The 72,089-nt window shown below is 29.4% G+C and overlaps 8 protein-coding genes across 15 annotated transcripts; 4 read left to right on the top strand and 4 right to left on the bottom strand.

The window, feature by feature from the left end:
• Positions 1-1,983: 1,983 nt before the first annotated feature.
• On the top strand, positions 1,984-4,343 carry LOC112692806. The gene is made up of 2 exons (XM_025567598.1): positions 1,984-2,064; positions 3,724-4,343. The coding sequence occupies exons 1-2, from the start codon at positions 2,011-2,013 to the stop codon at positions 4,243-4,245; spliced, it is 576 nt and encodes a 191-aa protein (XP_025423383.1). The 5' UTR covers positions 1,984-2,010; the 3' UTR covers positions 4,246-4,343.
• A 9,985-nt stretch (positions 4,344-14,328) lies between these two features.
• Positions 14,329-24,220, top strand: LOC112692804. 2 transcript variants are annotated; one of them, XM_025567596.1, is made up of 3 exons: positions 14,329-14,421; positions 17,035-17,212; positions 23,863-24,220. In XM_025567596.1, exons 2-3 carry the CDS (start codon positions 17,080-17,082, stop codon positions 24,177-24,179), a joined length of 450 nt encoding a protein of 149 aa, XP_025423381.1. In that variant the 5' UTR covers positions 14,329-14,421; positions 17,035-17,079; the 3' UTR covers positions 24,180-24,220. The 2 variants fall into 2 exon arrangements, with proteins under 2 accessions (XP_025423381.1, XP_025423380.1); XM_025567595.1 differs by lacking the exon at positions 14,329-14,421 and adding an exon at positions 16,783-16,888.
• An 887-nt stretch (positions 24,221-25,107) lies between these two features.
• Positions 25,108-28,232, bottom strand: LOC112692803 (probable 28S ribosomal protein S16, mitochondrial). The gene is made up of 4 exons (XM_025567594.1): positions 28,123-28,232; positions 27,391-27,539; positions 27,148-27,307; positions 25,108-25,326 (listed from the first exon to the last, which is right to left on the bottom strand). The coding sequence occupies exons 2-4, from the start codon at positions 27,526-27,528 to the stop codon at positions 25,220-25,222; spliced, it is 405 nt and encodes a 134-aa protein (XP_025423379.1). The 5' UTR covers positions 27,529-27,539; positions 28,123-28,232; the 3' UTR covers positions 25,108-25,219.
• Positions 28,233-28,326: 94 nt separating this feature from the next.
• Positions 28,327-29,521, top strand: LOC112692802 (mediator of RNA polymerase II transcription subunit 18). The gene is made up of 5 exons (XM_025567592.1): positions 28,327-28,503; positions 28,588-28,783; positions 28,890-28,988; positions 29,046-29,215; positions 29,285-29,521. Exons 1-5 carry the CDS (start codon positions 28,489-28,491, stop codon positions 29,477-29,479), a joined length of 675 nt encoding a protein of 224 aa, XP_025423377.1. The 5' UTR covers positions 28,327-28,488; the 3' UTR covers positions 29,480-29,521.
• Positions 29,522-29,818: 297 nt separating this feature from the next.
• Positions 29,819-33,672, bottom strand: LOC112692700 (protein PF14_0175-like). 3 transcript variants are annotated; one of them, XM_025567443.1, is made up of 11 exons: positions 33,397-33,671; positions 32,084-32,819; positions 31,841-31,987; positions 31,704-31,782; positions 31,325-31,500; positions 31,041-31,126; positions 30,578-30,668; positions 30,430-30,495; positions 30,287-30,364; positions 30,185-30,226; positions 29,819-30,048 (listed from the first exon to the last, which is right to left on the bottom strand). In XM_025567443.1, the coding sequence occupies exons 2-11, from the start codon at positions 32,813-32,815 to the stop codon at positions 29,986-29,988; spliced, it is 1,560 nt and encodes a 519-aa protein (XP_025423228.1). In that variant the 5' UTR covers positions 32,816-32,819; positions 33,397-33,671; the 3' UTR covers positions 29,819-29,985. The 3 variants fall into 3 exon arrangements, with proteins under 3 accessions (XP_025423228.1, XP_025423227.1, XP_025423229.1); XM_025567442.1 differs by having other exon boundaries at positions 33,454-33,671; XM_025567444.1 differs by lacking the exons at positions 29,819-30,048; positions 30,185-30,226 and having other exon boundaries at positions 30,287-30,376; positions 33,454-33,672.
• Positions 33,673-37,652: 3,980 nt separating this feature from the next.
• On the top strand, positions 37,653-39,832 carry LOC112692750 (sulfiredoxin-1). Its single transcript, XM_025567531.1, has 3 exons — positions 37,653-38,108; positions 39,071-39,207; positions 39,524-39,832. Exons 1-3 carry the CDS (start codon positions 38,066-38,068, stop codon positions 39,731-39,733), a joined length of 390 nt encoding a protein of 129 aa, XP_025423316.1. The 5' UTR covers positions 37,653-38,065; the 3' UTR covers positions 39,734-39,832.
• LOC112692749 (eukaryotic translation initiation factor 3 subunit E) lies at positions 38,357-42,761 on the bottom strand. Of its 4 annotated transcripts, none has more exons than XM_025567528.1 (10): positions 42,473-42,562; positions 42,050-42,166; positions 41,823-41,984; positions 41,101-41,223; positions 40,808-41,040; positions 40,622-40,739; positions 40,304-40,515; positions 40,010-40,244; positions 39,902-39,943; positions 38,357-38,389 (listed from the first exon to the last, which is right to left on the bottom strand). In XM_025567528.1, the coding sequence occupies exons 1-9, from the start codon at positions 42,560-42,562 to the stop codon at positions 39,917-39,919; spliced, it is 1,317 nt and encodes a 438-aa protein (XP_025423313.1). In that variant the 3' UTR covers positions 38,357-38,389; positions 39,902-39,916. The 4 variants fall into 4 exon arrangements, with proteins under 4 accessions (XP_025423313.1, XP_025423314.1, XP_025423312.1 ...); XM_025567529.1 differs by lacking the exon at positions 38,357-38,389 and adding an exon at positions 39,187-39,205; XM_025567527.1 differs by lacking the exon at positions 38,357-38,389 and adding an exon at positions 39,650-39,724.
• Positions 42,762-43,733: 972 nt separating this feature from the next.
• Positions 43,734-50,510, bottom strand: LOC112692742 (probable E3 ubiquitin-protein ligase HERC4). Of its 2 annotated transcripts, XM_025567516.1 has the most exons (22): positions 50,306-50,510; positions 50,176-50,206; positions 49,882-50,050; positions 49,707-49,817; positions 49,491-49,613; positions 49,299-49,412; positions 49,042-49,203; positions 48,829-48,980; positions 48,605-48,735; positions 48,310-48,541; positions 48,098-48,225; positions 47,862-48,030; positions 47,618-47,804; positions 46,937-47,037; positions 45,793-46,011; positions 45,637-45,723; positions 45,394-45,573; positions 45,147-45,324; positions 44,945-45,077; positions 44,731-44,880; positions 44,323-44,662; positions 43,734-44,260 (listed from the first exon to the last, which is right to left on the bottom strand). In XM_025567516.1, exons 2-22 carry the CDS (start codon positions 50,176-50,178, stop codon positions 44,108-44,110), a joined length of 3,222 nt encoding a protein of 1,073 aa, XP_025423301.1. In that variant the 5' UTR covers positions 50,179-50,206; positions 50,306-50,510; the 3' UTR covers positions 43,734-44,107. The 2 variants fall into 2 exon arrangements, with proteins under 2 accessions (XP_025423301.1, XP_025423302.1); XM_025567517.1 differs by lacking the exon at positions 50,176-50,206 and having other exon boundaries at positions 44,108-44,260.
• Between the last annotated feature and the right edge of the window lie 21,579 nt (positions 50,511-72,089).

Here is a 72,089-nt window from a genome sequence, read left to right as displayed (position 1 = left end):
AAACCACATTTTCTATACATTTTTTTTAAATACCAATTAATAAAAATAAATATGTTAAACACTTAATTATAAAAACATTTAAAAAATTCTAAAACCTTAAAATCTCTAAAATATTGATGTAAAATTGGTAAAGCTACTCGAGTGAATTACATTTAAAACCACATTTTCTATACATTTTTTAAAATACCGATTAATAAAAATAAATATGTTAAACACTTAATTATAAAAACATTTAAAAAATTCTAAAATCTTAAGTTCTCTAAAATATTAATTGATATAAAATTAATAAAGCTACTCGAATGAATTACATGAAACAATTACATGATGTTTTAAATTTTCAAAAATGAACGATCTTCTGTTTGACCTTAGTACTTTTTTATATTTGCTAAAATTCCGTTCGACATCACACGACGTTATTTTTGCATATCTAAATTTTGTAACTTCCCCAAGAGATAGATTTGGAAAATCTTCATCTACATTGTTGCCATTTAAAATATTACGTATCGTAGACAAAGCTTTTAGCCCGATATTTTTTTCTAACACTTTTTTATATTTTTTGTCGATTTTTTCAGCGATCGGTCCTTTGTTTTGGCCAAGTTTAGATTTGGTGTTTTCAACGATTTCCAAATTCTCATCGAGTAAAAGTGATGCATTTTCTAATTTCAAAATAGATTGAGTGATAAAGCCAAAGTTACTTTTTATATAAGCTAAATCATTTTGTATAGTTCTATTTTCAAATAAAGCTATAGCATTCTTTATGGATTTTGCAGTATTTTCGTCTAAAGACAAAAGCACCGATTTTATGGAATTAAAATTATTAGCATAATATGATGTGGCTTCTAGCCAAGTTCCCCATCGGGTATGTATTGGCTGTGGAGGTAAAGGTAATTCTGGAAATAATTCTCGAAATTTTAAGATAAAATTACATTTGGGTATTTTTGTACTGCCATAAAATGAATTGTAATGAAATATACTATAAAACATACAATTTTTGTGTTTTTACAGTCGAAATGTATAAAAATATTCATTTTGTTCAAAATATGCAAAAATATGTATTTTGTCCAAAATATGCAAAAATATGACAAATAAAAATACCACCATTTACCCCATTTAGAGCTAATTCGCGGACATTACTTACAAAATAAGTAATCAGAAGTTGCAAAAAAAATATACAAATGCATATAAATCCTAGCCCTACTTATTACGGTGCATTACAATGAAGTTTAAATGGCGTATAATACAAACGTAAAATACTTACTCTCTCTAAATTGGACTGAAACAATAATAAATCCCAATAAAAATTCTATAAACATACATTTCTGTTTCTGAAATGATAAAAAAATTATTCAAGTTTCTTAAGGTTGAAAAATTAACAATAGGCACTCAAGTGCAATGCAGATTTAACATATAATAATTTTTTAAGATAACAGCTTAAAGATATTTACTTAATTAATTTTTTACTCTAACGATGAATGTATATTATTTTTATCCATTTAGAACTCGTTTGATGCCTAAATCCTTGAAACCTACTAAGTTAATTCATAGTTTCCATTATTCCTTTTCCGATTATTATCCTACTTTAAGTAAAAGAATAAATGGATTTCAATGTACATATATTATACAGTATTACATTTAGTAGTGAAAACTAATATAATATTGTAACTTGTAAATAAATTTGAATTATTTTGTAATAAAATCTGTTTACAATATATAAAAAATGTGTTTACTTGTGTACAACCATAAGTAAACTGTATACCACATCGTTTTAATTAGTGTTTGCTTATGTAACAAAATTAAAGTATCCAAAACAAGGAAATTTCAACAAAGGTTAATGACATACTTGCGCTTTCGATAACAGAACGCGGTCGTATCTATGAGTATTTTATAAACAAATTTTTATTTTCGAAGTTTAAAAGATGTTAATGTCAGGTGGGCCATGGACTTATTATGCTTATGAATAGTTGACGCTTGAGTACCCTATTGGATCATAGTTGTGACATGTGAATAACTATGAGAATATTCATAGTTTTTCCACTCTACGCCCTGATGATTTCACGTTTGCCTGTGAGTACATTTAAGGATAATACATCGTTTTTATAACATTTATTAAGTTTCGACCAATTCTATCTAATTAACCGTCTGTATAATGTATTGAGTTTTGATGCGTTCGTAACAGTATTATGCCCTACAGATTTTTATTTAACAACCAAGTAAAACATAATTTTTCGAATTAACCTCGGTGTAACTAAATATTTAAACATGCTAACTTATAACATACGAGATGGGCTAAGGGATATCAAATAACAATCATTTTTCACGTTTGGAATAGTGGTAAGTGGCTACAATATACGAATAACTAGGCAAAATGGTTTACCGGTTTCTATCGAGTAATATGATACGAAAAATTGTTCACATACCGACACATTTTTATTGTTTGTTCGTTTAAAATACAATAGTTGTAATAAAAAAATAAAAAACAAAGATCTAGTTACTGTACAATACATAAACTGCCGTATTGTTTAAATTTTAACACGTATTTGCATACTGTGGAGCGTGCAATATGTTTGAAACCCCGGTCTACATCTACAATAGGGAAATGCGATGAATCGGTTTTGAACGTGTATATTTTTAACTCCGTTTCATATGAAAAATTGACGCATTCACATCCAATAATGTACAAAGTTTAATAAAATATTTAAGAGTGACAATCGTAGGTACAAAAATAGGTACATTTTAACCAGAACCATTGCATTTCATTAATTTCATTGGTTTACAAGTTATAGTTTCAATCGTACCATAAGTCATTACATAGCGATCACTTACGAGTATACCAGTAGCCGAGTCGTGATAATTCGATTGTGTCTCGAATAGAATATTGGGTCAACTAAAATACTTAAAAACATTTATTGTACAACGATATCGATGATTTAAAATGTTAGAACGTTTTTTTTTTTTTTTACGTTCCTCCTTGATTTGTACTCTTGTAATCGTTCTGTATCTGCTCTGTTTGTACCAGAATACAACAGTGTTCCGAGCACACATATACTATTATGTCGCATGAGGTGTGTACTAATATTTTTCACGGTATACTTCCTCTCGTGCATTCGACATGACAATAATATTCACGATTCGCTTTCACCCCATCCCGGAGGAAATGCTACAAAGTATAAATTTTTATTTGCTTTTTCCTTTTTTCAACCAATATACTTTCTTAGTTACGCTACCGTTCTCGCGGAATTTCGTTATTTTTTTCACTCGAGAGCAAATAATTATTCAACTTCAGGTATTGATATACTTTTCTTCCTCTCCGAACGCTTTATATTGTGATTTATTTTCCATATTGATTCGGAACTGTGTTGTTCGTTTAACTTTTATCCGTAACTATTCACATAAACGTTCAGTGCGAATAAAAAGCCATACAGTATAAATATGTATATATGTAGTTTGATACACGACAAAAAATAAAAATAAAATTATTTTATGGTTAACACAAACTCTAAAATTAATAACGATCTTATAAACGAATGTATTTTTGATACCCGATGATGATTTTTTGTAATCGAAACTGATTGTAAATATTTGTACTTAATATTACACAATAATGTTCCCAATATGAGCTTTTACTTGTAATCATATTTCATATTTTTCTATATTTTAAATACATAATGCCTGAAACCGGTGTGCGTGTGTGTGTGTGTGTGTGTTTTCTATTCTCGGACACAGCACCGGTGCAACGGTTGCTTGGACATGCTGATGAAGCCGTTTCTGCAAGTGTTCAACCCAAACGTGGAAATCCACCCCGACCGGTTGATCAACCGACACCGGTACGCCGACGGATTCATGCCCGACTATCGTCCGCGTAAGGACCCCGCCGGAAGTGATGATCCGACCCCGACAAAATCTTTCAAGAACGACGACAACGAAGTTCCGACGGCCGACTACGTGGACTATGGGGTCGCGGGTACTGACGGCCGTCGTACTGGAAATAAACTTACCACCCGGCTGGGTGGTCCGCAAGACAGTGGCGGGCCGGTGGTGGTGAGTTCGGATAGTTTAGCGGATCAACCGCTGACGGACTTCATCGTCAGCTTACTCCAAACCGTTCAGCTGTCATCCCGTGCGGCCCTCAAGAAGTCTAAGCACAAACAGACCACCGGGGCCCCAGTGGTCAGCGCGTCTCCACCGCCCCTGCGGTACGATCGGACCGGACGACCAATAGTCGGGCACGATTTTACTACCTACTGATAGTATATAATGTTATGAATTGCCAAGTGTCATCAACTTTGGTTTTCTGGGCACTCACATATTGAGAATCGAGAAAATCCTTGCGGACCATCAACATTATAAGCACATACTAATTAATATTTTATATCGTTGTTATTATAATTATGTCGATGTTATTATTGTTAAGAAATTAATAGAAAATGCTTTATAATAAATAAAGGGATAAATGAAAATATAATTTAATAGACATGTGAAACGATAAAAAGAAAAATCAATTATTGAACGCTTTTATAACGATAAGAGTTATCGGTTTTTCCTTTTTTAGTTGCGTGGCAGTTATAATTCATCCTCCATCCGATTACTCTTCATATGTATTTTATTATTATTCATAATCAGTAATCACACATGTGTATATGCTTCACAGGAAATTCGAGCACAAATTTTGCAGCTATTGGCAAATGATTTTCAAACGTATATTCCAAATACAACTTTCCTAATAGAAATATATCGTTAAAAGTAAATAATATATTTATGCGTCGTGACCATACGCTCATCATTATAGCCGGCAGTGTAATATGCACGATTGCGTTACGGTTGAGCGTCAAAACATTTTTTTTAAATACACAACTAATATTTATGAAATCCAATCGATTAGAGCGAATTGATTATTGTTTACACGTAGTCTAGTTTAGCAGACTATCGACCGTCACAATAGGGTTGTACGTTGAATGTTTGTATGCGTTAAAAGCATAAGCCGGAGAGGAGAATGTGTAGAGAAAAAAAGCTTTCATTCCGATTTAAATATTAGCATAACATCTTTCATGAAATGTACTCAAATGATTTTGAGAAATGTATTCGATCTATGATATCATCCTGCTTTGCGGCCGATGGCGTCTGAGTCAACGACTGTATTATACATGTGACATTTGCCGGAGATCGTTCCCATAGAGTAGACCTGTTTTTAGTCAAAACTGTAGAGTCCTATGTTATAACTCATTACTAATATACTATAAATTATATAGTTAAACTACAGAATAGATTGAATATTAAACATATTAAATATATTTAATCAATTGTGTGGATTAACTACGAATCGAACTAATTATAATAATTGTAATGTTATTATTAATACTGGGTAAATTATAAATTAATTATATTCAAATGATTTATAGGTTATTAAATATTTAAACAAATATTCATCATCATCATCAATCATCAATCACGTTGTTGAAAAGTAAAATAAAATAACCGTTTAATATTAAACATCGCGTCGTTCTAAATACACACTACTATGAACTACTTATAAATGGGTAAAATTAATACAAGGTATAATCATCGAAACTAATTACTGTCATTTGTTGTATTAAGTCAGAACATTCCAAGAAGAAAAAATTCAATTCAAGTAATTTACCGCATACTCCTTTACCGAACATTTACGATCATCCCTAGGATAGAAGTTCTGAAACAAACATTGGTATGAAAGTTATGTTAGAGTTTTAGGCTAGCCGATTTTTTAAAAAACTGCAAACTGTATCAAAAAAAAAGATCATTGAAACGTCAATAATACGTTGTATTTCGTGTTTTCATATAAATGTAGAACGAACACGTTCCTTGTCCATACATGCACTTTTTATTTTTCTAGATTTGATGATAAGGATTTGTTTGGACACTGCTAGCTTTGTTTGTATTTTGTTTGTGTGAAGGTCACGACGAAGTGAACTGTTGTAACCCAACGAATTTCGTGAATTCGCACGAATCTGTCACCAGTTATTATTTTATTTCATGTTTCAATTTAGAAACAGATAACAATCAATATCCCGCGTGATGTGTTCTTTCGAATTCACGCTGACGTATATTTATTTTTCCCGTTATATCATAATTATTACAATATTATGTTAAACGGTGATTTTTTGAAGTAATCTAAACTATATAAAAGTAGGTATATTATTATTAAACACACTCATCATAATACGACTGTTTAAAAATAAAATTTAAAGTCATAAATACGTCATCGTATTACTGACTCAGTATTACCGAGACTTTCGTATTACTACATCAACGAGTTTTTTTTAAACACGAATCGTACAAAGGAGTGAATCATATTCAATTATGAATACTTGCAGATTTGCGAGAAATTATTTTTAAATCAGATACTGGACCATGCGAAGGTACTAATTAAACGTATTGACTTTCCTGAACTAAATAGATTGCGATTACGATTATTTTTTTGCCGAAAAGTGGACTTTGGATCATGGCTGAAGCCATGATCAGTTGTTTGATATCACTACGAGTATAATTTATGCTTGGTTAAGAATCAATTCTAAAATTCCATATTATCGGTTTAACACTTATAGTACTGATAGAAAATGCGTAATTCCAATTTTTTATCCAAAAGTGAGTTTAAAACCAAAAAAAATTCACATGATTGTCTCCGTGTACCTTTCGATTTGCTGTAAGTTAATACTTACATATTTAAATCATAGTTCTTTATGTTTTCTAGACTAGCATAAAATTATTATACTCGTATAGTCTCACTATTACATATTAAATTTGAATTTAAATTTATCTTTGTGATTAAGCCTTTGAAATTAAGCCTTTACGGCGTAAAAATGTTTTTTACATATACAGTGCTTGGAAGGAACAATTTCAATGTAACTCGTTCTTCTGATTTTGATACATTTTCAAGAACTTATTGTTTTTTTTTTACTATTTATTAGAATCTCATTCATTATGAGAAACGGTTTACTTCGCTTTTTTCTTCGTTGTTTTTTTTATTCTTAAATATAGACCATTTAATAGTTTTTAGGAATAATTCTAATTGATTATTAATAAAAAATTTTTTTTTACCTTTTCTTTAGAACTTTAGCTGTTTAATTGATTCAGTATGCTGTGTTGACCGGCAATCAAACTATAGGTGTCTCACTTATTATTACTTTTTAAATAAAATTGTTAGTATATAAAAAAAACTATACAATATCATTGTTTATTTATTTTTTATTTTTATTTTTTTTTTTTAACTACCAATATTAAAATGATTATAGTTGACATTATTTATGAAATGTCAAGTCAGCTGCGATGACTTTTTCGGTGTGACATCGTTAGGAGCTGGAAAATTCATTCAACTATAAAGTATATTAATTAAATTTTAAAATTATTGAGGAATGGGCAATGTTCTTTATTTTAGAACGAGAAAAGTTACTTTCTTCAATCTAGGAATAGAAAATGATTTAGATTTGATTGAATTTATTTTTTTTAACTTTTCAAACTCTGTGCACATGTATCTTATGCAAGTTGCATGAAGTTAGATTAAATCAAACCTCATACCGTGTTAGGAATATGTTTTATAGGAGAATCTGTCGATAATTTGATAATTCGAGTATAGATATACTGAACGATTAATGAAACTAATCAACTGTTAGGTATCAAAAATAATACAATGCATGATATTTTAATAAAAATATGTAATTTTAAAAATTATCAACGTGATACTAATGTGAACATCATCGAGAATACAATTGATTTTTGAATAAACATTTTTTTTTTTATATTGTTTTTGCAGTCTCATTTTATCATATCAGTCAGACGTTTTAGAAAAATCAAGGCCTCGAGAACAGTAATCCTGACTCCTGAGCACCAGTGAATATTATGCAATCGTACTAATTTAAGTGAAATATTTAAAACTTCTTACTATAATCAATTAATTTTTTATTATTAATTACTTAGCAATTACTATTATTGTGCCAGTAAGGTACAGATTGTGTATGCATCAATAAAAAAAATAAAAAAAAATATTTTTTTTTTTTTTTATTATTGTGTTGAAGCAATTCAAACTTTTCGTAAACTTAGCCTTGATATACATATTTTATTTTATAATGAATATTATGTATAATGTACCACACGGAACTGTATAATTAATCGATAGTTTCAGACTTTGTCTTCTAAACATAATTGCATTTAATAATAAGTAATCCGATGTTTAAAAAAAACAATTTGTGCAATTTGAAACAAGCACTAGATTATTTATGTTAACTACGTTCTCGAAATGAACTTTGCTTGTTTGAAAAATAATCAATAAAATAACAAATAGCTTTGAAATGTTTACTTAAAAATAAAAAAGACTATTAGAATTTATTAACATTGAACAATAGGCCGTATCACACACAAGTGGTATATTATAATGATTTCAGTCGTAACATTTATTTACATAATACACAATTATGGTTTCTTGCGATGTTTATTGAGAAATCTTGCATTCCTATTAAAACATTTAATTTATTTTCCTGGTAAAACGAAAAAAACCTTATAAATTGATCCTATTCAGGAGGTTATTCGACATGTGTTCATGTGATATGTATATTAAAGGTCTTCCGTTATTTTTAGATGTATTTCTTAACTAGCTAATTAATACAAACTGCTTATGTACGGACTTTTGTGAAAATATTCACACATATGTATATCATTTTGTGTACTCGCTCAAAGCACACCCATTATACGTAAACAATTAATAAGGCAATAAAGCTTTGAGTTTTTTTCGTTTTGCATACATCTATATTAAATCATCGTAACCTAAGATTTTTAATGAATAGCGATATTTTTATACAATATCGATATGCTTCGATTACCTCGGGTTAACTTACTCGCTGCTTGTCAGCGAATTCACATGCGAGTGAGTGTGTACCGACCTGTCCGATTACACTCCGGTTAGTTGAACACTCAGCAAATAAGCGAGTAAGTCTTTTACATTAAGTGGATATAGTAGTAGGTAACGAGTAAATTCGTCAGCGACTAGGGAGTAAATTTGCGTAATGTAATCGAGGCTTTAGTCAATACATTTTATTTTTTGTATATTTTTTCATGTAGTTTTTATATCATTATAGAAATAAGATCAACATTTTGCTAATACAAATTTAAATGTTTTGCAAATAGACATAACTATAAATTGTCGGCAAACCACATCAAGGGATATCTAATTAATTAATAATTGTTCTTTTGAAAATGTATTATGTATTATAATATTTACCTACTAAAATATTTATTTAATAATTTTAACCGACACTATTATTTTTCTAACTTTTTACCGTGTTAATTCATTTCTTCTACCAAAATGAAACAAATTCTAGTTCAAAAATAAAATGTATTTCATTAATTTCAAACGCATTTTTGAAATTTTTTTTACCATAATTAAAGTCAACGACAAATCGCTTTGATATAATAAGCGTCATATTTTAGTATACAGGTCCATGCACAATAAGAGGAGGGTTGGGGGGTTCCAAACCCATCCTCGTTTACATACATTTTTACTTGGAATATAGTCCTCAATCTATAAAAGTTAAACTGACTTAAAAATTCCTACACAGTTGTCTAATTTTGTTTTAACAGTATCAATTTTTTCGATTTGGCACGCTTTTCTTTTTAATTTTCGCGCTTTTTCAACCTACCATCAATTATCGTTGTAAATGTAGCCATTGATAGAATGCATTTTCACTGAATAGTTAGCTGCTTAAGTTGTTCAGATATTTGTTGAAATTTATTGATTTTCGAATCTGATATTTTTGATCATGGCTATTCCAACTTGTATTTTTTTTTTTTTTTTTTTTACTTCATAATCTAACATAACATATATACATTTGAACCCCCTCCCTTGAGACGATTCTTGGGAACGAGCCTAATAATATAACAATATTTCTAATATTTCCTAGCTTATAATTTAATAACTATTAAAATGTTTAAGTATAACAATCTCATAGGTGACAGGACATATTTTGAATGTTATTAAATTGAAATAAAACACCGTATACACATGTATAATATACAGATTATATTAGAAATTTAAATAAAAGAAAATAATTTCTATTTAATTAATGAAAATATATGCATTTATTGTACGTACAGATTGACCTTAAAACGTTCGTTTTACTTTTTTCACGTTTTATGTTATCAATATTTCGAGCAAATATTTAATTATCAAACGATAAACTTTTCATACTGAACAAAGAGCGTTAGATTGTATTTATAATAAAACATCAAGTATAGCATAATATAGATTGAAGTGAAAAAAGAATAACATCACGACGGCTCGTTATATTATATCTAAAAGTGTAAACTAAATTATCATATTATTTCAGTGAGAAAAATTATAATTTATACATAATTTAATCTATGTTGTACATTAATATGGTACTATTTTAAAGTCAATAACCTTTCAATTCTACGAAATCCGTTCGAAATAACAATTGGAATTATTTTAGCGTTAACGGTTTTTAGTATAGTAATTAATACTACGATAGCATAGGTATACTTATAAAACGAACTCTGATTTTGTTTTACTGCGTGCATCGTAAATACCCGCAATAGAAATTTAAATGGAAATATAATTACGTCATAGCGGTAATAACGAAGTGAAAATAAGTATTTGTGGATTTGTTATGTGGAATAAGTTCAGGAGCACGTGTCAGATATTCAGCGTAATTATAATGATCACGGGTAAAAAAAAATGTAAAAAAGCATGATTATAACGTGTTTTCCTTGTAACTTATTTATGGTATAATATAAAAAAAGTTCAATACACCCACTATTAAAGATTTCTGAATCCACGATTGATCCGCATGTGCGATCAAACAATGAACGGTTGGGACCTATGCACGGTCAGAGTGCCGTCGACCAATGTGTATAGTGACAAGCAACATTACCACAACAATTTCACATAATAATAACTTATTATCGTTTCGTATTGCGGTTATACACTATGCAAGCAATAAAAACATAGCATACAAGCTTTGATTTAGGTCTTATCACGAATACAATTTATGTTCTTAGACATAACAGTGTGTAGTATGTATGTATATATATAGATATCTTTAGTTAAGATAAATAAAATATTAACTACACACAACGCTGTAGATGAAAAAAGCGATATTCTGCCATGGTTAAAAACAAAAGTATAAGGCAAGCGTTTAAAATATAATTATGAACATTCCTTCAATATTTCTAGCCCATACATTTGAAAATATGATGTTAACGAACTATGCAATTCAAATTTCTATTAGGGAAAATGTGCGAGGATAAGAAGGATTTGTTTTAATTAATTATAATCGAGAAGATGGAGTGGAAGAGAGGCCTTAAAAATATCACCGGTATTCAAACCCGTACACCGGCGAACTCAATCGCCCTTCGTCGTTACGCGTGTCAATCGTTAGCGCCCTCAACGTTTATATTACTGATAATTAGGGAACGGATTTATATGTAATAAAAATACATAAATATGTACATATTTATGTAAGTAAAATGTATAAAATATGTGCTAAAACCATCCAAATATGTAGGAAAAAAATTTAATAAAAAAAAAAAATTATAATTATTAAATTATCAAAATTATTTGTTGCATTGAATTATTACAATTTTAAATTATTAAATATTAAATATCGCCTATTAGATCTGAAAATATTTTTAAAACGGCTAAATGATCATTCCACATCAACCTACATCGGTTGATTTAAGCATATTTGAAGGGCATAATATTAGAAGGCGATAATTCCAAAATTTTAGAAGGGTGTCTGCAACTCTATGTCATTGATTGATTTATAATCAATATGGCCTGAAATTTTTTCCTTTAACAACATGAATTTTCTTTTTTACAACTTCGCCTATTGGTCCGTTTACGAGTTTTCATTTTGCAATCGTTGATTCGACAATTTGCATACTTTCATTCAAGGACATATTTTTGTTTCTTATTTTGTAAATGTATGTGCAATAAAACTAAAATTCACTGAGATGAAAATTAAATGAGTTTTCAATGTTTCATTTTGCATAATATTTTGAGCTTTTCTAATAGCGATAGAAGTTCTGGATCTAAATTTGAAATAATTTCTTGTATTTTTGTACGAAGAAGACGTATGAATGATGAAATAATAAAATATGTTTAAAAATATTTACAAATTAGTGAAATAGGTATGTAAAAATATGTAATTATACCAAAATATGTAAAAATATGTAAAATAAAAGTAGCATCATATTAATAGGAATGATTTAAATCATGAACATTTCTTATCAAATTTTAAATATCTCGTTTTAATAAAAATATGTATTTACATATAAATCCGTTCCCTACTGATAATACACTTGTGCATTATTATTTCAATGACTTCGACTGCGTATGCGTTAGTGTTCAAAAATAGAAAATGAGAAACAATCATAAAAGGGAAAGTTGCTGTTTCTGCCTAGCCAAAAGGGATTTAACATTTTTTGCGCTGATTTATCGATGACCCTTTCTCTACGGCTTTGTCGCTTGTCAACAGCAAAATACGCTTCCCGAGTGATCGAAAAGTCTGACGAACAAATGTAACCGCGACCGGTGTCCTTCTTACGATTCGTTGTAGCCGAAATTTTACGACGTATGCAGTGTGATTCCCGAAGTCCGTTCCGTCCAGGTGCCGCGGTCGATCTCTTGATCTCGGTACCACGACCACGGTAATCGTTTCTGGCGACCATGCCGTGACCCCGGACCCTCCGGATCGAGAGTGGTATGAGAACGATCAGGGTTTTACCTTCACGTAATTTGCCGATGACGGTTGAACACCACCACCGAAAAGTGGCTAACGCAATTGAAGTCGAGCCGAACCCGGGTACCGTAAACACATGAGAACATCATCGTCACTGCCTTCGCCGATCAGACTCAGCTCTTCCGGTACTGAGGTTCGTGACCGTCTACCGTATGAATCGAAACAATAAAATTATGATAAGTCATTAAGCGGTTGTTGTTGGTTTTGGTTTTTACTTTCAATCGAATCTTAGATCGTCATTAGTATAATAATAATTAATAATTATAATATACGACTGTATAATAATTATTGTTTTTGAATTTATTATTTTTGTTGTGGTACTGCAGTTATCCGAAATGGCTAAACGTCAAAGTAAAAACACATCCCATTGCATAGAAGTACAAAATGTTTCTTTCAAAATTTCTTTGACTCTCTTACCAAATTATTCGCAGAATTCTCACAAAAATACACGAACAAAACACACACTGCAGTTTATGTCGATCGATATTTTTAGTGGACCAATTATTTTCCATTCGCGGTACATCTGTGCATGTTATTTTTTTTTATTACATTAACTGAATGAAAAATAATAAGAATTATAATAATAATATAACTCGCTCACTCAAATAAAATAAAATGAACAGGTAGCATTAATTTTTTATACATAGTAATTTTTTGTTTAAAATTGTTATTGTTTTACTAAGCGTTCTAAAACCGTCGATTACTATTTTCGGCTATTCGTAAAGAATGGGGTTAGAGTAATTTGAACGATTAAATGGAAAAAAATATCTGTTACAATATTACGATATCTTACAAATCAACGCGAACGGAGGCCGCTCGATACGGGTGCGCAATGTGAACTTATACCATGAACTACTTACCACTGATTCTGCAAACGACGGTACGACTAGGGGTGCCTTAACTGCCCCAATACGCGATCGAATTCATATATTCTTCGTGTGATTGTTTGTGCAGGTGAGTATTGATGCGAACAAACAAAACAACCGTGGCGGAGACGATATTGGATGCGCTAGAAAAATCCGGAACACTGTGCACAACTATTATACCTAATTACATTAAATTATAAGTTGTATCATCGTCATCTGACTTGTGCGCAACGGATCCGTCCGGATGGTCGTAGTTATGAATATCGCACGTGCGACGGGGCACAAAATCCGAACAACGACAAGGATATTTTATCATTGATCGGATCGGATTTTCGCGTCGAAAACAAGACGCGAATCATATCATATTCGAGCACGTGGCGTATATCGAAAAACACGAGGTTGTAGGTATGTATATAGCCGTCCGAACGCCGCTCTTTTTGCAGACCTTCAATGTTATTTTATTATTATGAAAACGACGCGTGACATTATAATATTTGTATGTTACATGTATAGATATTATCCGTTAGTTCGAAGGTTACTTCCGCGTAATATGGTGCATGTAATCGGCACGAAAAAGCGTTCGTCGCGAAGCACGTCAAACGGTCGTTTAATCGCAATTTTTTCCGACGCCAACTGCTCCGGAGAACTCAATGCATAATGAACACATATCAAGTTTAATCTGGCCAATGACCATTCGTGTATACTCGAGTAGCTTTCGGCCAGTGATCAGTGGAATGATTTTCGTTTGCGACCACTAGGAGTACCTTTTTTCAGTAAGTACATGTATGTAAAGTATAACGTATACATATAAACATATGCATAATATAGGTATATGATTATAATTATAATTTTTATATACATATTAGTAATGGGAATCAGATTCGGATTAAGGAATTTAAAATCTTACTAAAACTTACACAGCCTAACCGCCACTCTATTCTCTAACAGTTACTTCCTTTGTTTATCGAAAGTTAATATATCGTATAAACTGCAATCACGTCCAAAGCAACTGCAAATAAGAAATGTATGATACAAAAACACAAAATAATGACTTCATAAAAAATCATTATTGCTATTCAAGACAGTTATTGTTAATGAGAACCTAACCGATGGTCAAAGCGCTTACGTATATACGTTGTAGACGTCCAAATACTTGCGCTAACCAAATGCGATACGATTTTGACCTAAGACAATGGGCTATTATAAACATTAAAAACAGAAAAAATTACTATTAAAAACAGCAATTTACTTAGCAAACGAATATTGTGGAAGAAGTTTTCATTTTTATGTATTTTGGGCATAGTCTGCAACTTTGTAAATGAGCACTTATTTTTATTATTATTATAATAGACGTATAAGTGCAAATAGCGTTTGCGATTATAGGAGGGGGAGGGGAAACTTTAGCTTAAAAATGTATAGTTTTATATGTAATCAATAATTTTTTTGGGAGAAGCTTAATCTCTCAACCTCTCGATTTGCACCTATGTTTATCACATATGGAGTGTAAAATACGCATATTATTTAAGTATAAAAGCTACCCAATAATTATGGTTATGAGTATGATGAGTAATATAAATTAAAACAATCTACACTAAAAAACAATGATGGAATATGTAATTTTAAGAAACATAGAAGACTGAATGACATCGAATGTAGCACAGTAATGCAGAAGATATTAAACTTTGGAGAGGTGATAAGAATTACAAAAGCAAACCACGAGTTATCTCAGTGACAGTTGTCCCAGTCAATCACAAATAAAAAAATAAAAAAAACCTATCGAGAAATAAACGTATAGAAATAGACGTAATAGAAATATTTCACTACTATTATACAATTCACGTTTAGTATATTATACAGAGTCCGGCAAAAAGACTTCCCATATTTTAAAAGGCAATCACAAATAAATAAACAATTTGACAGAACAATTCTGTTAATTTTTTTAAATTAAATACTATTCCATTTTGCATTAAATAAAATAATTACTTAGTTTTAAACATTATATCCTTTAAATATTGTCCTTTATTATTTACACATTTACGAAGCCTTTCCCGGAAGTTTTCCATTGCTCGTAGAGTCATTTGTGGTTTAATGGCTGCCACTTCCTGAGTGATTGCCTGAGTGATGAGCGTAGACTTGGGCCTTTAAATTTCCTCAAAGAAAAAAATCACAAGTTGGTAAATCGGGGGACCTTGGGGGCCAGGTGATGTCTCTTTAAAAAAAGGGAAGATGTCCTGGAAACATCTCTCTCAAAATGGTTAGTGAACGCCGTGAAGTGTGTGCTGTGGCTCCATCTTGTTGAAACCAGATTTCTTCGTGGTTTCTAGTGAACTGAATTAAGTTTGTTCGGAGGCAGGTCTCAATCATGTGACAGTAATGATCCGCATTAACTGTAACTTTTTGCTCATTTTCTTCGAAAAAATACGAACCTAACATACCAAATTCAACAACAGCACACTAAACTGTTACAAAAGGGGTGTGAAGTAGTCGTTGATGGGGTTCTTGAGAGTTTTCTGTTGCCCAGAATCGGAAATTTTGTTTACAGTACCCGATAAATGGAAATGGGCCTCGTCAGACGAAATTAAAACAGCACCAACGGAAATGTTTTGAAGAATATCTTCGCAAACAGTTCTGCGAGTTTCAAAATCTCTCTCATTTAATTTTTGTGTGATGCTCACCGTGTATTATTTTGTTGAATCCGATCTTTTTTTGTGATAACCTATTCGGGCCTGTTGGCAATACAGGTGATATTTATTCAAATGTATAAAAATATGTCGATCGTTAGCAACAAAGAACTCGAATCGCGGTTTCCGGGACTCACGTTTCGAAATCGCCTCGTGTCCACGCACACATGTTGCAAAAACAATGCACGTCGCACGTTGTTATTATTATTATTACTGCTATCGTTACACAGTCACTGAAAAATAAAACATATTTAATAATATATATATATATATATATTTACATAAATAAAATATGCATTAGACACTTTCATCGCACACGCACACTTGCACACGGGTATATACATTATAAATATTTGCATTATATATCAAAATAATAAAAATTGGTACGGTGACGGCAGACGGGAAGGTAAACACAGAGTGGGCTTATTGTTTTGGAAATTCCAGCTGAAAAAAAAAAACACTCAGCCTAGACGTTTAAAAAGCGAACGCCGGCCGACGGGCCAAGCACAGTTTTTTCACGATGATATACAGAACGATCATACTTTACGTCGCCGTCCAGGTGCGCATCGAGTCACACATTTAATAAATACACCACATATTCGTACTTAAACGTCCAACCGTGTTCCGTTGCATTTTCTAATTTCCTATGTTTACAACGGTAATGTTTTGTTCTGATAAATAATATGTTTCCGCTGTATGTTGCAGTCGGTCGTCGTCGCGTCGCCGACCGCCAGCCAACACAGCGAATTGATGATCGGAACGTTTCACCACCCGACGCAGGCATCTAAAGCTCGTGGCATACCGGAAATGGGTAAACTTCCCAAGACGTCGGCCTCATCGAAAAAGCTTCCGGCCGGAGGAACCGTCAAATTCACTACTACTGGTAATTAGTGTTTTAATCACAGTCCGAAAGCGATCGGCGGTTTGAATAATTATATACTTGTATATATTAACTATCATACCACGAATACGTAGGTACATGAGTAGGAACTAATACGTACAATATCAGAGTAAATCTCCGTTAAATTATGATTTCAACTACATAAAAAAAAAAAAACAGTTCTTCTTATAGCGTCTAATATGTAATCATAACATAAAAAAATGATATAATTCATTTCTAATTATTTTAAAAAAGTCATCCATTGGTAAGAGACATTTTGAGAATGATTTTATAATAATAAACTATTCATAAGTATAGCCCATGTACGGCTCATTACCAGTGTCGTACGAATCAATTATTGTGTTCGGGACATAACTTCAAAATGCGTCATAATGTATTTATTGCTTAAAAATATTATAATTATTAGATATGGTTTTCAGCGATTGCTTCAATTAATATTTACAACAGGACATTAAAGTTTTTGTAAATAAAATATACAACATTTACCGTTGTCGTTTTTAACATAAAATGCAAATGTTTCATTTTCGCTTCCTCCTAGGATGTAGGGATATAATCCCGAGATGTAGGCACCTCTTTTTCACCCTTGTTACGGCTTTGTTCATTACTCTAAACTGTTTTAATTTATAATTTATATCTATAGTCAAAAATTATTCCTATCTTGCGGTACGTCTTCTACCGATAGGTGAAAATAAGGGGAGTCAAGAAGAGGATAAAAATCTGTATATTTATTTTAGAAGTTTAAAGTTCTAAAATCTGTAATAAAATATTAAATTAAATTTCCTCCAAACCCGTAGTAATTTGAACGAAACCAATATATAATTTAGTAGCGGAATATATATATATATACGTATATAGTGTTTGTTAATATTTTATGAATTATCCAATGATATCCGTTGTCACTTTGTATGTCTGAATAATACGTTTAGTGGACACTATATTCTTATGAAATTCTGCAGGGTGTAATGCACTGATATCCACGTTTCTGTTCTAATTATTGTATTGTTGCGTATGGTAAACGTTTATTACATTTTTGCGGTATTACAATGCTCTTAGCATATGTTTTGCACAAACAATATTAAACGAATAAAACGTTAAAAAATTAATTTACCACAGATTTCAAGAATTTCAACTACAGCCGTCTTCATCGTGTTAATTTTATACTGCTATTCATCGTATGTATTATAATACGTGCGCGCAAGCCAATATCGTCTGACCTGTTTCAGACTTAATCTGAACGGGCGATAAGACGCTTTTGCCTGGCGTGTTATAAGGTTTCGTGATAAATCCTATATTTAAAATCACTAATTTATTTAGCAACATATAATTTTATGTACCGCCACGGAGGCGAGGAGAAATAATTACGATGGCATAAAAGTAATGCACTGAACCGACGTATTTTTCGTAACGAACCGACGATTGAGTCGGTTTATCTCATACATTTCGTGTAATTACAATAATTATATCATACCATTTGATACATTTGGTACATGCCCAAATGTTGCCCATCATTACCTAATGATCAATGTTACAGCTATAGTCGGATGCACAGTTTTGTGCGAACTGTACAGTACACCAATTAAAAATTATACATGCGCGTTGTGTGCTCTCGCAAAATCTGCTGCTGACACTGTTGAATTATATCTGATCGGGGATAGGGTTTTCGGTTTTTTCTCAGCGGTCCCGTATACGTTCATTCCTGAAATTCCACACGTGTACTGCAATGCGACTAAGCCCTTTTCGATATAAGTTCCAACATAGTTAATAACGATTTGCGTTTATTAATTTTTACACGGTAATTAGAAATAATCGATCAACTTATATGTGTATACGCATCTTATAGTATTATAATATAGTTTAAACAATCCAATTTTGCACCATCGCAAAACAAAAACTACTTTAAGGGTTGAGCGATAGTTGCAACGGTCGTTACTTAGAACAATTGGCCGAAGGCGCGCATATGAACGGGATGATATTTTCAAGTTAATTTTAAGTTTAATTTTTTTTTTTCTATTTTCTATTATAATTATAATTTGTATTTAGTTTTCTGCTCTATTCTCGATCGATGATGCATGTTTTCTTAATCTGACCCTGAAAGAAGCAAAATCATTCTGATCATTCTGTACATTTCTGTATACAAAAACCTGAATGTCGAGCTAGTAAATGTTTATAATTATGTAAAGAGCAGGCCGAGTACACACCCAAATGTTAATCATGTGTAATACGACATAATATTTTGAATATGTAAACGATTAAGCAATGTATCAGCGATTATTGTCAATCGTAATGATATGGTTCAACTTCGTGAAAATTTCGAGAGTTCAGTTTCGACAACGAGCAACGCGTTACGCTCAATTTTTTCACTTCATATTTAGAACGTATATTCTGCGCACAATCGCGTACAATTAACACATAACGAAACAAGTGGAACTGAGTATTCGAGAGATTCGGACATTTTCGTTGGATTTTATTTCGGGGATTTAAAGAGGAAACCTGTACAAGAATATTGCAATCGTACATGTAAACGAATATTTCACGCATGTAATAGTAGAAGCCGAGAGCATAATGATGATGACGACTTCCCGATAACCTTTCCGTCTAAATTATCTGAATTTCAACAGTCAATCGTAAAACTGTCCGCTGCGCACAAAAATTATACCATCCGAAAACATAAAATATTATTATTATAATACGATATGTATTATCCAATGGGATAATATTATTTCATACACGTGTATGCTTGGTGATATCCATAATAATATTATTAACATAGTTATGGTATTATTAACACTATAGTCCACTTAACCATATAATGACTTAACACAGGTCACAACTTTAGTCACAACTCGTATTTGTTGTTTATCAAAATATTACGCGTATATACCTATATTAGGATAATAATTAGTTATGCAGAATAGTATAGTAATTCGAAATCTGATTAATTTAATCGATATCGATGTGACTAAATTATCAAAAGTATTTCGATATCGATATCGAAAATTGATGTCATAATTTATATTTTCTGTAATATGAAAACATTAAAAAAAAAAAAATACGTAATAAATTAAGAAAAAAAAAATTAATACATTTTGTATTTAGTATTGTATTGTTCTTAATTTTATAAATTATATTATCCAGTGGCAGATTTAACTTATTTTATAGCTATAGACATTACAAATTTGCCGCTCCAACTATTAAATATAATAGTAAGTACCTACTTTAATCCATTTTAATTTTTAAGCAATTATTTTCTCGCTTTTAATTATTTAGCCTATTTTAAAAAATTTTCGATGGACGTCCCTCAAATTTTCATGAAAACGTACAATGATAATTTTATGAACCACCATTATTAAAACCATTGTTTAAACGGTTAAGTAAACATTACATTATTTTTCGTAAACATAAAATAAGACATTTCTTGTTTATGTGATTTATGTGTTTTAACGAAACACTATACATTTTGCCACTCTAGACAGCCGCCTACCAGACACGCAAATATGTGTTTATTTTAGGGAGGGTGATTAAACTTCTTCAAAATTATCGGGGCTTAAATAATATGCAAGAAAGTAATATATCCCGTTTATCATAATTCGTAGTTACTATAATCCGGTTAATTTCTTTTATACCTCTTTAAGTTACGTTCTTGCCGCTTACTCTGCCTATTCGGAAATTCGCCTCTGATTTTATCGATTTATCGTTTTTCCATATCGATATCATATATTTTTCGATATCGGGATACAACATCGATATAAATGATCCGATATCGATAATTGAAAATATATCCTTGTGTAACACTAATAATAATATTATATGTACATATTTTATCGGTAAAAGCTGGATGAATATAAACGATCATAACTTTTTTCCAAATAATAGATTGAAAATATATCAACATTTATTAATATTGATATAATTACCTATACAGTTAATATAATTATTCAAGTTTTCATGTTTCACCCGGTTAAACCGTGTACCACGGTGTGAGTCCCTCGATTGATTCTTGCCGCACCTATTTCAAGTTATTGCACACAGTGATACGGAAGTTTGTATTATTATAAAAAAAACCTCAACTAGCTCTAACTTAAAATAAAATAAAGTTCCGGTTATACTTACCATCATGGACACACGTACGACAAATATACGATGCACACATATTCGTAAAGTTGTTATATTGTAAAAAACGGTTTGACCACGTACCTTCAGTGTCAGAAAAAAAATACAACTTTAAAAGTAGCACTTAATTAATATACATTAAATTTATATAATATAATTATATATATATATATAATTATATAATATTATATATAATTATATATATATATTTATAAAAGAATTATTAATTATTCAAAATAATAAATATTTATATTTATTTATATTCATAAATTAAGTTTATGACGACTAAAAAAAAAAAAGTTTTCAGTAAACGTCCAGTTTTTCAAATTAAAAAATTAAATTATAAACATTTTACAAAATTAAAAAAGTTGGCAACCCTAACCTACACATATTATTTGTACGTTCGCACCTGGTCCGGGCGCTTTGTGCCGGAATAACGATTACAGATCAAATTTTATTTATAATACAGATTTTTACACATTACGTGATCATTAACCTTTTTTTTTTTCGTACGCGAGCAAATTGTTTACCGCACCTATGAACGTGATGACGTTCTCCTTTCGCATGGCTCTAAAAGTAATACGGTTCATACTTATTATCATTAATATTCTTTTAATAGTCAGAACAATAGCGCACTGGCTTGGCGCGCCTGGCGGTCCGTTTTTGTTTTTTTCTTCTTGTAGGACCGAAATTAAAATTTCGCGTTGTACCTAACGCGCTACTTTATTAAGAACTCCAGAATACGGATTTGTAGAAGAAAAATGGAAAAATCGCATCGCAATATCATAACAAATAAATAACAATGGACTAAACAAACTTTTTACGGAACTTTTTCCGCCTTATAAATGATATTATATGCACGACAGACAAAATATACAGTAGATTATGATTTTTTTTATGTTAAATTGGATATGATTTTCAAAAGATGTTTTTAAGAAATTATTCGCTCATTAATAATAATAATTTATTGAATACCATATATTATGGATTTTTAGTAGGAAACATGTTCATCTTATCCAACCTTTCTCTATTTCTTTCTCGCTCAATGACTTTGTACTGAAACGCGTAATCGGTGTCGAAGACCTATAGGGTTCTACCTTATTCCTAATCTTACTTTTGATCACTAACCTTACCTAACCATTGATAGAACTCTAAAAGTACTACTATAAAACCGAATTCTAAACTTTTTACATCCATCTCGCGTCTCCGTTCCTTAAGTCCCTTCTATTTTTCTTTGGTTGGCTCCATTTTAAAATACGGTACAGTCTTGTACTTTTGTGATAATAACAATTAGCTGAGAACCAACTTCGTATTGAGCGAATTCAAAACCGACTAATTTCTTAAACCGCTTTAATCTCATCATGACTACTCTTCTGCAAACTCATCCTTAAATGTAATCCTACTCTTACCTATCATCATCTTGATATGGATCTTCATTTTATCTCCTCTCTTCTACAATATCTCTTATTTTTTCTTTCATCTCTTATAGTGTTCATATCTATACAACTAGAGACTATTCTACATAATACATCTCTTCTCATCGTATGTAATACAACTATAACCATCCTAAACTCGGAATGATTAGTCTCCTTAACACATTCTAACTTTTTATATTTATTTACGATATCATTAAATTACTTTATTTTATTATCTCAGTTGGTTATACTCGCCATATCCAATATGTCAATTTATCCTTTTATATGTAGGAAATGCCATTTATTATTAACTATCTGTATCATAGGGGTGCGTACGTGGTGAAAAAAATAAAAATATATTTCGTTGGAGTAAAAATTAAACTAAATATTCTAAATTTTCGTACAAAAAATCATCATGATAATATAACAGCTGCAATCGACTACCAAAATACAAATCAAAAATAATCAAAGCTATTTAAGCAAAATATACGAGGTTCAAGGAAAACATAATCATTGGGATTGATATACTAAAATATTTAAATAAAACATTCAAGTTATGTTTATTTAATTACTTAAACATTATAATTTATTTAACATAACTATATCATATAATAATTATTGTTCAAACAATATGTAAAATATCATCAAACTTTGTATAAATTGGCATTTATAAAATAAATAAAGTAACACAATACTCATAAGACATGATTAAATTGTATCGATCAGTTTCAAAATGAAGTACTGTAGTGAAATTGATGTGAATAATGAATTCTAACTTTTTTTCCAAATCGAATGTGACTAATGAGTGGCCCCTTTCCTAAAAAAAACTGTTCAAAATAATATGCATAATTTATTGTAAATTATTTTATATCTCAATAATCGAACATCATTTCTTACTTGTAGGTATCATATTTTATTATTGCATCTGCAGAGGTACAAATTGTAAATTGGATGTAAAAAATAAAAATAATTCTTTCGGGAAATTCGATTTTTAATTTCGTTCTTTCCTAGACGACATTTAATAATAAAATCAGTTTATCAAAAAACGTTACTAAAATTACTACCTAAAATGTTATATCATATGACTTACACAACGAATTGTTTTAGGAAATAATCGCTCATTACGCAACAGTCATATTTCCGCCAAAGACGGGTATCAACTGTCTAAGCCACATTCAAACCATATTCGCTTGGAAGATTTGCACCAGAAATCACGGCCGCAGATATCGAACGACGAAAGGGCTGAGAAGGTTAACTCAGACTTGGAGAAAATGATACAGTTCATGACAGTGCTGGGCCAAGTCGACCGGTATTTGTCGGCCAGAGCCAAGTCATTTATTAGCACGCTTGGCCGAGCAATGGACAACAGTCTTGACGATCGTCAATTTTACAACGATAAAGAAATGTCGTCTTACGATTATTGAATATTTATTATTTTAATTATATTTTGCATGTTCTATATTTATTTATTTATTATTTTATTCATTTTATTATTTAATATGAATTGAAAACCACAACACTTGTTTTGTTCTTCTTAAAAAACTACACTAGGTATTTCTTTTTTTCGATGATGACGTACATATATTAAGTGTCTATACAATATGTTATACAGAAGACTCAATAATTCGAAATTCAGGTGACCGAAATGAATATTCCATTTAAGGATAACTTCGAATTATAGTGAGAAAGAAACAATTTTAATTGAAGAACGTTCAACATTTTTATTACAATACATATGTATATTTATTGTTTAATTTAATTTATCATTTATACCAGATAAATTAAGTAAATACTACATGCATATTAATTATTTATATGAATATTTAAATTAATTTGGCATGCAAAAATCTTTTATTTTTGCTTTTACTGTCATAGTCAACTTTTTTTTTATCATAAAGCGACAAACCATAATCACTTACTTGATTATGACAACTGTCTGTTTACTGCTAAAGCTTTGGTAAAGATGATCAATAAATTATTCAACTAGAGTCAACAGCTATTTGAAAAATGAAATTTATTTGAGCTTAAATTATATTAATAAATTCAAATTATAAAGGTTTTGGCTATTAATATTTAAAAATATGGAATATTTACTACCACCTCCGGTTTTATTATTTTTGATTTATCAGGTTTAATATATAAATTTTCTTCAAATTAAGTTTTCACAAAGGATCATTTAGTTTGATTTTAGGCAATTTTAAAATTATTGAGAGTCTACTATACTCGTTATTTGTTAGTGCTTGTAAAAAAATGACAACAAGGTTTTCAAAGTAATACATTTAACCTGTAAGCTAAATATTTAAAGAAAAAAAATTATAAATTTTGAAAAAATCCCATTAAAACAACAATACATATGTACAGAATTCTATTTTATTTTTACATTTAATGCATTTTGTTACCAAATGCTACAGTCAAGCATCATGGTAATTCAAAAATCTAAAAAAATACATAACAATTATAAAACTTAATTGGTCACTGTTTCGCTAGGTTGGGTTTCAGTTTTATTTTGTTGCCTATTCCTCCAAGCTGTCATGTAGGTACGAGGATGCATAGGTAGAAATCCAGATAAACCTGAAAATAAAATGTTCTACATTATTATGAACAAAATTAATAACTTAAACAATTTGGTTGTAATACTTTTCAGATTATACCAAATTATTTTTGAAATTTGAATATTATAACACTTTTATCAAGGAATTTTAAATAATATAAACACTTTAAAATACTTTACGTCATATAATATGAGAAGGAAAAAATATTTATTTTGAAAAAAATACAGCTCTTTTATCAAAATTATGTAATGACATAAATATTTTGAGTTGCATTACCATTTAAAGAATATTCATATAACTTAATTTAGGCTAAATAATATTTAACACATTATAAGCATTTATTATTCATGCTTGAAAAGCACACAGAATATACTCGTTTTAATTAATATGTTATAAAAATAAAACAATTATGATATAATTAAAGTGGTTTTCCTTCTTTTTAAAATCGGATTTATAATTTGTAGTCGATAAAACCAGTTTAAACTAAGGAACAAATTTACATAAATTATGTTATTATTTAGTTTTTTTAAATTGCTTTAGTACAATGGTATGCCTAGAATTTTTTTTTTTTTTGGAGGGGGGAGGATTAATTTTTGAACGTTATTATAAATTTCTTTGTGATTTATAAAATGGTCAGTCAGACAAGTCAATATAATATAATAATACAATTATAATATACAAGTATAATCAAAAATATGGTATGAATATATATAGTTATTTTATAAAGGAAGTTGATAGTAGTACACTACTCCAATTATTTTGTTTTTTATTTTATTGTTATGGGGCATTTCAATGACATATAAGCTTGTCAAGTTAGACAAAATTATCTTCTAATATTATTTTATATTTTTCATTTGAATTCTTACTGATAGAAATTAAACTTTGGATTATCATGTTTCTACAGATTAAAAACCTTTGAAATCAAAAATCCAGATGTTCTTGATTTGAGTGACCAACTTGATTATTTCAAAATAAAAGCAATATGCGCATAACAATTTAGTCAATTATTGATGAATAAATTTATATTTCACTGTGACTGTGTAATATAATAGAATATATGTTTATTTTATAAATAAAATAAAGTAAAAAAAATTAAGATAGTAAATTTGAGGGTAATTTAAACCTTCAAAACCATGCCTCTGCTTTAATAGATTATCATTTTTAAAGCTGACAACCGATATGATGACATTTATAAAATACTAAAAAGCAAACATCAGTTATTGACTCGAATTTTGGAGAAAATATTTGATAGTCAAATTACATATAAATAAAACTGTTTGGAATCCAAATCATTAAATAGAGTCTAATTTTAAGTGTTTGGTTCATGTTAAACACAAGTAGTAAAAACTGAACTAGTTTCATATGAAAAGTTGAACCCAAACAAACATTTTGAATTACAAATTTAATTTGAACTCAATTTAAATAGAAATTAAATAATTGCATGTACATATATAATTTTTATAAAATATGAATAACATATTAATTTAATCGATAATACTTATTCATTAAATTTGTACATTGTATATTGAATTTTGTTAGAAATTCAAATTAGAAATTAAATAATTGCATGTACATATATAATTTTTATAAAATATGAATAACATATTAATTTAATCGATAATACTTATTCATTAAATTTGTACATTGTATATTGAATTTTGTTGTTATTGATAACCTACCACATATATTTACTAACTTTTAGCATAACTCTTTTCCTACTAACAATATTCAAATGTATAATTGACTAACATCCAACCATTCATAATTAAACATACAAAAGTGTACACATTATAATGATCAAATGAATCATATTGTATAAAAAATAGACTATTGCACAAACCTAATAGCTCAGCAACTGGATTAGATAGGCGAGCCTTTTTTGCCATCCAATACTTAATCCTTTCCAAATTTAAGCTAACCAGTTTTTCTCCATTGTGGTTTTCCATAGGGTCATAAGTCCCAAGTTGTTCAATCGGATGTGCTTTACAATCACGCCTTTGCTAAAAAAAAAAAAGTTAAAAAAATATCCATAGATTTTAAAGAAAACTTTTGAATGTATCTATACACATTTGTATATACTTACAAGTACAACTACGATGTGGTAAAAAGGTCTATTTGCACATCCATATCTGGCTAAACGTATAGATTTTTTAGCTTTTTCATAATCATCACCTCCCCCACTGGACGGCATTAGCTTCTTTAATATTCTGTACGCTCTCATTGTTCATATAACTATAATAAAATTAATATTAAAAATCAATAATAAAATATTAACAGAGACGTTCAAATTCAGATGGTAAAAAAAAAAAAAAAATATGAACATGTTTTTAATGATGACCCCAATAATATACGGACATCATTTTAATTGATAATGAACATTTGATTCTACATTAATTTTTCTATATTTTTCACTCTTATTCAAAGGCGGTCCAGTTGTATGGTATGGAAAACATTAATTTCTAGGCGATTTTTACTTAATAGTTTGTGCTTCTTTATCAATGCCTTTGATTCTATTATCTTACAGTGTAAGCAATTCTCAAGGAAGGTACACGAACACGTCTAAACACAAAATATTAATAACTTGTGTTCAATGAGAATGGGTAGGATTGTAGACGGGTAGTCAACAGTCTGATCTTCGAGTGCAACACCATCAGATCGCTACTGCTCGTGTTCAATAGAAATCAAAAGGGAAAACTGAACGCGGATCAAAAAATATTACATCCTGTCCGTCATACTTAGAAAGCCGCACGTTCAAACACAATATCGATAATCGTAGGCAAATTACAATTTAATAATAAATTATGACCATACTCACATTTCACCAACGCAATGACAAATCCACTGTTAAGTATTTATCGAAAACAATAGTGTTTCAAAAGTTAAATGTCGTACGGTTCCGTCTCCTGTGCCGAAGACAATAATTTTTCTTTCGAAGAAACCGATAACCTAAAAAATGGATAAGAAAATCTTGTTATCATTTAATTTGATTTCCGAGCTTTTATCAATGTTTTATAGTGCACCGCGCCGGGAGATTTGTTTTTTTCCTAGTAAAATTGTAAATAAAAACAAACCGTAATACAATGCACTGCTTTACGGTCGACAAAAGTTATTCGAGCAACGTCGTTAACATCTTCAAACAACTTCGATTTTAGAACAAGGATTCGTAAGGAAAGCGCGTAACATGGAAGCCTTGAAGGTGAGTTATCCTCTGTGCCGTGTTCGTGACGGACAATAGTGGACGTTGTTTTTCAAAAAAAAAATATAATTGTTGTCGTTTCAGGAAGCGCCCATACCGGCGATGGACAGCTTGGCCTCGGCTATGAAGAATAACATTGTTCCGAACCAGGAGTATCTGTTACAAGGCAGCGTCCTAGATTCGGCTGTCGAGGTACTGTTGCACAGGCTACGAGGTCTATGCGACAATGTCGATTCCGGCCCGGAGACTTTTCACGATCATGAAATGTGTTTCAGCATAAGTAATTGCTAACCTCTAACGATCTAACAACCTGGCCATGCCAGGGGCTCATTATGGTTTTCAGTTGTTCTTGATAATTCATTGTAATTTAACATTTTCTCTTTTAGGAAACGTTACCCCGCAACCTCTTACGTTAAGAGTTAGGAGAGCAATAGATTATTTAGACATGCCATATCAGCTGCGTTATATAGGACAACCTGAACTTGGTAGAACTCTTTACAAATTGTAAGTGAATTGTAATTGTTTGATCATTCCATTTTCAGGTGACAAGTCCAGACCTACTATCCTACGAAATAGTATCGATGTAGCCACAACACCGACGATTGTCGATTTCCTCACCGAAATGGGATTCCGTATGGATTTCGAGTATATTTTACGTGGTTACATGTTCCGTAAAGGTAGAATGAAGATCACTGTGTCCAAAATTTTTAAGGTTGGTCGCATCAGTTTTATGTTTATTTAGTTAATTAATATTAAAACTTTTTTTTTGTCTTGGCTTCAGATGATGGTGGTTGGAAAACCAGCACCTGAAAGTGTTGATCCAATATCTCAATCTTATCTAGTGGAATTGAGTGTTCTGGCACCCAGTAATCAAGATGCAATAGCTGAAGACATGCGTATATTTGCCGAGCAATTGAAACCACTTGTACACTTGGAAAAAGTCGATTACAAACGATTAACACAACCACCAATGTAAAATCTTTATAAATAATACATTTTTTTATCTAAACTCGTTTAATGTTGTATATATTTTTTATACTCAATTCCGTAAATTTGAATACACTACCATTTTTCGTTTTAATTTATTATATCTGGATAAAACAACTTATTAAACAAATTTTCTTTGTATGGATTTTTTCACATTCCTTATGGTAAATGAATATAAGCAAAGCAATTTATGTTTTTGTATACCATACATTTAAGTGTTGTAAACAAGAAAATATGAAAAAAAAATAAATAAAATAACTAGTCCTTTATTTAAATAAAAAAGATACAATATTTATTATATAATGTTTATACATTAGACTTTAAAAATTAACGTGATTTTTTTTTTAAAAAATAGTGTTTATTAGAACTACAATAAATCACCACAGTAAAAAGATAATAATAAGTAAATTAACCTATAATGTATAAAAATATGATTTAAATTTTTTTAAATGTGCCATAAATATTATGCATCATAATCACACCTAAGTTAATCGACTAAGGTCTTATATTTTCTTTCCCTTTAAATGACATGGTAAATCTTTTTGATACTGGCAAACCCTGTTGAAATATATAAATGTAAGTATACGACTACATAATATTTAATAATAAAAGAGATGGTAATTTATAAATATACGGTTATATACAAAATAAAATATTTTAAGAAATAATTTGAATAAAAACACTGTTAACTTACACTCATTTTCGGTTTTGGTATCTTCCCAATTTTACTTTCAGACTAAAATCATATAATACCATATTATAACATGAATAATACAGAAAATACATTTATTCTTACTTTGGATTTATTTAATTTGAAGAACTGTAAAGCTTCATTCCTATTTACATTAGCGCCCTCAAACAAAACAATTGTAGTCTAAAATATAAACTATGTTATTAATAAATATAGTACATGCAATATTTATTTTTCTCTACACTTACATTGGAACGTTTATTAGTTGAATTGATCAAACGCGAATTATTTAACAAGGATAATTTTTTTTCATTCTTGATGTTTAAAACAGTCAAACAAAATATGTCAGAATAAAAAATAAAAAACCAGAAAAAAATCCAATAAAATCTAACTTACAGTTTTTGAAATTTTTCCAATACATTTGGTAACATTAAGTGGGGTACTTGGACTTTCGATGGAACTGGCTATTGATCGACGAATTGAAGGACTGTAATTAAAAAATAAAACTGATTAATCAACAACGCTAAATATTTAACAAATACAAATATATAGATTAAATATATTTATACTTAGTACTATTATATTAAAATGGTTCGAAAGACTTAAAATTAAATCAATTTATCTTACATAAATTAAAGTACTATAGTAAATTTTAAATAAACCGTAGATTTAATTTTCATTGTTTAACTATTTATAAAATATAACTCCTTTAAGCTTTATTATACAAACCCATCTCTACCCATCAAATAAATTGATTCCAAATAACTATTTAAAAAAAAATAAAATAAAAAAAAAAATATGATTCAAATATATAACACAAAATTTATATATATAAAATTTTTATCATAGAATTAGTTACCTTGATTTAATAGAAGACTCAAACGATGTAGGTGTTTTACATGGAACTATGTCCAAAGTAGGAGTAGAAGCAGCCACGGGTTTTAACTATAGCAAAACATGAAATACATTAGTACATAATTAACTATACAGTAAATAATTTTAACTTGAATTAAATGTTGTAATAATTAACAATGATATATGATATGCAATTAAATTTTATGTAATTGACGATAACGAGAAAAATACCATAATATTAAATGATATTTAAAAATAAATAAACTAGTCTTGTGCAACTTAATATACTTTTTTGGAGTTATCATCAGACTCTGGAACTATTTTTTTGATTTCTACGTCCTCATAATTTTGCACCATTTGTTGAAGAGGAACATTGGCTATAAATGGACCTTTAGCTTGTACTCTTTTATTTTGCATAGATTTTAAGACAGTCTGACATCCATTAGATTGATTTTCAACCATTCCTTAAATAACAATAGAATAATATACAATCAATCTGTAGTCTAATCAAAAATATTAATTTGCACATTTATTTGAATCTAAATATATATTTATTAATATGAATAATTATTCTTCGAATAATACTTGCCAATTGACAGTTAAATTTATAATTTTCATTTATTAAATTACAAAAAAAAATTAATATCTTTATCAATAAAAGAATTACCAATGCGATTAAGAGCTTTTAATTTAACATCAACTTGATCATCAGTATTAGTTGTTTCATCGACTGCTACAGATTTGTCCTAAATATAATACAAGTTAAAAACAAAAAAATAAAATAAAAAAATTACATGATCTTACAGAATGAACTTCTAAATCACTATCACTGAAATTATCTACTATCCATTCTGGTTTTAGAGAATTTAAATCAAATGAATTCAGTTCATTGGTAGCAATTTCAGAACTACTATTTGATTTATTGTTCACATTATTAGCATTAACATCATCCTAAACAATTTTAGAAAAATTACTCTTAGCACAACAAAAATATATTTTTAAATATTCAATTTTACAATAAAATTAAGATTTATTTTTATTACTTACACACAAATTTTTACTGCCGGAAAAACTAAAACTATCAGAATAGCTATGAATAAATCCTCTGTTAAATTCATTTTCAGTTCTATTCAAACTAGATTCTACATTACGTTGTGGAGTACAAAATAATGACCTCCGTGAATATTCAACTTCATATTTTTGTTTACCCTTTTCAATAAGCATACTGATACGTTGTCGTGTTTGCTCTCTAATGAGTTTTTTTTCTTCTTCATTACAGACTGAATTTTTTTCTAAATCTTTATCATTAGAATCTTCAGTTAAAACTAATACATTATTTTCAACTTGGGTTTCTATTTGGTTTACTTCTTCATGTACTGGGACATTTTCTATTGACTGAATACAACCTTCTTTTTTAAGACATGTGGTTACATTATCTTTTAATTGGCTTTCATTAATTTGATCTTTATTCTTATCTATACAATTTTTCTCTAAGATTTTGGCAACACCATTAATATCAGTTAAGGATACACTTCTTTTCATCTGTTTAAATGTTAATTCAAATAATGGACTTAATATGTTACCACATGGTGGATCTCTCTTTGATGGTGTTTGACATGGAACTAAATCAAAAGGATCCATTGTTGCTGCTTTCAACTCCAATATATCAAATGGGTTATTTGCACAATTTTCTTCATACGTTTTATTTTTCACAATTTCAGGTGTACGCCACTCAATAAGTGAAATATCAACTAATTCATTACTTTTAAATGAGTCCATGGTCCTAGAAATAAGTTAAATTATTAGTTATGATTTTCATTATAAAAAAAATTCTATATTAACATACATTTTTATGCCAATACTGTACAAAGTTATGAGTTATGAAATAAATTTAAATATTAATAAAAAATATTACAGAGTGTACTTGGTACTCGAAAGCAATAATGTAACAACTATAAAATGTATAATATGTCTATTTTGTACTGACATAGTACCTACTAATTATATTATTTGACGAATAACTTATATTTTTAGGGCAGGCAATCTCAATAGTTGTGTTACAAAAAATATTCATCGAAACAAACTTAGAAAGTAGTATAATTTTGCACAGACCACAAATTATATATTACATTAAAATATGTTTAGGTGACACGGAGTACACGTTTTCATATTATTTTAGAGTACGTATGTCGGTCATACTAACCGTTGAAAATGGCAAGAGAACGTAGTCATCGAAATCGTGAAACAATGAATGTTACTGGCAAAAACAATATGATTATGTTAAGACGCAAAGGTCAGTGAGGAGGGATGATGAGTGTCACACGGACATTACTATTACATATACTATTTACATAACTTACAAATCTAATTCGTTGCAATAATGTTGGTTCGTCTGAATGACAAAACCGTATACGAACCTCGACGACACGCCAATTGGAAATTATTCGACGGAATACGGAACGCGTTTCACGGTGTTGTACTGATCCGTTGCACGACGAAAAGACAGAACAGAAGAATATAATAGTAGTAATTGAGTAGTACACAAGAAGAATAAGATGGTAATTAAACGATTATTAACGAGCAAAACGAAGACAAAAAAAAAAAAAAAAAAGCAAAATTTAAATTTAAATTTAAGATAAATAATAACGTATTTACCAGGTGTTTGGCGATTATAGCATAGAACGAGTACAGAGCGACGAACGTTTGTTGTCTGCCGTTCAAGATAACGCACCGCTATCCATAGACATAACATAATATTACATTTGTACTGTGCCGCGATCTGTTCGTCGATCTTTGATAGTTCGGTTACGCTATCGATCACAATGTGTTGCGGGCACTGCGGCTAATAAGGGGCGCACGTCTATTGACGACGATCGTTTGTGTTGCCACGCGAACTATTTACAAACGGTTTGAGCAATGTTATTACTAGGGTTCGGGACTTCATACATTTGCATATTGTTCAATAACGATTGAAGAACAGTCTAAGGAAGATATAAATTTGTTTTAAGTCATAACTGAAATACAAACATTTGATTAGCATGTTTTCGCATATTTCACCGTTTTCTGAACAAAACGCATATTTTTTACAAATTTCGGCGCAATTAAATTGTTATTTATAGCGCGTTTACGCAGTTTTCGTTTGATTTTAAGTGAATTTATTTTAAAGATTAACATTAATTTATTTTTTTACTTTCATGCATCGGTCAATATACGTAATCGTAGAACGAGTCGAGACAGAGCAACAAGGCAAATACCTTGTTTCTACGTTTACTATCGTTTATCATAAATCGTTTAAAGAATGTAAAAGAAAAATAAGTATTCAGTTAGTTTTTTACACTGTAGGAAAAGATGAAGAAAATGAAATCGAACATACATAGTAATATAATGTATATAGTGTTATTGTTATCAAAAAATACTAATTAAAAATAATGTCAAAATTTAAATTAATAAATCAAAAATTTTAACTGTCATTAAAAAAATATTCAGTTGCATATTTCGGTTATTTTAATTGCATATTTATATGCGTATTCCCTAAAAAATGTTTGTACAATAAGTCCCGAACCCTAGATATTGCCCATCGTTACGTCTAAGGCTCGTGGAAAACAAATGTTCCGCAGAACCTCGTCAAGGAACAACAATCGTTGAAAGGACTACGTGTACTTACTTAATTGACTTTTATATATTCAATTGTAAAACATTGTTGATGGCTCGGTGTTAAATCTGTTATACTCAACATGGGAAACCTTTAATAGACTGAGAACAGGAGCAGGTAGATGCAAATTAAATAAGTTCAAGTTGAAATTAACAGAGGATGACAAATGCGAATGTGGCTCCAACCAGATCATGCAATATCTTCTAGTCTGTCCAAATCTCCCAACAACATGCAACATTCAAGACCTTTTGGAAGCCAACAACCAGGCAATGGAAGTCGCTCGTTACTGGTAGAAAATTATATGAAGGCAATTAATGGCCCGGACTCGTAAAAAAAAAAAAAATTGTAAAACACATCCCTTATTTGCCTTGTGTACGGCAATATCATCCCTTAACCCTTTTATGGTGGTGAGGTGAGACGAACTTTATACATGTATTTTATATTTATACATTTTTAAACTATAATAAATATAATTTAAATGCATTTTTATAATGCATTTTTTGAGATATTTTAGGGCATTAAAATCCCAGCCCTAGTTATAACTTATTATTTATTTTATATTTTATAGTATTCTGCTAGTTATAAATTTAACTATAATCATGGGTGTCCATAAGTAAAACTTTAAAAAGAAGCCAATTTTGTTTTTTAAATTATGAGCTATATATTCTCAAAAAGGTAACACTTATTCAATTTTATGTTTTTCTGGAAAAGGGGGACAAGTGCAAAATCTTGTTTTCCTCAATGATCGCTCTTTGCTATGATTATATTTAGAGAACAAATTAAGTAAAATTGTTAGACCCCCCTTTATATAATTTCTAGTTACGCCACTGGATTATATATTATTATATTATAACTACTCGGATATGTTGAGTTATACAGTACCGCTAGGCTACAGTACCACATCTCCTAATAAAGCCATATTAAGTTATTTAACATGACATTAAATGTTTACAATTTAAAAGAACCATAACTTAAAAACTAAGTTTGATCGCCCAATTCTGATTGCACCATCGTTCTCGGCGCAAAAAAAAACTTTCGTTCGGAAAAAAATCTACTTGGCCCATCGTATTACATAGATAAGTACCCTTTTTAATGACGAAAATGATATTTCGTTTTATGCAATTGAAACTGGAAGTGTGTTAAAAACGGTTAATAATTTAAATATATTTTGAGATTATATACTGACAAAGTTTCCATTGCGTTGCCGTAATCATTTGTTTTCAAGAAAATTGTGGTATTTTAACCGGCATAACACTCTCCGTAAATACTCCACTGGATAGGGTGTTTTTATATACAGTTATAACGTCATATCGAAACAGTGGCGTATCCAGGTTTCATTTAACAGGGGCGTTTTAAAATTAAATAGACTTATGGTAAGTGGGAGGCTCTGCCCCCTCCTATATTACATATATAAATACCATGTATTTATATAAATTATTATACTAATGAACAGTGCTCGACTTGGCAAAAATAAAGAAGGGGGTCTCTATTTACTTAAAAAAAAAAAGAACGTCTCCAAAATTGGTTGAGCATTATGATTATACCGTAATAATAGTAGGGGGACGCTAAAATTTCTGAAAATTAGTTGGGGTACTCCGTCGCTCTGCGTTCCCTCACAAGTCGAACACTGCTAATGAAAATTATTATATTAGACAGTGTATGTAAAATCGACAAGTTGTATACAACGTTTATTCAAATTATACTGTAAGTTTGCAATTTGATGAAATACCATAGAATATGGTCGATGGGGGGTGTTCTAACAACCATATCATTACCCCTCCCCATAAATACGCCCTTGTATCGAAACAATTTGCTGAGGTTTTAACCAAGAAATATAATACGGCAGATAGAATTATATAGTTTTCAAAATAGTACAGTGAGATGTGTACCGTACTTTTTACTTAGTAAACTTTGGCTAGTAGTCGATTGGTTGCATCGATTTAACTAGCAACGCAACATGTTTGTCAAGGACAAATACCCATTTTTGTTACTAAGTAAATTACATTATTATTTTATCTGTAAAAATAATTTCAAACGACCCTTATTGGTTTCTTGATATGGTATTATAGTTTTAATGTTTCACATTTGGTTACATTTTATTTTGAAATCGTTTTTATTCAACATTTTATGAAGGCTACTACATTGAATAAACGTTACACTTTTACATAAGAAAAACTAAAACTGTGTTGTTAGTCACAATGAACTATTTGAATAATCTTAGAATAGGATTCTCATACGTTCTGGTTTGACCGGAACAGTATCAATTTTGAGTATAACGTCCTGGTGTTCCAATTATGTTTCAGGAGAACCAATTGTTTCGTATCAAGACTTCAATAATGTATTTTTGTAATTTATTAAACTTTAAATTGAAAAACCATAATATTATTGTCATGATAAAATATACCATTGAAGAGTTAACTGACAAAATCTATTTTTAATTATTTTCCCGGCTAAGTGACGATTATTTTTGTCAAATAAGTTCTTCGTATTACCGTTCCCTGGCGAGCATAGGCGTGCGCAGACCTGTATTTCAGGAGGCGCCTAAAATATTTTTGGGCTCTATCTTAAAAAAACGCTTATCTATGCTTATGATATTTGTAGATCGCTAATCGAATCAACTATTATTTAATATTTTGCCAGTTGTAGTGATCATTGTAGTGCAGAGAAGTCATCCGTAGTTTGTGTTTATTTCAGACCTTCTATCCTGGATAGGGGTAATATGAATATGGTATACCAAAAGATCAAATAATAAATAAATAAATAAATACATTTTTGTAATAATTGTATCAGTATAATCAAAAAATCAATAAAAAGTTATGTAATAAGAAAAGTGAAAAAAAAAAAATTGTACTGCTCTTTGCCAAATCCTTAATTAGAATGTAATGAAATAAATTGTTTTCAAATTTTGTATGTTGAATTTATGATTCATAATATATTTCGGCTTACATAAAATTAAATGTCTGTTTATTTTCAATTTAAAATTGTTTGTAAGGCTTATCGATAGAGTGCGTATAAAGTTAACAGTATTAACACTGTTATCAGTAGGTTTTTCCGGTAGATATTCAATGTCTGAATAAGATTATTGTAATTTAATATCACTAACTGGACTACATAACTATGAGTTAGTCGTACTTCGTTAATGACGTCAGTGAAGGGGATTTGTTGCTTAGTACTCATAGTGTATATTCATCGAATAATGAACAGTATTACAACAAACATTCACATTATGGCTGATTCGCTATGCGGCATCTGCCCATTTCTCATACATTGGTTACATAACACATGCTTATTATCTACTAAAAATCATTTTAACACTTTAATTATTAAGTTATTAATGTTTATAACTATAATCGTAACAACTTATATTCAGTTTGTAAATGAATCAACTCAGAAGAATAATACTGTCCGGATCTAACTTAGGTGAGGAAAGATTACATAATAAGTATCTATAGTTGTAATTATCATATAAAATCTCTTAAACAAAATAATGGAATTGGTATGTGATGTGTGCAAAAAAATATTTTGTAATTCAACAGTGTTAATGATACACAAGCGTATACATACAGGTAATAAACCTTACCAATGCCATATATGTGGGAAGACTTACAGCCAAATTAGTTCCTTTGATTATCATTTGAAAATTCATACTGATGAAAAAACAATAACTTGCGCTCATTGTGCACAGACATTTCGTAGTAAACCTGTATTAATTAACCACGTTAAATTGCATATCGGTGAACAATTATTCTTATGTGAAGTATGTGGTAGACAATTTGTCTCAAAAGTTGCACTCGATTACCATTTAACTACACACAATAAGCAAATAGTCAGGCATAACTGCAAAAAGTGTGGAAAAATATTCAACCACAGTAGCAGCTTGTTTAGACATATGAAGAAGTGTTGTTACGATATAAGAACCGGTACTAAATCAAAAATATTTCTCAAGAAACCTTCTTACAACTGCACTAATTGTCTTAGAAGTTTTACACGTAAATATTCACTTGAATACCATATGAAAATACACACTGGAGAAAAACCGTACAAGTGCAATGAATGTAATTTGTCATTTAGAGCATTATCAACATTGCAAAACCATGTAAGGCGTCACAATGATGAAAAACCTTACATTTGCACAATATGTGAAAATCGATTTTCATACAGAAATTCTCTTGTTTGTCATTATAAAACCCACAGTATTGAAAAAAAATAATGATTGTATAAACTGTAATCAGACATTTTTAATAAAATCAAATTTAATAAAACATAAGAACTTTAGAATATAACTTTTGTTAACTAGTCAATTTTAAATTGTATTATAGATTTTTTTTTTTTTTTGTTAAATTATAAATTTTTAATAAAAATAAAGAATTAAATTGTTTTAGTCATGAACAAAAGAAGTACAAGTGTTCACTCAGCTGGTATTGAACAAATATATGAAATGCCTCTTAATGAAATCATACGACCAATCCCACCACAAGTAGATGAAGCAAAAGTTAAAAGTTTAATGGATGCTTTGTCTGTAAGTGTATTAAAATAAGAAAAAAATCATATTATCAAAAAGATAAAAATTTTAATATTAGTGTAATCATTTATAGATAAATAAATATAAATACCAATTGAATTACAAATATTTGAAAAGGCACAAAAAAAAAAAAAAAAAAATAATAATAATAATAATAATAATAAAAATGTACACATTCAATTTAAGGAATTATAAAATAACTCAATTTATAATTTAATTGCATAAAGAAAATTTTCCAATTCCCAAATTTTAAATTTAATACAATTACAAATTTCATTTTAAAATACAATTATAAATTTATTTTTGGATATAGGATTCAAGTCTCAAAGATTCAGTACCCCCAATAGATGTATTATGGATTAAAGGAAAAGAGGGAGGTAATTATTACTATTCATTTGGTGGATGTCATCGATATGCTGCTCATAAACGTTTGAATATGAAAACAGTTAAAGTAAAATTGGTATCTTCAACCATTCAAGATTTACACAATTACTTAGGAGCATCTACACCTGACCTTAAATAACATTATCAGATTAACTTATATTGGATTTAAAATGATTAAGGATGTCAATAAATTTCAGCACATAAATTGGAAGTTATTTTAATTATTAAAAATAAATAAATAAAATAACACTTCACAAATAATATTAATCTTGTTTTATTGAAAAAAAAAATGTTGTTGATAACTTACCATTTTTGACTGTTTTCAAGGATTGTACCAAAGAGGATCTTGCTGCAAGTATATATTTTATTATAAATATTTTAGTAAAACAAAAAACTCGTAAAATATTTTATTTACCTCCTGGGTTTTAGCTTTAACTTTTCTTTCAATGAGTTGTTGAAGTGCTTCTGATCGCACTGATAAGGTATCTATTTTCTCTAAAAGTTGCTGGTATGGCGATAGAGGTTGTGTTCCCATGACAACATGTCCAAGTTTTGAATCAATTTTAGCATCTAATCTCGCATTTCTAATAAGGTTTACAATCCAACATTCAGCTTCTTCTGGATTCATATTTAATTTTTCAGCTAGCATACTAAATAGGATAAAAATGATACAACTTTACTGGAATTTAAACACATTGATAACACATACCCAATACTGATACACTGATGAATACGACAGAATGTCTCAAAAATCATAAGACGAGCATTTTCAACAAAATCATCAAGACATGCAGTCAAGAAGAAGTCATTAAAAAGAACAATTTGACATTCATGTAATTTATCACGAGCTCCTTCAAAATCAAAGTTTACATAGAGATTTTCAAGTAGTTCAGTTATTGGGTCACGATAAGTATAGGATTCCTAAATAAAACAATAACATTTCCTTTAAGATTATTTCAAAAATAAATATGATTTATACTTTTATCTGTTACAAGAAAAAAAAATAGATAATATCAGTTGAACTTACTTGTTGGATAACCTTAACTAAATCCTTCATTGCTGCTCTTCTTGAACGATTTATGATTACTGCAGTAGCCAAATAGCGAAGAATATGTGGACACATTGTTTGAATGGCATTTAGATAGCTAATTACAAATATAATATAAGCTTTGACAAGATTGTTTAAGTAAATTAAAATAAAATATATTATTACTTTGGTCTGTACAGAAACATATCAATGATAAGATCACGTCCCTTAACATGATTGAAAAATACAAACAAACTCCAGTGAATTAACCATGTACGTTGTTGAAGCAAGTGCAAAGGAGAGCCATTAGTATTAGAATCAATATATTCTCTTAGTTTATTTAAATCTTCAAGAGCAGTCTCCCAGTTCTGAGTGAGGATTTCTGATGCCAATTTTCCCCAAAGAACATTTAAGTAGTTCTAAACAATAACTAAAGTATAATAATACATTTAATTTTATTTTAAGTATTTTAATCTTACCTTATCAGTAGGTGACATAACCAATAAATAGAAGTATAAATAACTTGTTGTACCAGTATAGTTACCACAGTCGTAATGATACTTTGCAAATTTATACATACTTTCCATCATTTCAACTTTAAACTAAACAAATAAATAAACTTAATAGTAACTTAAGTGCTTTAATTTAAGTATAAAATTATAATTAACAATTTGTTTTTAATACAGTAATTCAATTCTTCATTAAATATACAATTAATGTACATAGAATGAAAAATAAATTTAAAAGCCTATAACAATACTGATAATTGTACTCATGATTTCATTTTGAAAAGTCCAACATAAAAAACAAATAATTTAAAATTATATAGGCAATTTATACAATACATAGTACAAATTTTTTACACACTATTCAATAATGAAGTATTTACATTTATATATATGAAATAGGAAATAACAAAAATTATTTAACAGTATTGAAATAAAACTTGATTAATGAACAAATTTAAAAAACAATATTATTTAAAGCCTTTAAATATTGAATTATTAAAGTATGAGCAATTAAGAATACAATAATTATTTTAATTTTGTTTAATCTAATTGAAATATATTTAATAAACAAGGAAACCAAAGTGAATATGTAAAAATTTAAAACATATTATTGATATCCCAAAATAATTTAATATTTAAACTAACTATAAAATATATAAGAGCAGACAGTAGTTAATTATAGCAACACTTACATTAAATTCCTTGTTTAAATATGCGGATAAAGTCTTAGGATCCCTCATTGTTTCCATAGTTTTCATAACTTTATCATCTCTGAGAAAATTCATAACAACATCTACGTCATTTTGAAGTTGATGTAGTTGTGATACAATTTCATCTCTCCTCGTTTTCATATCCTAGAAATGTATCATTCAATAAATTATTATCAACCATCGCGTACAGAACGTAATAATTGACTTACCTCAGGTATTTCTTTGTCGGGATTCAACTGTTTATATATCTCAATAACGTAATCCATCATGTTGGTCTTGTTGAGGATGTCGAGTTTGGCTTGCAAAATTTCATTTTCATTATAGATCTAAACAAATAGTGTTCAAAGACGATTAGCCGAGGGCAGTATAGAAAATGCGTTATGGCAAAAATCATAAGAAAACGGTATGCGTGTAACCGACACATAAAATGAAGTTTCTTCTTAGCGCCCGAGCTCATAATATTTATAAGTAGGATCAAATACGATAACACGAAAAAAATTATTACACGCGTACGCGGAATGCATTCCTTTATATGGACGATCTAAGGTGGTAGAACAAAAAAAATTGATTCGTCGTAATCAAATGTCATAATCACAATAGAAACGTAAGATGTATTCAACGAAAACGCTTACCTTTTTTGCCCACAAGAACTCCAGTAATGGCACGGCCAAATGCCGGTCCAGATATTTTGTCATCTTACTCGTTAAATCGAACTTTGCCATAGCGATGGGGATTCCACTCAATTCGCCACTATTAAACGGAGCAGTATTTTCGAGGAAACGAAAAAAACAAAAACAAAAACGTATTCGAAAGAACGGATAAACACAATCGGCTTTTGACTTCACGAGCGAGAATCCGTGTTAAAACTCAGGTATCGGGGACAGGATAAACCAGAATCGTCAGAGTGGCGTTACATTTACGATTTTTTTTTTTTGAGGTTACGTTGTGACTGGTTAACATTACCAAAGACAACGTACCACTGTTATCACCACGTAGTTCCGGTACAAAAAATTTTGGCGCCATAAACGCAAGACCGCCTTGCATGTTTATAATTTTTGTTGTAAGTACTATTTTGATTATCCGCTTCATCATTGATTATATAGAATAAACAATTATCCGACTATTGTTTCGATTTATTCCATAAACAAATGGTATCATTTAAGTAGACCGTGACTAGGAAACTTTACGCAACGAGATATTATTGTTGTTCATCAAAAGTTTTAGTTTTTATAAAATTTGACAGTGTTAGACTTGTGATAATAATATTGATCTATTTTTTCATCCGAATAGATTGTGATTAAATATTTCCGATTTGCGTATCAAAAAATTATACAATCGGTTATAAATTATCTTTGGTATAGATAATTGAACAATTAGTATATAATTGGTGTATTTTAGTTATTGATATTTGAGAAAATAATGTACAACTACTCTATTTTTGACATGTAATCAGTTCTTCCATCAATGCTTCCATATATGCTTTTACACAAATTAGCCCATCGTAGAAATGTATCAATTTAAATAATAACTAAATAATTCTCTTATCATATTAAAAAATTAACATTTACAAAATACAATGCACATATTTTTGAATGTTTTTTTCATTAAGTGATTTAGAAATACTATATTGGGTTTTCTTAATTTCAATGGTTTTTTTTCAAAGTACCATAAGAATTATAAAGTGAATGAGTAATATAATGCATGTAAAACAAAGATAATTAATTTTTATATTTTCAAAATGTTATTAATAATCATTTATTAGGACAAGGCTTCCCAGATTTTTAGTATAAATATAGTTGAGATAAAACAATAATTTTCATTTTATTTTTGTGGTATACTGTTTAAATCACTATAATACATATCCATTAAACAGAAAAAATATTTTCAAGCTCATTTTTAAGAAACTAAAGTATTTTGTGTATTTTATTGAAAGTTGAAAACATTAAAAACAATAAACCTTCTACTCATCTAATACTTCAGTCCATACCTTTAAGTTAACATAACCATTATATTATAATAAGACATAAGACATCAATATTAAACATTTTTTAACAGCCAAATAGAAGCTTATATCATTAATAATTAGAGTAAATAACATGAACCTTAATTTTAACATTAAGGAACGAAAATATAACTCAAGCAAATAACATAACCCTGATTTTCACAATAAAAATTATGAGTTCCTTCGCCATTAAGTTCTATGATAATATTTTTTAATTTGTAATTTAAATATGTTTATTATTGAGGAATGTATTATAAGCTATTTTTTAAACCAAAGAAAAGCCTTGTGTCTGATGAATGGCTTGAATTAACTTGTATTTCAGTTTTCCTTTTGATCGATATTTAGGTAAATCTAGAAGATTGAAACATGTGTGTGCCACTGGTAAAAAATTATCATCTTCAGTTGGCTGTATATAAATCTAGAGAAAAAACAAAATTGAAATATTACTATAAAACAAATAATAATAATAATATATCTGACTTTGATAGCTTTCATTCCCATAACAGGTACACGGTCACTACCGGTGAGAAAAAGCAAAAACTTCTTTTTGTGATCAATATCAAACTCGTGAAACACTTCCCAAAATAATTTTATGGTCTCATCATCTTGCGTATAACCATTTCTGTATTGAGCATTTTTTTCCAATTCAATCCAATCATAGTCTTGATTGCCAACAACAACAGCCATTAATTCTTGTGAATGGAATAATCTGAGTACTCGTCCGCCACATACTTGTAAAAATGCATCTTTAAACACATTGAATTGTTTTTCAACTCCAATGTTTAAAACCATATCTACATACAAATCAACAAACTCATGTCTAAACAAAAAAAAAAATACCAATATATAGTTAAATTCATTAAATATAAACATTTATTATTTAGCTACTTATTTTCTTGTGTAACTAATGTATTGGCTCCATCAGGTTTTAATGGAACTGTTTGTATTTCTCCATAGACATCTCTAGTTATTTCAAATGTGAGATTAAATACATCACTGAGATCAGGTTTATCATATGTCAATAATTCCTCAAAACTCCTATAAAATTCATTCAAATTATCAACAAATATTATCAAGCTATTTAATAACAATTAATACTTACTTAACTATGGTGGGATTTAGATCTTTAAGATCCTGAAGAGTTACGGGTTCATTAAGTAATTTTTTGTACAATGCCAAAGGAAATGGTAAGTCTATGATGATAAAATTATAAATGGCTAAACCACACATCAAACCTTATAAAAAAGAAACACATTAAATACTGTTTTAAATGTATAATATTTAAAACTATAAGTTATACATACCAATGAGGTAATACATTGTGAGGTCTTCAAATGAATAATCATTAAACCATATCATGTTTGTCTCATCATAATTAATGAACATTCCAAACTTAGGATCTAAAATCTCCTTAATCAAAAGCATAAAAAATTCTTTTTTCACTCCACCAGCATCTTCAGCTTCTTCATCAATAAATCTTACCTGATAATACATTAGTAATAAATAAATAAAATTTTAACTGAAATTGTTTTATAATAATTAAATTCTAACTTTCAATGGTTTTTTGTAATCATTTCCCGTATATTGAGATAATTCACGTATAGCATCATCTACTAAATTACGTCGAGAAACTGCAAGTTCAATAAACTGATTTACAGCACTATGCTGAATACCATCATAAAACATTTGTGTAAAAGCTCTTGTCGCTGCAGCTGCCATAGCTTGTTGCATCTGGAATACAATAGTTGCAAAATTAACATCTCAAACAAAATTGTAGTGTTCATGTATACAGACCTGTAATTTTTGATCAACTTGTAAAAGTATTGTTTTAGCTTCAGCATCAAATAGAAAAGCATAATTACAAAAACAAAAATCCTGATCCTAAAAATATAAAGTTTATGTGGTTTAATATTAATTGATAAATTTTACACTAATAAAAACAGTAAATACTTTAGATCCATTATCAGAATCCATAATATATGCCCATTTCATGTATTCATGACGAATATTTATTTTTTCAGCTAAATGAGGTATATAAAATGTAGTATACGGCACTTTTAATTGGCCTTTTTTAACTTGATTCCCATTCAAATTAGAATTTAATCTATTAAGTTTACCCAACATTGAAGCAGCAACTATTAATCCTTTATTCAGGTTAGGTGTTACTTGCTGAAAATATAAAATAATATATTAAGAATAAATTGTTTAAATAATGTGTATGTAGATAAAGATGGGTACTACATATATACTAGTTTTTTTTTTTTTAAACTATTAGTAAGACCATCGGTAAGACAACAATAAAGCCTACACAATGGCGTTAAAATTTTAATAATTTATTCAGACAAAAAAACTTTTTTAAGGCTCCAGCTTTAGGAAGGCTCAATTTTATTTATCAAAAAATAATTCTGCACCTTCTACGTTTTAAATTATAAACATGTTGGACTATATTACAATTTATATTAATACTTTTTTGATCTACAAATATGTTTTTATATGTATAAAATAATTGTTTTTAGGTATAATCCTAATAAATTTCTACCTTATATTGTAATAATATATATGGATGTCGACAGTTCATCTAATGCTTAAAGAATAACTCACATATCAATTACTTAGTGGTCAAATTTACTTAAATTTTCAATATGATCATATATATTGTCTATGGTCACATGGGTTTTAGCGCCAGTGGTCTAAAATGTAATTATTTAAATAATAAATATAAAGTTAACATAATCATTTTCAATAAGTAAAATTAAAAATATTTAAGTTCAATTTATTTATTTAATCAATTTAATCATTGAATAATTATGTATTTATCTCATCAAATATAGTAGGTCAGTCACTATTACCCTAAAAAATGTCTCAACACCCCATCAATCAAAAGCTTTATTGTTTCATAAATTTACTAATTGTCTCAAGTATACATAGATTTAAATACTTAAAGGTTTCTTTCATCAAAATAAAACATCTAATTTATGGTAAATTTTTTATTAAATAATGAAATTCGTTAATTTTTTTCAACATTAAAAGTAATATGAATATTAGATAAATATTTAATTTAAATTTTAAGAAAATAAGATTTCAATATACTTACAGCATTGATTGAGAATGTGTTCAATTGATCAATAAATAAATTTTTATACACCGTAATTAATGTCTCAAAATATATAACAGGCATTGAAGAAATCCATAAATCTAAAACAAATACGATTCAACTGTATCAATAAAGGAGTATACATAAATAAATAACAAATATTTTTTAACAATTAAAAAATATGCATGGGAAAAGATTTTTTACTATCCAACAGGTAATTGTTGGATTTTAATATATGTTGGATTTAATATTTAAATATTAAATATTAAATTAATATTTAATATATGTTGGATTGTAATTGTAAAATCAATTTGATTTTTTTTTCTCTGAATACATTTCAGAAATGTACTAGTTACTTTTACATATCGATAGATTTTCAAAATTAAATCTACAAATTCATTAGAACCCCACAAAAAACTGTTATGTAACATTAATCATATACATTTCTTAACTTAAATTAATATGGAGTAAATACATATTATACTGAATTTGAAACATTAAGAATTTTAATTTTCCCATTGTAAAACTTGAAAAATTCTTTTTAGAAAAGAACATATATTTTTTTTCTAACAACTAAATTTTTTCACTCTTATAATAAGTTTTAAGTTCACTGAAAAGTAAATCCAAAAAAATTAACAGTATGGAATTAATAATTTATAAATTTATGTAAATGTATTTTACCAGTAGTAAGTAACTCCATATTTTTCAAATATAATAAAGCTTCAGCATAAGGCACTTGAAGTATAGTAGAGTTCGTAATATTTTTAAACTCATGATACATGGGCAAGGTGAGATAAAATCTCAATGACTCTACATCAGGGGGAGGTGCTGACAAACAATCAACTGCACTAGCTAATGACGTCAGTATCTAAAAATAAAATTGTATTAATTTATTGGAATATTTTGTAATAACAATGATACTTACTAAGTCATTCAAAGACGTGTTACGTACATGACCAATTGCATCAAAACATTGTGCAGCAAGATTGAAATTTACTCCATGATTATTTTTTGAACAAGTATAATGACTATCATTTAACATTAAAAATGAGCCATTTAAACATGACAAACTGCTCATTACAATTTCAACAAATCTTAATAAAAATCAACATATTATTTAATATAGAATAATTAATAAACCAATACTTTGTCAATACTCACGACATTCGGTCTTGGTCAACAGGATTATCTGGTAATATAGTTGATAAATGTATCACATCAGAAAGCTTAACTGTACAAATTTGTGAATTCTCCTGTAAACTACGATAATCATCTGGAGGTATTTTATCCTAATTCATATTTTATTTTTTTTTAAAGAAATGTATAATATATTAATTTATGTTTACCAAAAAATTAGTTTAAATAATAAATACCATTTGGTGAGTAACCTTAACAAAACATTGGTCACCTCCAGCAAATATACTTTTAACAATATATTGTTTATTTGTTTTTATCACAGATGCTCCAGATGGAGATAGCCAAGGTCCTAAAACTAATTGTGGTGTATTTGAATTAATTGATGCTTTTGTACCCAATTGACCAACACCACCAAGTCCAAAAGAGTAAACACGACCTTTAGAAGGTACCAAAGTTAAAGTGTGTCTCCTAATAATGATGGAATATATTTTATTAAATAGTAAGCCATAATATTAAATCAAAATTAATTACCGCCCACAAGTCACTTGGGTCACAGTACTTCCCATGAGCTCTAATACTTTTCTTGGAACAATTTCATTAGAAAATGAACCATGTCCTAATTGACCATACATACCAGCACCACATGTAAAAACACCACCATCCTACATACATTAATTATACATTATATAAATAACATTTATACATATATATATATATATATATATATAATTAAATAAAAGAATAATATATAATACATAAGTTAAAAATACTGAGAAATCTTCTCCTGCGCTAATATATTTTACTCTAGCAGTTCTTATTGTATTCAACTCTGTAGGTATTGATACATTAGTTTTATGGTTTAGTCCTAATTGTCCAAAATCATTTTTACCCCATCCAAAAACTGCACCTATATATAATATATAAAAATAATGAATTTTATAAACATAAAATAAATAAACTAATTTTACCTGACTTAGATACAACAAAACTATGGTATCCACCACAAGCAATAAATAAAATTGGTAAGCCAATAAGAGATTTAACCAATGTTGGTTTAGACACATTAACAGGACCTTGATCAATGCCCAACTGTCCAAATTCATTTGAACCCCATGTATACAATTCACCATCTAAACACGTATAACTTTTACATATAATTCTGTCGTAATAATTAAACCATTACACTTTATAACAATTGACTACATAATATTAAAAACTGACTTACGATTAGTTAGGGCCATGCAGTGTTTATATCCAGAACTTATTTGAATTAAAGTCATAGTAGCCAGTGATTTAACGATTTTTGGTGTATATTGGATTTCTTCATCAGTTTCAAATCCTATATTTTATAATAAAGTTAAATTGACCTTTTTATTTACTTTTAATTAGAGTAAATTTAAATGTTATTATATTTTACCTAGTTGACAGCATGCGCCAGAACCCCATGTATATAATTGACCACATTGGTTCAATGCCATAGAATGAGCTTCTCCACATGCAACACTAGTCATTACTAAAGAACTAACACTTGTTATTTGTTCTGTAAAATAACCATAAAAAAAACTTGAAAATTCAGTATAAAACAACATAAAATAAAGTGTTATGTTTGATAAAATTTAATTAAACTATTTACGTAATTTAGTTCGAGGTCCGCTGTGTCCCAGCTGGCCAAAATCATTACTACCACATGCATATAGTTTTCCATCTTCAGCAACAGCTAAAGTATGATTATTTCCGCAGGCCACTAAATGCAGATGCACAATAAGACATTTGACATATGATTGTAATTGTTTAACTAATAGACATACCTGATTTAATGTCATTAATGCTTTCAAAATTGGTTATCTCTTCTGGACTGAAGATATGATTTTCTTCGATACCACCCAGACCGAGTTCCCCATTGACTGTGTTACCCCAACAAAACATGGTTATGCTTCTGTATACATTTTCATCACTATTCTCATTAATTTTAATTTCCTAAGTTGGTGAGTTTAAATAACAGAACAGACATAAGACCATTAGATAGAAAACAGCAAACATAATTCTATCTTACATAAACACAACACTCATATCACACAAATAGTTGTTTAAAAATGCCTTACCATTTCAAAGGTTTTAACATAACTCTGTTAGCTAAAATGATATTATAATATTACGTGTAAGAGGCATTGAAATACATTAGTAATCATGAAATATTAAAATTCTCCCTGAAGATGGATGAAAATTACTTACCGAAAGTGACCGGAATTATTGCGTTGGAAAGTATTCGGAAAAACGACTTTTGCACCAAACCGCAGGCCTTTTAATTTATGTGAAGCATAGTAATCAGCGGTCAACGAAATAAAAAAAAAATGTTTTTGACAAAAGATAACAAGTGAACGGAAAATATACAGTTGCATCGCAAGCAATCACGGCAAGTTGGATACGATTCTTACAAAAGTGTGATACCGACCTAAGTCACAGAGAGAATAACAATACGTTTGCGCGAAATTGTAGCCAACATCTTTGACATTATGATACCACGGCAGTTTGATATGATCATTTCGCCAACAGTGGTAAAAACCTTTTACCATGTAAAACCGGGTTTGTAGAGTAGGTAATGATAATATAAATAAATATTTAATAATATTGAATAATGTTAAATTTAATATTAAACAATATTAAATAATATTTACTCTATGGCACAGGCCTCGGTGGTGGCGCACAATAGATTATTAACAAGGTTGTGGAAAATATATAATTCGAGGTACCCACCCACCCCCACCAGTAAAGTCTGAGTTTAGGCTTAGTATAACTCTGATTTTTAAGTGTTTTTGGTTTTCTCTTACTAACAAAGATACTAAAAATAAAATTTTTTTAAATAAACCTAATATTAATTATTTTTCAATTTTCTGGGTATATGTATAAAAGAACAGGCCTTTTTTATGTACCCATATTGTGATGACCAGTGGCGTACATTCAATCTTGCTCTGGAGGGGGGGGGTTAACAAAAATAATCGATATCTTTTTTTTTTTGTTGCACAGATAAATACTATAAATAACTGATATAAATAGATATTATTTTATACAATTTTTTTACCAATTTACAGTTTACTTTTACATATAAACATAAACATAAACAGCATAGTTAACAAAATTTTTCAAACATCTATCAATATAATTATTTAATTATCATTATATTTGTATAGTTGTACATTTTAAGTTCAAAGCGTAATAATGAAACTACGAATATATTACTCGTCATCAATAATAAAACAATTTTCTTTTTTTTTTTGGGGCCTGGAGGATTTCAACCCGGGAATCCCCCTCCCCCCCACTCGTATGTACGCCACTGGTGGCAACGATACTTAACTTTTTTCCAGTTCTTTTTCACAGAATTGTTCCAAATACCTTCCTAAGTGTCATCACGTTACCCAATTTTTAAAATTTTGATTTTAAAGGGTTGAAATCGATAAAAATAATTTTTTACATGTATAATGTATATCTATATTCATATAATAATGACAATAGCAGTTGACCGATTACTGTTGCTATGACTTATGTAGGATTATATGGAAAACCGCATTATTTTGACAATCACAAATAACCGTGCTGACTCAATAAACTCGCTAATAATTAGTGGATTTCAAGCACTAGAAATGGATAACTTTTCTATCAATACAGTTATTAATAGTGAAGAATCGGTACATTTTCCTACCGAGTTTTTAAATTCTCAAAAACCATCTGGTATGTCTCCTCATAAAACATCACTGAAGGTGGGAGTTCCAATCATATTATTGAAAAATTTGAATTCTTCTAGATTATGTAATGGGACTAGGCTCCATGTAATCTCTTTTACAAAAAACATCATTTAAGCTGAAATTTTGACCGGATGAGCTAAGGGAGAAAAAATATTTTTACCGAAAATATCATTATACCCCAACGATTTTTTAGTTAAGTTTAGAAGAGTTCAATTTCATATAAAAGTCTGTTTTGTAATGACAATAAACAAAGCCCAAGGTCAGACTTTAACTTGCTGTGGTGTAGATTTGGAAAACAACTGATTTTCACATGGGCAATTGTGTATGTGGCATTGTCTAGAGTTGGAAGACCTGACTATTTATACCTTTATGCACCACTAAATAAAACTCAGAATGTGGTATACCTAGAGGTTTTGACTTAAGCCATATTAGAATTGAGCAACTACGTAAAGAGTCATTTGTAAATATTATTATTATTTTTTTTGTTTTGTTTATAATTCAACTACTACTACTACTACTATTAAGTTTTTGATAGCACTAAGTAAAATAAATTTTTTTTTTTCTTTAAAACAGAAAAATGTATGTTGATTTAACAATTTTATTTTGAGAAAGCAAAAACTACACATGGGCGAAACTGGGTAATTCAACTAGTTTATTTATAATCTAGTAAAGCATCATTTTTGTGATTAAACCCTACTGCTTATTCTCTGTGACGCTTTAGTTCTTGGGTAAAAATAATTACATATTGATACTATTAATATTAAACAAATATTCATACAAGTTCACACAAAACTAGTTACTCACTAATTCTTTGAGGGGGTCAGTCGACATCCCTGACCCTCCCTGTGTGCGCCACTGGGTCTCGGGCCTCAAAAGGTCGAATGCTTGAAAGTGTTTAACGATAAAAGATTTTTATTTGAGCACAGGCCTCGAGTTACGGGCACTGACTGTCATTGGTATGCCATCCGGGGCGTATCGTGGGGAGGAGGGTCTACGAAATGGAGTGCAACATTTTAGTCGCCCCTAAGCGCGTGATTAATTACACCGCGTGTTGTGCATAAGTAAGAAAAATTAAAAAAATGATATTCATGTCTTGGTGACTTTGAATTCGAATTTCATAATCATTTAACGTAATACGAATGATTTTCGTATAAATTCACATGAATCGTTCGTTCAGGGGTATCCCTCGAAATTTTTTTTAACCAATGTGAATTATGTTGTCTTTTGAGATAATTTACACAATCAAATTGTGTTTATTTCATATGATTCACAGGGACAAGGATTTCGGTAAACCATTTGAAAAAAACTAATTTTTTATTCAACCTCATGGATTTTTATTTTTTTGTATAATTGACAGAAAAATAGTGTATATAATCGCACGTATAAGTTATAAATAATAATTAAAATATTTATATTTTCTAAACGTTTTTTCATTGAATTAAAAGCGTTACTGGGTTAATTTAATAACTTTTTTTTTCTGTATTAAAATGGAGATTTCAGAAGTTGTATAAATATTAAGTTATAATAAATAAATATTAGAACAACACTAAACAGCCCCCGGAAGTCGGAAAATATGCTAAGAATGCAAAATACTAAAACAAATAATTAGTGAACTTTTGAAATTCTCTCTTTTGAGACAAAAGTTTAAATATAATAATAATATAAATAACCAGTTGACAGATTATTATGTTCACAATATGATGTTTAAATCTATTATTTAGTACCATAAATGAATAACTTTTTCAAAATTACTTTTAAAACTATTATTCAAAATAAAATGTCATTACGTTATTATTAATTATCATTTACGGGTGAAAACTAATATATTATTATAGTTATAAATCTTTTATCTATAGATTTACAAATAATAGTTAAATATTTTAACATTTATTGCGGCAATCACAGATATCGTGTACAAGATCAAATGCAAATAAAATTTTGTTATAATAAGTTATATAATATAGTTATAAACGTAAAATATTCTGTTAACATGTATTTTTATATTTAGAAGGTAATATGAATTATTCTGTTATAATTATAACTGTAAGACATAATCCATCATTAAAACATTTGATCAAATTATATTGATTTTTATAAATCAAAATTTGAAGTTGTCTTTAACTTTGGACAGTAAGATATTCGAAATTTAACACAGATTAAAATTAATTATAATAATATAGGTACTACAAAACTAAAGATTGTAGATGTATTAAGTTATAACTTAATAAGTCACTTATAATTATTTTATTAAAACGGTGTTTTGTTGAGTGTACGGCTTAAAAATTACCGAAGATATTTCAATTCAATATTTATTAATTTCAATTTCCATTTGTTCTTAATATAATACAATTAATTTACTTACCATGATGATAAATTTCAATAAAAATTAAAAATAGAAATAATATTAATAAAAACGTTTTTATTTTAATAAAATTATCTCTTCATTTCATACATGTTTGTAATAACAACACTCATAGTAGTTGGTATAGTAATATCTATAATGTTTGTATCTTTACATATGGATTGTATTCAACATTTCAAAGAATTTATTCAACATTTACGATTGTGGTCAGTGTGGTGTGTCCATTGGTTAGGTCTGGAGTAGGCTCTAACCTATTATCAAATAGTTATTATTAATATTTTTATATCATTATTATACTTTTAATATTTATAATATATATTATACTATAATATATAATAACTATGTATAGTACACACAATCTTAAAAAATTCTCATTCTTCCAGTACTTATACAATAATTAATTGCTTATTACCAAAAATATTAAGAATTTTTCCAAAAATTATAAATCTTACTAACTTATTTATAAAAATAGGAAATTATAATTCGTATATCATTTTTACTCGGACGTTATTTTTTACCATGACAAAAAATTAAATAATACTAGCCTTAATTCTCATTAGAATTTAATTTAAATACTATACCTACTACGAAATAACAAAATAAATATAATAGAAAAAAAAAATCAAATACCGAAAAACGACGATCAAGGAACGTTTGACAAATTATACTATTACATCAACTTATGTCTGAAAGATCTGTTTCGTATGAAATAGATGTATTTATTTTGTAACTACGACAATGAGTACACGCGAGCTCGTATATTTAATGATTTTCAGCTGCGGATGAAAATAATTATGATTATTATTTCATCATGTCATCAGGGTTATCTTTATTATTCTTCATGCACGACTGCATTTTTTTATTGGCCATTTTATATAAAATGGCGAGATCACATATATATATTCTTCATCATTATGTATTTTAACCGGCATCGGGAGCATTTTAGATACGAGTTTGGAACTGCACAAAATAAACAACTCCAATCATCGAAATATAATAAATGAAGTAGTCTTTTGTGAAATCTTTTGTAGAAATATTACATTTAATTTATGGCCAAAGCGCAAAAATTGTTCAAAATATGTCTAAACACACTATATTGCCTTCATTTTCATTAATCCGTATAGTAATTAAAAGATTGAATCGTTGGTTTATTTGGTATTGGAACTTAGCACCCATAGTAGATATCATTGTCTTACGTGGTCATTAGCGATACGATGATACGCAGGGAAAAAAAAACTTAACCTAACTTATTTTTTTTTTCGAGAAAATGAAAACGTAAATCAGATGTGTGGTTTTAGTCCATACTATTGAGTTATCCGTTTTTTATCTTTTCTTTTTCTTTTTGAAATCTGGTTAGTAGTTATATACAATAAATCTTTTGTCCAGTGTTAGCCCAAGATATTTTATTTGAGTATATAATAATAGAAGTGTTATAATTAAGTGATGGGTGAGTGGTCTGGAGGACGAAGTAAAAATGAGATATAAACAAATTTGGTTTAATTTACTTGTATTTTTCAATTATTGAATCAGTTCTCAAGGACATTCAAAGAAAACAATTAAAAACAAAAATAATAAAGTACACGCGTGTTATGCAACTACAGAATAAAAAATACCATACATTTTGATAAAAACTGAGGTATCCACTGAAGTTATGTGTATTTATCTTTGAATAACTATGTGCGAAGACGAAAATCGATAAATCTACATTATTCTAATAAAAAAAAAAAAAGAAGACTATTTCAATTATAATTAACGACCAAATCCTTAGTATGACTATAATATGTCATGCTAATCGCTGATCTGAACTTATAACGTCTTGTGTCGAATTAACGAAAGAATATTTTTTAGGAACAATGTACTCATAACTATATTATTGAAAATATTGATCGACGAATTTGCGAACAAAGTGTATAATCCATTTAGCTAGGTTGCTTTATAGCAACCTTATGTGCGTTAATTATTAGTTATATTGATCAATCCCGAGTCAATAGATTTTTTCAATTTGCGTCTCAACGTCTTATAGTATCGTTTTTGTTCGATGTGTGACCTGAAAATGTGATCGCGACATTGATCAAAGTTTTTAGTATAAAGGATATAATATTATGTAACATCAACATTTTGTGAACAAAGGGCAGATATTAAAGCGTGATTAGTTTTTGTTACGCGATATTTACTTTACGGTTCATCCTTCTAGTATATATATATATATATATACATATACGAATACAATATTTATATTAGTCCTATTGATATAATATTATTAAACACTTTATGTATAGGTAGGTCTTAGCGGTCAGAATAAGCGAAGGTTCACTTATAAAATAGAACAAGGATTTTAATACACTAAACATAAATGCACTATGCACAAACTGTCATCTTGCCACAGGACAGACCTCGGAAACATGATTCGATATTCATATTTGTACGCATAAAATACGCACCCTACATGCAGTTATCTTTATACTCACAGACATATTATAATATCAAACATGTATATATATATATATAATGACATTGTGTGTGTGTGCATGTTGGGGAAGAGAGGAGTTAGGGTGCGCATGAGCTCTCATTAAGTTTTTCTCATCTTTGTTGATAAGCCGTGTAGATTTGCGATAGTTTAAGGATGCTACAATATAAATGTTACCAGAGTTGGTTTGGTATGATGTGGACATACTTGGCCAACAAATTTATGCGTAAAAAATTGTTATTGATGATAAATTTATATTAAACTTTTTTTATATATTCATACTTGCTGCAACAATTTTTAATCGGAAAAATACGAGTACTGTAGATATTTTTGATAACGTTTGCATCGAAAACAATTTTATACCAATAACTACTCATTGCTTCTTAATACCGAGCGATATTAAAATAACGTAATTTGTTCGCAATTCTACAAAACGGGCGTTTCATCAATCGGCTTTAATTCTGCAATCAGTAATAATATTACTATGCAACATGGATTATAGATTTGTTAATATTATATTACACTCGAATGGTCTAAGTCTAAAAGGAATTTCTATGAACGTACGGTAAGGAAAAAAAATATCAGGTTTGAAAAACAATAATTGACATTGTTCGTTTATCCGTGACCATTCCGAACGAACGACATTTGAGCACCGTTTCCGCGACGACGAAAGTTACGTAATGGCGATTCGAGAAAAAAATCCATCAAAACTTCCGTGAAAACTTAAACAAATTAACCCCACTCCTTCGCGCACACACCCTTCTGCTTCAAATCGGATCGGACGTCTACTGTCGGCGATCGTCGTCCGGCAGCCGAGTGGATATGAAAGTAGGAACAACGCTCGATGAACTCTTTACAATGTCACGGGTTTCGCTGACCGTGAAACCCGTGCCCGCCGCACGGCCGACTCGAAAAATGGACATTTCATTTTTTATGCGATCATTGAAATATCGTATCAGACGATAATCGTATGGTAATATTACAATATCGTTGCACAAGATTTTGTAATAAAAACTGACGGGAATCAGAGTAGGTACGTAACGCGCGCGCCATGTGTCGTACGCACGTAATAATTACTATTATTATTATTATTATTATTATTACTATCGTACATGTAACAGAGTTCGTTTTGACGAGCTTGCGAATGTAAATACGAGCACGTACATACGTGCATTACGTACATACACGCACGTGTATTTGTTAGTTTTTTTCTTTTCGAACATTTCAGACCGAAAAATATACATAATATATATTATAACCTTCGGAGATGTTATTTTTCCGTACACAAATGCAGACAGGAGCATATTTTAGAGGGGGCGAAAGGGGTGACCGCGCACCCTGAATCCGTATTTAAAGAGTCGATTATACGAGTATGTGAGATACACATTAACATTTTTTTTAATTTGAATCATTTTATTACGAAATAAAATTACCCGTAGCTCTGGATACTGAATTGGGTTTTTTGTCGGGTCCATACTCAGTGAAAAATCAAATAAAACACAAGCATAACTTTCAAAAAACAGACAGGTGTTAAAAAAAAACTACTCAAAAGTTGATTTTAAGTGGATCCGACATTAGATTAAAAAAAAACCATAAATATTAAGGATTCACCTGATTTAAATATTACCAAAATTTGACTAGTACATTTTGAGCCTGAATTAAAGAAAAAATTTGAGTCCCCCCCCCTAGAAGTAAGTCTAAATACCCCTCTGAATGCAGATCGATTAACGAGTACAAGAAATTTTCATCAAACAAAGTAATTCTAATCATCAATTGTATAGTATGTAAGAGTATCACGATCTGTTATACCGTACACTGCTGAAAATATTGTAATAACGCAGTTGATATTTTAATATGCTAATCAAATACTTTAATGGATTGTACTACACGATTAAATATTGAAATCTTATAAGTGATATTTATTAAAACAATATGTGCACGGAATTAATAATACACTTATGCAAAAAACGAAAAAAAAATATCATTATTTAATGATATTTAATTACAGCTGGAATAAATAAGTAGGAAAAATCACACCTTAAGTAACGTGCTAACTTCCTGATTTCAATATATTTAATTTGTGAAGTATTACCAATGGTATGTTGCAAAACGAAACTCAATAACTTCAAATTTACATACACAATAATGCGCATTCGAACAACACGCGATAAATATACTGGCGTTTATAGTTTTATGTGATATATTAATATATAAAATAAACGCGCAAAATACAACAACGTAAGGTTAATTATCATTTAATTTGAATAAAACCTTATCCGTCGTGAGTGTATATTAGAAATATAATTAAAATATTTTGATTGAAAATAAAACGAAAATAATGACATCAGTGACCATGAAAATGAAAGTCATAATGGACAGACGAATACAACGAGCGCATAGTACATATATAAGGTACATACGGAGAGTTGGACGAACGTCAACAGTCACACGTACACGTCGGTGCATTATAAATCAACATTATAATTTACCAGGACAATTCTGAAGAAGAAAAGGTGACAATATAATTTACGACTGTTCTATAAAATCATTATAAAGTTTTTTTTAAATTATTTTTTCATTTCGAAAACCATTAGAATATTTAATCTAAGCTTTAGAGGTCTGTACATGATTTTTCAAAACATTTTTTTTTTTCATTTATTAGCGGTGTACACATACAATACTAATTGTGACATTTTTGTGGTTTCAGGATGTCATAACAGAAAATATTGAAAAATGTAGGTCTAAGAATTGATCTTTATGGGAATCCAGCTTTTATAGGATGTATCTGAGATGTATAAGTGCCTATTATACTTGAAAGGATCGGTCTATTAAAAACGAGCACATAATATTATGAAGATGGTAAATTGAGTTTTGTTAGTTTGTGTAGGTCTTGATACCTTGATACCTTATTAAAGGCTCGTGCAACGTCGAAGAAGACCATTATAATGGTAAAATATAATGAACGCCGGTTAATTAGTGCGAGGGAATTGTTTTTTATTCAAACATTATTATTATTAATATTATTAGTATTATTGTTATTATTATTGTTATAATATCCGTATAATTGATGAAACCTGTCGGTAAATAGCTGAAGGTTCAATGCGGTCGATATACGCCCGTCGGTGTGCATTCCTATTTATAAGATTTGTCGTTTCCTAGTTCCTATAAAAAAATCCTTGAGTCACGAAGTTATTGCATTTGATCTTGTTTGAATAAAGGAAAATTATTAAAGTTGCACGTATTTACACAATTTCTTCAAAGTTTGAATAGTAATAAGAAAATAAAAATCTTTCATAAATATTGTTACTCTATATTCCTTGAGTACATGTTACGGTAGCGGTTTTACATAATATTAAACGCAGTAGAGGTGTAAATTATATTGTTCATTAGAAAATAACACTCAATACACAAATATCCGTGATATAATATATATATGTATTTATCATATTACACACTCTACGTGTTTACATTAGCTCAAAATGATATTATTGTGAACCCATTTTGGTGATGAAAATCGTTCAAAGTAATGAACACGAGTTAAATAATTCGTGTTGTACTAGAGAGTATCTACTACAGCAATGTCAAATGCAATAAGAGTAGAATCTATGCCAATCCCAAACATTTAATCATTAATTCCAGTTTTCCCTGATTTATGTAATTCGTTATAAGGATGGGTTAATGGTTTAGTTAATGGTTACAGTCTACTGTATTGTACAGATTTTGGGTATATAATATAGATATTTAGGGAGTGAATATAACACGATTTTAAGTAAACAGTTATAAATTAATATTGTTCTTGATTTCCCCCGAGATATACGTCGGAGGTATACACCATTTAAGCGTGCATTTGCAAAGCTCTGTTTCAAGATCAAAACATATGCCATATATTAATAATAATCTAACGAATGTTTTTCACCCGTATAGTTGTATATCCCATTCACAACATTAAATATAGAAGATTATAAAAATTTAAGCCACCGTTCTAAACGTTTATACCCAATAATAATAAAAAACGTATTTATTAAAGACACATTTCTAATTTGCTCGTAAAAATTAGTAGTTTTCACGACTAGGCTAGCAAAAATATACGAGTTTGTTCGTCCAAACCGGATTGATGGTTTGCGTGTTGCCACTCACACATATGTATGTATATATATATATATATACAGTGGACAATTTAATATAACTATTTTAGCGTAGGCCAAGTATAATGTTATGAAAACAGTTTTTAGTACATTATACAATACACAGTGCACCGCAGAGAATAAATTATATTTTTTTACAAATACAAGAATATGGGTTGTATACGACATTTTATCATTTTATGTAAACGTATATTATATATGTTATGTGTGCAATATGTTGAAAGAACGGAATATTTCTATTAAATGCACGTGGTATACTGGTGCGCGTATTATAAATGTTTACATGTATATATGAATAAAAATATGGTTTACGTATAGATGTCGCGGGCGCGTAGGGAATCGGAGGAACTTTCAAATTTACATAATTCTATCATTAACCAACGTGATATCATAGAAGTTATTCAGGATATTACCAAATAACACGATGAAATGATTATATTTTAATGTTGTAGAAAACTATGAATATACATATATATATTTGAAAAATATCCAAACATAAAACCGTGTATGGGGACTAATGTAACGATTCATTGTTATTGTAAAACGTGTCAATTCTTATAAACATATAAATTATCGTATATGGACTGATAAGGTGTACGAAGACTAAAGGAATGGGCCCTATGTAATTTGCTACTAGAAAAATTATTTTTATTTATAATAAAACATAGTTAATTTTTTTGAAGAAAAAACAAATTATCAAAGCAAAAATTTCAAATATGTTCGAGCTCAATTTAATTTATTAGTATACTTTATTCGGTGATACAGAAATTTCACAACTAAATCAATATCAACGACCAATCTGAATTATTAAGATTACTTAATTCGTTTGTTTATTAAACAAAAATAAAAAGTTAGTAAATAGTAAATTGATTTTTTTTAAAAAAAATACAAAAAGAATATGGTCGTTAAAGTTCTAACTAATATATTTATTTAGGTGGGTTGATTTGAGGCTTGTTACACCAAGTAAAAAGTATCGGACTGAAGTCCATGCGTAAATAAATGGCCGATAGTCTTTCGTCGTCTATAGACTTTAATTAGCTAGAGTATAACTTACCGTTTCGGAAACAAGAGTGAGATTGACGTCACGGTTTTACATATAAATACAATTTAGTGAAAATTTATTTTAAAAAAGACGTCTTAAATTAAAGACCACGTAAAAGAAATCGTTTTTGTTTTATATTATAGACCACAAAACGATAAAAAAAAAAAAATAAAACATTATTGTATAAATACTAACACTGTTATAAAACAACAATTATTGAGGAAGATACCTAATTAAATAGGCTATTAGTAGATAAAAAAAAAGAGAACGAACACTGGTTTATGGTAAGTTGTATAACATACTCGTAAATAATAACGATATAAATATATTAAATGGTTATTCACTGAAAATTCTTTCTTGGATTATAATATAATTTTTAGAATACTTATTAGAGTAAATCTAAAGAACGGATAACTACTTAAATATTTTTTCATTTTAATAAATTATATTTCCCCCGCTGTTATCATAATAAAATAGGACTTTAAGATAAAATTGCTTGCTTAGTCAATTTGAAATTTTTCCATCATTTTTTTTCGGAAAGCATTATGATTTGTCGATTTGAAGTATACGAAGAATACGAAGAAAAAAGTTTTGAGGGATACAATTTTTTTTAATCCATGTGGTTATAAAGCGTTATGTATTATAAACTGTTTGGTGAGACTATGCTCTGCAGAGGGAAATAAAGGTTAGTTTTTAAAGAACATAGTTCACGCATATACTATTAAATGATTTATCATCGCATGGAATCTGATGAAAATGAAATAAGTACATACACCTGTAGAATTATACTATTATAAATGTAAGCTACGCGCGAACACGTCTTATCGTCCTATTACTGCAATTAAATACAATTTTATATGTCTTGTGCTAAATATTTCGAAAACGTGGTTTCTGTACAGTCATAGGTAGACGAGAAATTCAGAAGCAAAGAGATTTCAATGCGCGAACACTATGTTTCGTTAGTTACGATTTAGTCGCCACGGAGCGCCGCAACTTTTGGACTTGATTGATACGTTTTAACGTTCAGATATTTTTTAGTAGGTAGAAAGCTTAATAAAAATCGCAGCTTTATACGAAAGATTATATAAAACTGTAATAATTATACAATATGATGTTACAACAGTGTACATATTTCAGTTGGTTTTTTGATATAGTTGGGTAGGACAAACGTTAACATTTGGCTTGTCTAAACATATCGTATGTCTGACGATAAACATCTAAATAAAAATGTTGACATTTTACTCGTTTTGACAGCTATACATACGCATACACATATATAATCAAGTTGGTTAAAACATTTGTCGATTGAGAAATTATTAAAATTGTTCTTAGAATGTTGCAAATGCTTTTGGAGATATATAGACGAACAAATTATCGACTTCGATCGATAGTTATTTTAATGCGTCACATTCGCTTTGCATTTATTCTGGACAAATTCAGAAACTCACTCGCGTACAAAATAATCATTTGTTAATTTTAATTAGATCTGGTAATTGTACCTGGGTTATTATTCGTTGAAACTGTTAATGAGATCAAAACACACATTTAATTTTTATTTTCAAAATGTAATATCAATGAACTCCAATTATTTGATTTTATTTTTTTTTTTACCTCCATACGTACTATTTCGGAAAACTTTAAACTTGAGAATCTTCATAAACTAAAAGTGAAAATAAAATAAAAGTTTTAAAGGTTTCGATTTCCACCGAAGGCTTTTTGTCTTCAACTTCCCAAAAAGGGCGTTCTATTATCGTCTCATCATTTTATTTTAACGGGCGCCAAGTATAAATGTCACTGCAGAACAATAATGTGATTTACGATTCCGGTAGAATGACGAGAAGGGTCTTATAATATACATATATATATTTTTACACACTCACACACAGATACATAAACACATACAGACACCGAACTGAAATATCGCGCGAAACCCATAAAAGGCAAACGGACAAATGCCACCCTCCGATGGTCCGTGTATTTTTTCCCTCCCATAGTTTAAGGGTGGGAAAATCGTAAAATTTTCTTCAAAAGACCTCCAAAATAATAGCTTTATGTTTTACGAGCTTCCACTGATGTATGGATGCTGTACGTTTTTAGGATAAGGAATGAAAACTGAAATAGTAATAAAAATGCTACCGGGTTATAAAAATACCAACACCTAAGTATACGAAATAAATAAACCTGTTTATACATTCCCAAGACGTATATACGGTAAGTATAAAATCATTCGAATATTGAAATCGCACTAAACAATAAATAGAACAATCGATAATAAAATAATAATAATTCGAGATTTAGTGTACTTTTCGGTTTCTATACAAAAGGTTGAAAAAGTCACGAGTTATCTTCCATTCTATATAATATTACGATACACAGTTGTAGAGTTTAAACCCACATTATATAATAGTGACTTAATATATTGTTTTATACTTGCTTGAAGTTTTAATCCACTGCTACTAAAATAAACGAGCAAATACTTAAAAAAAATAACACTTTCTCAAACCAATATATTTTATACTTCGTTCCATATAAAATACCTACTACAGCCGTGCAAAGGTCTTCAGCATTTTCTTATTCATTAATTATATCCTATTATTCCACCTTATATTCTTATTCTACGCAGGTATTTGTTGAATATAGATCCACTGAAAGGAAAATATATCATACAAATTATAAAATTTGCAAATGACATTGATTATAGTTACCATTTTACTTCCAATTATATTTAGAATTAAAAATTAATTATATTAAGTGTTCAAATAATATGAAAATATGGTTACTGGAAGTTATTATAGTATTGTGTCAAATTATGTATTGAGTGCAATAATATTAATTTGCTACATCATAGTTAATACGTTTAATTTAAATAGTTTTCTAATTATGTATTATATAATAAGGCACGTTTCGGTTTAGAAAAACAAAACTTTAATACCTATTTAAAAGTACTATAGAATATATAAATTATACTCGAATAATCCACAAAGGTTTTTGAAATGAACAAAATATATTTATCGATTATTAACTACATGGCAAATTCAAAACTTGATTAAAATTTATAAAAAACGATAAACTATTGTAATAATATTTTATACAGTACGGTAGCGGGTAGAGTACATAGTGTGCCTGCAGTAACCTATAATCACATTTTAAATATAACTTTCATTTAATCTGCGCTGTAATGGTAAGTATTTTTCTGAAGGGTAGTATTACACTTTCAAGTTTAAGTAAACGAAAGACGTATAGTTATCGTTTAAAATATTAAAAACTCGAAATTAAAATCCAATTTTAAAAAGTTTGTTTTTTTTAATCTGACATAATTAATTTTCTTGTAAATGAATTTATATTCGTTACTTAAAACTTGTTTGATCCGAACTGAAACAGAATAATGTCATAAATTCGACTGTTTAATGATTCGACAGAAGCGTGTATGATAAAATCATTATAAAAAAAAAAAAATGTACTTACTAAAGATTTATTAACTTACGGTATTAATTTACGCTGGTCGGTGACATATAGTAGATGTTGCTATTTTCTACTCGTTCTGTACGTACTCCGTCCGGGATAATTTATTTCGTTTTAATTAAAAATAATCGCATGAGTTGTCATACTTGTGTACGTTAAGACAAATGCACATTAAACAAACGGTTCGAAAGACAATGAGCTCGCAAGCTTGATACGGGACATTATTACCATACTATCAAAGCATGACGGTGTGGACGTATCAGAAGACGGTCAGGAGTAAATATGTAATAATTTGTTTATCAATCGTTGAAATCGTTCGTAAACATTTACTGTTAAATGAAACGGTCGCGTGTAGACAAGAGTGTTTGTCTGCCGCTGAAGCCGAGCGTGAAACGATTGCAGATCGTGTAATAGGTCGTAGTACGACCTAAAATGAGTACACTAAATGCGACCGAGTGTACGACCTGGTAGTACACTTGGTCCCATTTTGTGTACAATAGTTGTACACGTATAGTTATTACTATTTATTGACTTCAGTCATATTAGATGAACCGAAGACCACTGTTTAAAGACGATTTTTTTTTTGTACATTATTCATCACACTCCAGGGGCGGAATGGACAACTGGGACAATTCACTGGCAAGGGACCTGATGTGCTATAATTATTATTTTGTTATTTTTAGTTGAACACAATTCGTAACACTATTATACGGAGATTGATAAGTTTATGGCACGCTAAGCATTCAGTTCCTTCTAATCCTAATATTCTAATTTATTTATTCTACGCAAATAAATACAAATCCGAGCTTTAGATTTAAATAAAATGTCTGATATTATACCTAAAATATATATGTTTTTATCGCTTTTCCCCCATGTTTTGAATTGTTTATTAGTTATTATTGGAAACAATGTAATTATGATATTGATGCTGTCAAGTATTTTCTCCAACGAGTTGGGTTTTATAACGTCGAATAAAAAAATAATGATTTAGATCCTGGCAGAGGAGCAAACTAGTTGAAATTATGTTTGGATTGGGGTCAAAACAAAAGTATTCAATACCCACTTATGAAAAAAACTGGTCGATGAGCTTGCATAATATAAACATATGAATTACGTAATATAAGTGTATTGACATGTGCTGATGGTTATATTAAAAAATTGACCATCGAGTATCGATCTAGTAGCCCACCCACCAACAATATTAAGGGGAGCAGTTTAAATTGTTTAAAAAAAATACTCTACCCGAATGCGTGGACAAAAATGGTGTTGTCATTTGAAGAAAAGTAAGTTGTTTTGCGTATGAGTGCGGATCAAACGTTTGAACTTGTCCGACATTGTGTACTTCGGTACCTTTTATTCCCCGAAAACCCCATTTCAATACGGGATCATCCAACTGAAATATTTAGTGGTACCTCTTGAGCGTTAACACACTGTATACTGCTGTGACGATATGTTTTTGTATAAACATAAAATAATACCTATGTACAATTACGCAACCGGCGGTAGGTTCAAAATTTTTATGGTCAATACTGTTTTACAAAAGAAAATTATAAAACGTATAATTAATCAATCGGTATTAGCTATTGTACCAATACAGTAAGCCAAACAAATTGTTGTATACATCTGCCAATCGAAAAATGGTTAGCACACCGATAAGACGATAAACGGTAAGGAATTGAATTTGAAAATGTGGCCTTAAAATACCTGTTTGCCCGGTAAGAATTTTTAAGTCATTCCGCCTCGATGCACCTATCTCGCGTGTACGGTTGCGTATTACCTCGCGCAGCGAAACGTTCGTTTTTTGTTCCGAAGCCTCGGGCACGAACCCGCAGAACGCGGTGGCGGCGAAAAAATTCAACGGTTTCCCGGGGGTGCGGAAATAAAGTCTCGTCCAACAACCATAATGACGACGACGGTGCGATTTTGTAAACATAATGCGTTTCGAATGAAACATTTATTAAAACAACGATTTTGTTAATTTCACAATAGATTATTTCTCTTGTATCATATAACTGTGTGTACAATATTTTGAAAAATAAACATTTTGGTTCCGAGTGTTTACAGGATATTTACATAGAGCAATTTTTTTCTTAACACGATGTTATGTATGCATGGATTTCATTGAATAGAAATTATTGTTTAAGTTATTAAGGTTTGTAATTTTAACACGAGGTTTATTTATTTTTATTTTCTTAACTTATAATAATTAGCACGCATTATGTTAGCAATTATAAAAATTTGCGTGTATCTGATTTATCGTTTATAATTGTTTTTCGACTGTTGTCCATCTATTTTAAGAAAAAAAGATATTTCCAACAGACTTTAACGTTTATTTGCTATTTTAAACAGTGTGTGGATTACAATGTCGTTCAAAATGAGATCGCGAAGGAGATGCCTTTCTCCTTTAGTCCTATGCGTTTCTCGATTCCCCACACATGATAGTTAGCACACAATACACATAGAATATTAGTGGACTTATTTCAAGACACTATACAGTAAGGATTTATTGAACGATAATAGTACAAAAACTAGGAAACTATGACATTTACGTGTAATTATTATGCCATACGATTAAGAATAGTTGATAAAATAATATTTTTGTTTACATTTTTTTTTCGAGAAAAAATTAACACATACATCACACTCTCATTAATTATTGTCCAATATTTCCAAATAAAAACGATCGGTCTATACAGATTTAATTTAAATATCATTTTATTGGAAAGCATTTGAACTATTTTCGTATGATAATTAATACTCGTTTTTAATGATCTTACATTAGCATCTTAAAATATTATAAGGTTTTTTTTTTGTATATTATTTATAATTCCATATGGTTTTTCAAGCTATGCATATTCAATCACATTTTATTTTCAACTGAAGTCTATGTACACTTAAACCGATTACATGTTATCGAAGGACTAGTATTGTAATGAAATACAGCTACCTATCTAAACGTTATTGTATGGCTTATAAATAAAACATCGTGAGAATTGTCAAAATTTGACACTGCGTCCACGGATGCAGAACTCTCGAAGATTGTAGGCCAGAGTTACGGTCCATGTTCTGATGAAATACCGTAAAACCGTCTGGGATTGCGATTGGATTACACATCCTTAAGGCCAAATCGTAATCATCAGTCAGAAGGACTCTGCAGAAGTTTCCGTAAAAACGACTCAGAACAGATTTCAATGTTCCCATCGTTTCGGTGATTAATAAAATAGGATCTTATATACGTTTTATAGTCGCTTAAGTATTTTATATGTATACGTGCATATGATATATAAACTATATCGGCCCCGAACACTTGCGTGGGAAAATTGTCGGGGCGACAAACAGAAGTGGTAAAAGATTGAAAAGTTTTAAAGAGCTCAGTGGATATTTTATTTTTGTTTTAGTTGCATGTTGGGAACGCTGCTGGGTCGCCTTGCCGAAAAAACTTCACGCATTGTTTTGCACACTTATATCGATAGTAGCGTGATCCAATTTCGTAAACTTCGTGTAATTTTGCTACTATGAGGTCAAATAGAAGAAAAAAATCAATCCACATGGATCACCGACCCGATGACGCGAAATTCTATAAAATATGCATTACAAACATTTCAGCGTTACGTTGAAATCGAGAGCGAGTTGGGATCATTGTGGATCTAACGTTGATATTCAAGGGCCACCTGGTCAATAGATAATATATTATTCATATTATGTTACAACTTGATCGCATGCTACTTTCGGTGTGCAGTGTCGTTGGTAATCAACCGATTGTTCGTTTTTAATTCAACTAGATTAACAGCTGTATTGTCTTTTTTGAGATTACGTAATGTATGATTTGGGTTTCTATGTGCGGTTGCATAAAATAATTATTATACAAATAATTTAATGCAATTAATAACATTATTAAAACACTATAGAAAAATTTACTATTTATGATATTATTATTAAAAAAGTAAAATAATATGTATACACTTACATTAAGAGTTTATATCAAATATTTTTTCAGATTTTTATCTCGGAACAGGTTAAAGAGTATAAATTACAAGGCGGTAAAATAGCGTTTTGTCAATTATTTCTAGTACAAGAAATCGAAAAAACGTAGTTGTAAGGACATTTAAGAAAGTACAAAATATATTATCCGTGGCCTTCTCAGGAATTTTCCACGGGGGAGGTTTAATCAAAAAACAATAAGCTATCACATATCAATAATTTATTTTGATGCAACAAATATATTTATATTGTAATTGTAAATATAAATTATTAGATGAGAAAAAGAATTTTCACATAATTTAGAATATATAAAATGAATTGATTGCGAAAAAAAATAAAACGACCAATGGGAAGGAGGGTAAATATGCTCATGTATATTATACTATTGATTTACCTAATATTTAAAGGCCAAATTCAGTATCCTGCGATTATCGCAATAACGAAAATTCAAAATTTAATTTATATATGAGTATATTATCACCAGAAAAATGAAAAGAGAAAGAAGAAAGGTATGGTTAATAGTAACCGTTGAGTATCTTCAACACTAAATAGTTAATTTTATCCAAACATGTTCATTTTCATGATTATAACTTGTATATTATAAGGTAATGTGATAAGTCTGGATCAAGTTTTATTGGAACAGTTTTTTCTTTCACTGATGGAATGTGCGTACAACTTACTGTATTATAAAATCCACGGAGACACTATAAGATCGAGAAAGTCTGGATAGTGTTCGTTTTGTAACACATAAAGATAAAAAGAACTAATTAAATTCGTCACATGATTTCAAACGAAAGGTTAATTTGAACGTTTGAAACGCGATTATTTATTTAACCGAGTTTTCTATACCGGCAGGATTTCCAAAACGATACCGTTTAAACCGGTTACGTGCGCGCGGGATATTAAAATTATAATTCTGTGTATTTGTAATAAATTATTATTACTAATAATATATATGTCACATCATGTACAACTCGAGCAATACGATCACACACGCTTCATTATTACCATTGGATCTCAAAAATCCTGTGCTTTGACGACGAAACGACCAATCGACAACGACCGTTTCCCCGGACTTAAAAGTCTCTGAATATACAAATGTACAAACACGTGGTTCTACTATGACGGTAACGCGTAGGTCAAAACACACGAAAAACTACGAATTGTTACGAGTATCGAAATATTATTGGTCTAGTGATGTGCAAGGATCGTAATTAAGACGAGCATCGACCGTAAATCTTGCATTTATTGTCATCGTTTTTTACGTACATGCTACTTGCGCCGTAGAATATATTCGAAAACGATTTCGTTGTTTTTACACACTAAAATATAATTCTAGAAAAATGTTTGTACACGTGTCCGACAAAACTAACAAAACAAGAAAAGTCGTCGCGCTTACAAGCGCAAGTGAATTATAAACACAGGTGCGTAAATGTGTCGATATTAGTATTTTTCTCCGGCGATTAACTCGTCGTTCGGCGTCGACGGCTACGAGCCGAATTGAATTGAAGGCAAAACTAATTATGTTCAACGATAAATTGAATAATACGTATATACATGATAACAATATTAATAAGCGCGCGGACGAATTTCTAGGCACAGCACACGAATAGTGTTTTAATTGTGTACGTGGCTCACGCCCAACGGTGCGTACGAGAGACGAAAAATGCGTTCAATATTTACGCGCAGACGTTATATTACGACATTGATTCGTCGTCTGGCTGGAAAAATATACAAGTCGTCTAGTAACAATACATCTTTGTACATATGAACATACGTATGACCGCGATAGAGCAAATCCGAATTATAGAGGTTCTGGAAAAAAAATTTCGAATTGCAGAGTGAGTCCCATCCCATCAACAGACATTTGGAATTATCGAGGGGACCGGAATAAATTTATTTTCTTCTAACTATAGAGGTTTTCTCATGGGACTAAGCGTTTAGTTCGGTTTAAGCAGTTTTTCGAATTATCGAGTATCTGGTTATTCGAATTATCGAATTATCGACTACTGTAGACCTGTTGTACGAATGAAAAACGTGCGGTAAGCAACTGCACACTTCGGTGTAGGTTATCTCGATAATATTTACCAAACGGCTATATACGTGGTATAAAACGTGAATTAGAGCGTACATGGATCTTCGACTGCAATATTAATCAGATATGAAAATATGAATTGACAAACAGGGCAGGGATGCAAAAAATAAATAAATAAATAAAAACATCATCAAATAAAAATTAAAAATTATACTAGTAAATTATTATATACATAAATAAAAAAAAAATATTTCACGTAAAGAAATAAATTAATAAGTATTTTATACGTAGAAATAAATAAATAAAAGCATAGCCTGGAGTGTTATAATTGTAAAATACGACCAGTTTCGAATTCATAATTCATCATCAAGTGTATTCAAAGTTCATACTCCAGACAAAGCTTTTGTCTATGTATTTATTTCAATATTAAAAAACTAAAAAAACATTGTTAAACATTACCATCTTACCACGTCAACAACAATTTTTCTTCTATTTATGTACCATACTAGAAAAAAAGAACTAAAATACAAATAATTTATTACTTTTTATCGATTATAAACCCGTATAATAAGCTCTCTAAAAAATATACCGTGACCATCAATAATTCTGTTACCTTTCATATACTTTTTCATACAAAGATCGAATGGTAAAACTTGAAATAAATACATAAAACGATGTATGCCGCTAATGAATGAATAATCGTTCATTTTTATAATATAAGCTACAAAATATGAAAGGTTGAGTTAGGTTATACACTTATGGGTGAAAAGTTATAATTACTA

This window comes from Sipha flava, unplaced genomic scaffold, assembly GCF_003268045.1.
Source record: "Sipha flava isolate LNK unplaced genomic scaffold, YSA_version1 76_pilon_pilon, whole genome shotgun sequence".
Classification (NCBI taxonomy): domain Eukaryota; kingdom Metazoa; phylum Arthropoda; class Insecta; order Hemiptera; family Aphididae; genus Sipha; species Sipha flava.
The sequence above is the reverse complement of the archived record's forward strand: the minus strand, read 5'-3'. Positions and strand labels throughout refer to the sequence as shown.

Coding starts and splice junctions, on each gene's coding strand:
- LOC112692802 (XM_025567592.1), top strand. Junction 28,784..28,889: donor TGAAATGTGTTTCAGCATAA/GTAATTGCTAAC, acceptor TTTCTCTTTTAG/GAAACGTTACCCCGCAACCT. Junction 29,216..29,284: donor CTGTGTCCAAAATTTTTAAG/GTTGGTCGCATC, acceptor TCTTGGCTTCAG/ATGATGGTGGTTGGAAAACC.
- LOC112692803 (XM_025567594.1), bottom strand. CDS start 27,528: ATGAGAGCGTACAGAATATTAAAGAAGCTAATGCCGTCCAGTGGGGGA. Junction 27,308..27,390: donor ACCACATCGTAGTTGTACTT/GTAAGTATATAC, acceptor TTTTTTTTTTAG/CAAAGGCGTGATTGTAAAGC. Junction 25,327..27,147: donor TCCAGTTGCTGAGCTATTAG/GTTTGTGCAATA, acceptor TTTTATTTTCAG/GTTTATCTGGATTTCTACCT.
- LOC112692806 (XM_025567598.1), top strand. CDS start 2,011: ATGAGAATATTCATAGTTTTTCCACTCTACGCCCTGATGATTTCACGT. Junction 2,065..3,723: donor TGATGATTTCACGTTTGCCT/GTGAGTACATTT, acceptor TCTCGGACACAG/CACCGGTGCAACGGTTGCTT.
- LOC112692749 (XM_025567530.1), bottom strand. CDS start 42,562: ATGGCAAAGTTCGATTTAACGAGTAAGATGACAAAATATCTGGACCGG. Junction 40,516..40,621: donor TAGTTAAGGTTATCCAACAA/GTAAGTTCAACT, acceptor TGTTTTATTTAG/GAATCCTATACTTATCGTGA. Junction 39,944..40,009: donor TTAAAGCTAAAACCCAGGAG/GTAAATAAAATA, acceptor ATATACTTGCAG/CAAGATCCTCTTTGGTACAA.
- LOC112692742 (XM_025567516.1), bottom strand. Junction 49,204..49,298: donor CTGCATGGCCCTAACTAATC/GTAAGTCAGTTT, acceptor ATACGTGTTTAG/ATGGTGAATTGTATACATGG. Junction 48,981..49,041: donor TTTTGTTGTATCTAAGTCAG/GTAAAATTAGTT, acceptor TATTATATATAG/GTGCAGTTTTTGGATGGGGT.
- LOC112692700 (XM_025567443.1), bottom strand. CDS start 32,815: ATGGACTCATTTAAAAGTAATGAATTAGTTGATATTTCACTTATTGAG. Junction 31,127..31,324: donor CTGATGATAACTCCAAAAAA/GTATATTAAGTT, acceptor GTTTTGCTATAG/TTAAAACCCGTGGCTGCTTC. Junction 30,227..30,286: donor TCAAATTAAATAAATCCAAA/GTAAGAATAAAT, acceptor ATATGATTTTAG/TCTGAAAGTAAAATTGGGAA.
- LOC112692804 (XM_025567595.1), top strand. CDS start 16,850: ATGATATACAGAACGATCATACTTTACGTCGCCGTCCAG. Junction 16,889..17,034: donor TACTTTACGTCGCCGTCCAG/GTGCGCATCGAG, acceptor TGTATGTTGCAG/TCGGTCGTCGTCGCGTCGCC. Junction 17,213..23,862: donor CGTCAAATTCACTACTACTG/GTAATTAGTGTT, acceptor GAATTGTTTTAG/GAAATAATCGCTCATTACGC.
- LOC112692750 (XM_025567531.1), top strand. CDS start 38,066: ATGAATCAACTCAGAAGAATAATACTGTCCGGATCTAACTTAG. Junction 38,109..39,070: donor ACTGTCCGGATCTAACTTAG/GTGAGGAAAGAT, acceptor AAATTGTTTTAG/TCATGAACAAAAGAAGTACA. Junction 39,208..39,523: donor GTTTAATGGATGCTTTGTCT/GTAAGTGTATTA, acceptor TTTTGGATATAG/GATTCAAGTCTCAAAGATTC.